Here is a 60,948-nt window from a genome sequence, read left to right as displayed (position 1 = left end):
CTAAGGACTTTTAAGGCCTTTTAATATCTAAAAAAAACGATACTATAAAAACTGGTCAAACATTGTCCAAATTGTCAAATAATATCAGAAAGTAATAAATGTAATAAACCGTGTTACCCCCGTGATTAAAATCGTAGATGTATTTAATAGTCAGATTTTTACTTTCGTGTCAGTCTTGGCTAGCAGCACCCCCAGTAAACTTTCACCAGTAAAGCCCGTACTTCTCCGTACATATACAAAATATATAAGTCGGTTGCCGCAAATGTTAATTCACGATTCGGAGTTTTTGTGCAATGTATTAGTCCGTATTCTTCAATAGATATGTGTTTTAATCCCGTCTGTGGCCGAACTATATTTCCCCCCCTTCGTTTACTTCCTGTTTACTTTGAGTGTATTGCCGGCTTTCACCAGATGCGCCCCGTAATTACCGCCCATCGAGAGAATCCGACACAGACGGGATTAAAACACATATCTATTGAAAAATACGGACTAATACAGCGCACAAACGCCGAATCGTGAGTTAACATTTTTATATATATTTTTTGTACATGTACGGAGAAATACAGGCTTTACTGGTAAAGGTGCAGAACGCACTGGGTCATCCATAGTCTTAAAATAATCATATTTGAACTGGGGACCCCCCAAAATAATCATATATGAATTGGGTACCCCTCAACATAATCATATTTGAACTATATTTGAACTGGGTGCCCCCCAAAATAATCATATTTGGACTGGGTACCCCCCAAAATAATCATATTTGAACTGCAGGGCACACCCCACAAAATAATGAGACCCAGGAGACATATTCAGGCTGAGAAACTTTGCTACTGTAAAGTCACATTACAGATTGGCCAAAAAAATAAAACGTTAAAACGTTAAAATAAGTGCCGGATTGCAGCTTTAAAGTTGTTTTTTTGGAAATCACTTTGATACTGTACAGTATACTACAGTGTACAATAACACGCTTGCCTTGCCTATAAACTAGCCAATCACAGCTGTCAGCGTCCCTCCGGCCTATGGGATCTCCAGTCTTCCCAGTAGTGTGGATCCAGGAAATGGCCGGTAGAGCAGAGTTGTCTGACTGTCACATCAATGCGGAACGAAACGCCTCTCTCTGCGGTCACATTCTCTTTCTGTTCCCCCCCGTCATAGCATTCAGTTTTTTATTTCCTTTCCTGACTTTCCTCCCTTTTACGGGTTCATTTTAGAACCTTTCCTTCGGGTTTAACACACTCATCATCCCCCCTTTAGGCTCAGGACAGCGGCAGCACGGGTAAAAAGTCTAAAAACTCACCTCGACACGATCAAAATGTACCGGTATTTGGGTGAACTCCTCACCCGGGGAGCGGGCTCCCTCCTGGCGGCGGACTCGGCTGCTCTCCTCCCGGCGGTGGCTTCCTCCTCCTCGCTGCGGCTCCGGAGCTACAGCAAGGCGGTGGACGGCGACGACGACCCCAACTTCTTCACCATGGTGGAGGGCTTCTTCGACCGCGGCGCCGCCATCGTGGAGGACCAGCTGGTGGAGGACCTGCGCAACAAGGAGACGCCGGAGCAGAAGCGCCACCGGGTGCGGGGCATCCTGAAGATCATCAAGCCCTGCAACCACGTCCTGAGCGTCTGCTTCCCCATCAAGAGGGACAACGGGGAGTGGGAGGTGATTGAGGGCTACCGGGCCCAGCACAGCCAGCACAGGACCCCCTGCAAAGGAGGTGAGGATAGCAATAATAATAATAATAATAATAATAATTATTATTATTATTATAATAATTATAATAGTAATAATAATAATGATAATAATAAATAAGTGGGATGTGGTGGAACGCTACCGGGCCCAGCACAGCCATCCCGGCAAAGGAGGTATGATAACAATAATTAATAATAATAATAATAATAATACAACAACATAATAATAAATAAGTGAGAGGTGGTGGAGGGCTACCGGGCGCAGCACTGCACACACTGCAAAGGTTTATTTAGACCCTCCAGAAAAACACGGGCTAAAATCCCTGATTTTGCGGGTTAAAGTCCTTGATTTTGCAATGAAATATGCAGGTTTTTTATGTGATTTTTTTCCGGTGAAATTGTGGGAAGTTGTGAACTATGCGAATTGCGAAAACTTGCGAAATATGAGGAAAGTTACAAAATATGCGAAAAGTTGTGAAATATGCACGTTTGATGTGATTTTATGTGGTGAAATATGTGGGAAGTTGCGAAATATGCGGGATGTTGCGAAATATGCGAAAAGTTGCGGAAAAAGTTAAATATGCGTAAATAAGTTGCAAAATATATGGGAAGTTTGCTCGGAAATATGCGATAATGCGCCCTTTTTGAAAAATGTTCCCTCACATAATCTGTGCCATTTGGCTGATTATGCGTTAAATTATGAGATCGCATAATTGCATTTTTCTGGAGGGTCTATTTATTAAATATGGTTTAAGTAGTCCAAACTCCTCAAACAGCGAGAGTTGGCACCGTGGTTGGCACCGAAGTTACACTGTAATTGGTGTAACCCGGTGAATTGAGAGAGGCCTTTCACTGAATGTTTAGATCTATGCCTATTTATTTATACCCCCCACATGATGGGAAAAACAACGTTTGGTATGTGCAAACAAATGCTGTATGTGTTGATATGACACATATATAGCAACATAATGTAATAATTTAGTGTCGGATTACTGAAAATTAAACTAAACAAGTCACAGAGGAACATAACTTGCATGCAGTGCCACTTAGTGCCACTGCACTTTTCTTCGCAGCAGATTTGCTGCATTGATTTAAAGAAATATACCTTGGGCACGTCCAAGCAGATCTCGACGCAGACTGACAAGTTGTTCTTTTTTGTGCAGGCCGTCATATCACATTATATAGCCTTTTGTAATCTGCCCTAAGTGTCAAAATCTCTGACAAAGTTTGCAATAGCCAGTTTCAAATTGGCAATTACAAAAAAGGTCTACCTATCAGATATAGAAAACTGGCAGTTAGCCCCAACCAAATATTTCAGGTGCAAAGCAAACCTGCCATATTCTTGCTCAGCAATTTATAAATATTTCTGGTGCAAAGCAAACCTACCATATTCTTGTTCAGCAATTTATAAATATTTCAGGAGCAAACCTGCCATATTCTTGCTCAGCAATTTATTGAAATGGCAAAACGGCAACCTCTGGAGTCACCATATCTGATAGTTTGTCCATTTCAGTATAACACCTGTTTGTGCCATACAACTTATTTACTTTGTGGCTACCTTCAGCTTTGCCTTCCAGGCTAATAATTTGCATGGACTCGGGCAGAGCAGTCTATGCCATTCACCTCAATGCATAAAGTTAAACATTTCCTCTAGCAATTTAGATTATTACTAAGATTCTCTGTTTCTGTAAAAAGTTGCTTCAAAATCCCACTTGCTGGTGCTTTATTATGGTTACTGTACAATCCTACAGTAAATAAGACATGACACGTGTGAACCCCCTGTAAAAGCCTTACCAATACATCTGCATGTTTATTCAGGCAGTGGATTAAATGTGGTCTTTGGGTGTAATGCTGTTATCTTAATATGAATTCCTAATAAGCGCTATAACAGTTTACTCTACCACTGCTCTCTGTGTGTGAAATCCGTGTTCTGACAGTATCTGCTGTCAAGCGTCGGGTCTCATGCTATATCTATTTCCTTTACATCATTTCTCTGAGCTGTATTTAGCACCACAGGGAGTAGAGTGACCTGATGTCACTGGGAGGACAAATTCTAACTATTAACTCTCAAGACAAAGAGATGGTGTACGACTGTGTATAGCAGTGATTCTTAAACCTTTTAATTTCACGGACCCACAGTTTGATATCGTTGCTGTCGGGCAGAAACCTCTTATCTCCATATTCTAACTTTTAGTTTTTTCGTAAATTGATGCCCTACTTGATCATACTACAGCGTCACTCAAAAGCATCCAAAGTAGCAGATCCACAAGCTCACTGAATTTGCTACTTTTGCTACTTTTTTATTTGAATCCTGAAAAGTAACAGTTTTGGACATATGAGGTTTCCACCCGGTAGAGACGATATGCAGTAGGCCACACGGACCCCCATAACTCTGAGAGAGTACAAATGGAACCAAATGGGCCGACTGTTGTTTCCATTTGTACACTCCCTAAGTTACGGACCTGTAAAGGTGCATTTGGTTCCTAGGTAGTATCAATCATTTAGCTTGGGACCCCCTGGAACCCCTTCATGGACCTCTAAGGGTCCCCGGACCCCACTTTGACAACCACTGGTCTATAGTTTGCTGGGATGTGTGTATGACTGTCAGATTATGTGCAGAATTGATTGATTGTTTGAATACTTTATTAGTCAGAAATGTAAACGGCACGTAGTAACTCATTGACTGCCATTGACGAGTATACTCGTCATTTCAATCCAAGGCTCACAACGCCATTGACGAGTCACTCGTCATGTGGTGTTTTCAGTGGTTTACGATAGAGGGCGATAACACAAAAAGGTCCTGGGGACTTGTTTCCATTGTGGTCCTATGTATTCAATTCATCAACATAGCATAAACAATTAATTTACACTAATACATGTTATCAACAAATACAAACACTATATGTACAAAGGAGAAAAAGGAAAAACGGCGGCAGTGAATGACACCTCCTTTCGATGGGAATTTGTATTTACGTTTACATAAACATAATCACTCATTTTAGGTGGGATGGGATTTTATTTGGACAAAGTCCATATGGTTTCAAATCACTAAATTGCGCATGTGACACTGTCAGATGTATAACTTATAGGTAACGTGCATAGGCCTGTCACTATTATTACATAATCGTCTAATCGCAATTATTTGATATAATCACAATTATTTTTGCATAATCGTTTCCATGTTGAAAAATGTTCTTACATTTTCAAATATAAAAAAAGCAGAAATAGCAGAGGTACAAGCTTACATTCGTGACGCGTTGTAAGCTTGTAGATCAGCTATTTCTGATATTTTTACATTGTTGTCAATAATTTATTTGTAAATGTAAGTTATTTGTGTAAGTTGTAAGTTATTTGTTATCTGCCCTGTACAGAATTTTTGTTTACGAAGCCTAAAAGGCAAACAGAAATTTATTTTGTATTCATGTGTTCTAATGTTCAATGCCAAACACAATTAAATCATTAATCGCAATTATCTGAGTGACAATTAACGTCAACTTAAAGGTAGGGTAAGTGATATTTTTTGGTTAAAACAAAAAGTATTTTGTTAAAAGGTTAAAATACTATATATATTCTGATAGTAATCATTGCTATAGAGTGTTTTTTCAGTAACAGATGTCTCCCTGTCTCTCCAGCTCTTTAATAAACAGAAAATACATTTTTCGGTAGGTGTCAACATCTCAGCCAATCGGGAGAAAGTACCCATTTTTAAGCTTAATTTGTATAGTGTTCCAGTTCCAATTTTGCATGCTCATTTCTTAGTGTCATCACTTCCAATTTCACTTGTTTAATCTGTATCCTGATTGAGTTCTCTGTCCTGGTTGGATAAAATTGGAAATGAAACTGAAACTGAAACGAAAATTCATTTTCTGTTTAATAAAGAGGTGGAGAGACAAGGAGACTCCTAATACTGAACAAACACTCTATAGCAATGAGTACTATCATAATATAGAGCTATTTAACAATTATTTTAACCAACGTAAATCACTTACCCTACCTTTAAATTTGTAATCGTGACAGCCCTAAATGTGCCTTCATTCCTCTTGGTCAGTCTAGGCTCAAGTACACTGTAGTTGTTCTGACCTGGTACATATTACTGCTGGTTGCTCATTACATGCGTGACAGACAGATAATTTATTGATCCCGGTGTGAAATTGTTTTGCGCTGTAGCAGGACAGTACACAGTATCCAAGAGCATGAGACACATTATGAGACATATAAATAGAACACTGTTATGAGATATAAAGAAAAAAATAGAACATAAGTATACAAATCCTGTACAGGGTGGTCTGACAGGCACTGGGTAGAGAATGTAACTTACGTTATTTTAGGAGTAAAGTTACTGTATCAGTCGCCACGCCAGACAATCTACAAGCTCTCAATCTTGTAGATAGGCTATTTTCGGTTATTTCTTTTTAAAGATTAGAGCATTTGAAGCGGTAAAACTAGCAATATGTTAAGAAGCATCTTCCATAAGACCGCAATGGTCTCGGATATAAACAAAAATAAAAGGTTAAACTTAAATCCTCTTTTCAGTCGTGAGATTTTATTTTTCTTCAATCCATGTTTCAAAAGAAATAAAAAAATCTGTCTGCCTGTCTGAGAATTAAATTACAATGAATGAATGGGTTAAGGTAATTGTGACACTTGACATGCCTAGAGTCAAAACCGGTAAAACAACACTTGTAGATAGTAGGAGGGCATCTAAGGATGACAATGTGATCTGTAAGGGATTGCAGCCTTTTCCGCTGCTGCAGAAAATTGCAACTAGTCAGCTGTTCTGTAAATTTGCTATGGATAAGAGCATCAGAGAAAAGGCTTGAAATGCAAAAAGCTGATCGCTAGCCAGTTGAACCTTTTAGATGTAGCCTAACATAATGTGTGTTTTTATCCATCGATCTTACTTAGTGGAGTGTTGGTGCCACCCCGGACAGGAATGCTGACAGTCCTGTTGTACTGTACACACCTGTACATTTGTTTAGCAGGGCTGCGTTGTGTACTTATTGCCGTGTTTCTGTACGACATAAAAACACATCATCCATCATTTGTATGTGTTGTCGTCAGTGTCACCATAGAGTTATAATATATCTAGAGAATGGACGGCCCCACCTCCACCTTTCCATTTAAATGAAAGTTGCTCAACAGCGCATGAAGCACCTGGAAGTACACTCTTCTTCCTCATTTGAGCAATTTTAGTGCCCAAATGCAAAAGACTTGAGCACCAAGCAGGCACACTAAGGTTTCAAACGGTAGAAGCATGCGCAGTAGCGTTTTAAATGAGGAAGTTGTGCAGTCCCACATTTGACCACCAGGCGACGGCCACTTCACTAATCCACCACGGTTCTGGGGACATGGTTGTCACCAGTTCAGCGGCCCGACGCGGCTACTGCTTGTACAGGTTGCAATGAATGAATTCACCAACCCAGTGATTCTCAACCTTTTGAAAGTCAAGGACCCCTTGATAAGCATTATGCCACAGACCCACATTTGATACAATTCTTAGTTTTTTTGTTTTATCTCTGGGACCCCAATTCAAACATTTAAATCCTCAGTGTTAATTGAACTCTGAGAGTGTAGAAATGTGTGCACACTCTCAGAGTTACAGACCCGGAAGGGTCCATATGGACCCAGCCCTGGTTCCCAGGGCTGGGTCCTAGGGTTCCCGACGTTGAGAACCAATGCGTCAACCAATTAACTGCCAGTATACAATCCATTGAAGTTCCTTGACTGCTGAGGAAGGAGCCTCTTCTGTGAGCTTGTGGGGGCGGTTCTCTGTGTCTGGCGATATATGTAAGTGCACAGTCTTTCCCCCTTTTGGGCGCGGGCGGGGACTTCTTTCTTCTACAATAGAAGAGTTAGGATGTCACATTCTAATACAGCCCAAATACCCAATCTCAGCACCGGCCTCAGTGGCGCACCTCGCTAATTATTAGACTCCCAATCCACTACCATTGGGAGTCTGGGATCGACTCCCGCTTGGGAGAAAACTTTTTCAATCCTCAACTACTTTTTTTCGCCGATAAAGTATAGTTTTGGACCATGACGGAGGCGCGCCGACTCAGCAGACCTTGAGGCCGAGGAGTCGCGCCCGAGCGCCTCCAGGCGCGAGTGCCTGCGACAACCGGCCGATGGTCTGCTAGTCGACTAAGCGCCGTCCGAGTTATGTACCGATAGGCACAGAATCGTAAATAATATTGGTGGGGACTGCGTTTGCCCCACTGACTGCGTTTGCCCCAACTGCCACTCAAAGTGACTACTGGCCAATCACAGTGCGTCTTTCCCGGGACTTAACCAGCTCTCAACTTCCGGTACACAAACGCAGCACACTTACAAAGCTGGCGTGTCTGTGCCCCCATTCCAAATACAACACACACATTTCACTACACTACACTCATGCTGCAGAGCCTTACACACATTTCACACATACTACTACTATCATAATATAGACCACGCCGGTTGAGTGTCTAACACTCACACTCCAGTGCTACCTTAAATGCCCTAGGCCCTGTCAAATACTAATTCAAACTAGTACTATAAGACATTAATGTATAACAGAAGTTATAATAAAGTACCATTCGTTTGTGATTATGAGTTCAGTGCAGTTGAGACACTGCTGCTTGTTAATTTTTTATCAATACAAACTGTCAGCTTTTTAATAAAGTGCAATCCAATTTGCAAAGTGGAATGAGTGATTTGACTAGTTAATCCTAACATAGTCTCACATAGCAGCAGTAACAACCGGAGATCTCCGCTTGCTGTAATGTCTAGGGAAATCAAAATGTAATGAATGATTTAAAAATAGCAGCAATGCAGTACCAATGCAAAGACTTTAGGGCGGTCCTTTATATTGGGAAACCAGCTCAGTTGCCTCGTGGTTAGAGTGTACCCTGAGACAGGGAGGTCAGGGGTTCAGTCCCTTGGCCAAGTCATACCAAGGACTATAAAAATGGCACCCAGTGCCTCCCTGCTTTGCACTCAGCATCAAGGGTTGGATTGGGGTTAAGTCCCTATGACATACCAGCGTCATTTCCAGGCAGGGGGTGTACTTGTACATCATGCTGCCTCACGCTACAGAAACATGATCTAGGTCCTCCTATGGGCCACATGGCTCGGGAGCTGTTTGTTCCCAAGGATACTTTTACTTACATACTTCATACTGGGGCGGTGAGTGATATGATCTGTTTTCAAAGCAGTGGCTGTAGGTTTGTTAGCGGACATTTTTAGACTTCCCCAGACGTTTCAGTTGGCAGAGAATGATCTCCCATCGTTTGGCCACGTGAGACTAATCGTAACATGACATCAAGGCCTTTGCGTGTGGGTCTCTGTCCTGATACTGTCCCATACAGCAAGGGTTCCCAAACCTTTCAGGCCGTGATCCCCCCAAAATAATCATATTTGCACTGGGGACCTCCCCACCCTGACAAGCACTTGGAATTGTAGGAGTTGAGACATTACATTTTGTTTGACTCAGTTACACAGCTAAATATTGTGAAAATAGCCGAACTACAAGCTCACAAAGCCTTGCAGTGCAAGGCGTTGTGCACTTGTAGATCGGCTATTTTCACAATGTTTGTCTCTTTCTTACGAAATATTTGACAATTTTGTATTAAAAAGGTCTTTAAAGTGTCACTTTAGAAATGTGCCGATACCCATTAAGCTAATCATCTGGGGGACCCCCCAAAATAATTTGGAAACCCCCCCTGGGGGTCCAGACCCCCAGTTTGGGAACCACTGCGCATACAGACCTGTAGTGTTGAGGATAACCTGGTTCTGGCTGCTCAAGTCTATGTACTGTTCAGTACCGTTTACAATGCCACTATTTTAGCATTCCCTCTCTTTCTAGTAATACATGCAGTGTTGGATGAAGAAGTGACGTAGTAGACCTTTTAGATATGGGAGCAGCAGCAAGCAATTATGATTGTTATTGTAGAAGGCTTTCACATTCTGCTTCTGCAGACCAATGTAGAACAGCACTGTATGTTCAGGACGTGTGTGTGTGGGAGAGAGAGAGGGAGACGGCGCACGCGTGTGTGTGACCACACCCAGTTTCCATCCCTCTAGTTTTCTCGGAGAGGGTTTGGTGGGCTCTCTGTCTGTGAGTCATACAGAGAAGGATGGGGTGTGGTCTGATTACCTTCATCCATACACACACACAAGCCTCTCTTAAAGTGTAATGTGTAGTAGTATGGAGGTCTCGCTTGCCAAAAACGATCTGATCTATAAGCTTGATAGCTTGTAGATCAGATCGCAAGTACACACGATCAGTAACTGATCTAGCTTCTAGAGTTGTTACTTTTTTTGGCAAGCGACACGCCTTTCATTCTTATTTTCCCCTGTTCTCTTTTGTCTCCCATCTGTTTTTTTCCCTCTGTTTTCCCGTTTCCCTTCATTCTCTTCTCTTCCATGGTTCGTATTTCACCAACCACACTTTCGACCAGCTGCCTCCATTGTGTGCCATTCTTGATTTCAGCATGTTTGTCTTGATGCAAAATGGAGTTATGAATGTGTGGTCTTCTTGGATCCAGACAAATTAGGTCATCACTTTGGAATCCCTCCCTCTAGGCCGGGTTCCCTCCTGGGTCCAAGCAGCACAAGAACAATCCAGTCAGCGTGATTTGTTTCCTTATTGAAACAAACAGTAGGAAAGCCGAGATATAGAGACCGTATAGGAGAGACCGACTGTTGAAGATACAGACTGTAGGATAGCTGAGAGAGAGACCCTGTCGGAGAAACAGTCGGACAGTAGGAGAGACATGCTGTCTGATAGCTGAGAGAGCTACTGTGTAGGAGAGAGAAACGCAGAGAGACTGACTGTAGGATATCTGAGCCAGAGAGATACTGTGCAGGAGAGATGGACAGTAAGATAGCTGAGAGCAAGAGGTCATAGGAGAGATAACAAGACGGTATAAGATACATCATAGATCAGCACAAAAGTTATTATATCAGTGAGTCATGGACATTTTTATTTAAGTTCCATTCAGAGAGTTTGACTCAAATGAGATATCCACTCCTTGGAGCAATGAAATGGCAGTCAAGGAGGATATCAGGTAGAGGAGGAAGATGTCATGCAGGAGTGAGGAAAGTAGGGGACATTGACAGAGCTAAGAAGTCTCAGTTACATTTAGCTTCTTTTATCCACATGAAAAAGAGAGAGGGGGGGGGGGGGTGGGCAGGGATCCCAAGTACAGATCCCTTAAGGACCCCAGTCTACAAAGTATAGTCAAGTAACATTTTATTATAGCCCAATATCACAAAACATGTCCCAAAGAGCTGTACACAAAAACAAGCAGTAATAAAAAGAAGTACTCCAATGTACCTATATACATAGTACACATGCGTACAAATTGCATATAAAAACGATGTAGGCACTTTAAAAGCAATGAGCTGGATGACTGTAATGTAGTGCTTGGTTCAGACTAGATGATGTCAATGTTTATAGAGTTTTAAGTGGTTAAAAGATAGATTTGAAAGGTATACTATTTCAAATAATACCTTATACTTGAGGTTTGAACCAAAGACGGTTGGTAATAGACATACATGTGATACCTGAACATTGCAAGTCCTTTTCACTCAGAGTTATATGGGTGTGTCCTCCTCTAGGCTGATTACTACAGCTGTCTGTGGTTTTTGTCCGAAGGAGTACTACACAGTTGTACACAAACTCATCCATCACAGCTTCAAACAGTTCTCCTCTGGTGAACTGCAAGTCTTTGATGTTATCAAATCAGCCTGTGGTATACACAGTGAAATCCTCTCTTAATTTAAGAGAGTGTACAATAGGGTTGTCAAATAAATAATCAAACCTCTAATAATTGTCAACTTTGGTGTAAACATTTTCAATAGATTGTAAAGATATAATCCAATTAGGAGGTGTGGCTACCACTCCATGTTTTATAATGACAATTCAACCAAAGCAGTGCATACTATGATACACCGCTGTGTAACTTATGTTGAGTGTGCTGCTGACACGTCAGCCTCCCAGTGGTTCTAAACCTGGGGGGTCTTCAAATGAATTTGGGGATGATTAGCTTAATGTGCAACATTGTTTTCTCAATCAACAGTAAACAAACCAACATACAGTATAAGTGTATACAGGGGATCTGCATATTTCTAAAGTACGATTTAAGGCCTTTTAAGGCCTAAAATAAAAAATTATACCATTACTGCATCAAAAGTAATCAACAAAAATGTGTCAAACATTGGCCAAATTGTCAAATATTATCTGTGGAACCGAGTCAAACTAAATGTAATGCCTCAACTCCTACAATTCCATGTGCTTGTCAGGGTGGGGGGTTATCAGTTAAAATATGATTATTTTGGGGGGTTGTGGCCTGAAAAGGTTGAGAAACACTGTTCTAAACTAACAAACAATCCAAAACACATCCCATGTTCATAACACATCTGAAAAACAGCATTGCGACATTATCCTTTTCATTGCGTCCAGTGTGAACCAGTGTGAACGCGCCTCAAAAAATGACTACGCCGAGCAAACAAAGGGATTTTGGTCGACAACTATTGCAGAGTATAACTGACTTTAGACAGGTGGACAAAAAGCTTATGTTCTTGACGGTTGTCTGCGAGCGGCAAGTTCTGATGTTACATCCATTATGTGCATCATTTTGTATGCAAAATATAATGATTATTATTTCGAATGAAATACAGTAGAATTAAGTTAGAATGTTTCTCACCCAACCGGTTGGCAGACCTTTCTGTGTAAATAACACATGGGACTCATTCAGTATCAATGTCATGTCTTGGTCTGTGAATATTTAAATAGTTTGTGAAGGTGTGTCGCAATAAAGTTAGGTAGGCCTTTATTAACCCAGCAGGGGAAATTTACTTTCAGCGTCACCCAGTTGATGGCTGCTCAGATGGTCATGGTGAGTGCTCCGGGGGACCTTATTCTGGGGCCAAGACCTTCTGATTACCAGAAGGCCTGTCTACCCACCAGGGTTTACACTGGGCATTTTCTCGGCCGGCCAACGTGGCCGACAAGATTTCTCTGGCCAGATTTTAAATGAGTCAGACATATTAGTGTAATACGCATCGTGTCACGTGCGTGTGCACTGCACAAATGATCGCTACACCTGTTTCTGTAGCACAAACGCTGCTTTCAACCAGTTTAACACAGGCACTTCTGCACGGTCCCTGTGATTAACCATCGTTTCCTATAGTAGCATTTATCTACTCCATCATTGTGGGATGTCTATCAATAGATCTACAATATATTACAATAGTACATCAACCAACTAGGCTGAGCAATGTTTCGGGCTATGTATCTCAACCTCGAGATAATGTATGAACGGTTGATTATGTAGCACCCAAATAAAACTTGAAATACTGTATGATTCTAATGGTTGTAAATGGTGGCTGGTGGTCTGTTTTATTTTTCAGTCAATTAAGATTTAATTTGGCCAATGGCTGGCATATAACATCTAATAAAAACCCAGCTACCCACTAAGCTACAGCTGCCCCATAAAGATACTAAATGTTTTATTGTGATTAATGTTGTTTTGGTGTGTGTGTTGTGTTCCAGGTATCAGATACAGCAATGATGTGTCCGTTGATGAGGTTAAGGCTCTGGCCTCTCTGATGACCTACAAATGTGCTGTGGTTGGTGAGTGAGACACACACACACACACACACACACACAAAACCCAGAAGGGATTTATAAAATCCTGGCTTACTACCAGGCGTACACACACACACACACACACACACACACACACACACACACACACACACACACACACACACACACACACACACACACACACACACACACACACACACACACACACACACACACACACACACACACACGTTTGTATTACTATACCTGTGAGGACATCAGAATCTTAGGACAAAAATGTTATAAATGACTCTTAACTGTAAAGAGTTATACTTTGCACGCTGGTGTCGTGCACTGAAAGCAGCCGATCTAAATCTGCTATTTTCAGTGTGAGACAGTGACACGCTACTAAAGTATGAATCAGGAATAACTCTCAAACCTCAACCTCAAAACCTAACCTCTAAATGCCTCATCCTAGCCGGAATCTTTTTCCAATTGTAATCTTAACTCTACTCAGCCATTTCTCCCTTTTGAGGATCAGGAAAATTATCCTTGCAATAATTCTATTAGATACTTTTGGGGGACATTTGACGTCCTCACAAGTATTGTAATGCTAGTGCACGCACGCACGCCAGAATCCTGCAACTGTCCGGGTACCCACGGATATCCGACGTCTACCCACGTTTGACGGATGAAAGTGGGTGAAAAATACACTTTTATAAGTTCACAGGGATGGGCAGTACTGAACTAACGGGTGGGTAACATTTCATTGTGAAAATCAGCACTGTTTCCGCCCAAACAACGTCACTTACTGTATGTAACTTAACATAGCACGCCGGTGAACGTGCGTACACGCAGTATGCACGTGTACAGTAGTTGTTTACATTGTCAGATTTTAATTTGAAGGTTGAACAGGATGTTCAATGTGTTTTTGTGAGTTAAGTCAACTGTCTTCCGTTCTTCACTTGACGTGCAGATTTCCGAATGAACCTGACCACTGAATGTACGCTATTGTTGAAGGCTGCTATCTTGCGTAAAATAAATAAAAAGCAAAAAATAAATACTTTTAAATTGAGTCTATAGGCTCATTTACTGCATGTATTTGACGGGCGGGCGGGTCTGGTTTGTATTTAAATATAATCACGGTTCGGTCTACGGATCTGATTATTGGCGGGCGGGTTGTCAAAATTGGACCCGTGCAGGACTCCCACACAGACACTGGAATGCATTCAGAATAACAGTGACTGATTTACAAGCACATCCACACACACACGGACAGAGAGAAAGACACGCATCATTGTGTTCCTTCTATATAGTGTTGTTAACTTGTTGGTGTGTTAGTAATGTGTTAGTGTTGTGAACTTGTTAGTCTGTTAGTAATGTGTTAGTGTTGTTAACTTGTTAGTGTGTTAGTAATTGTTGAATGTCTTTCAGATGTGCCGTTCGGTGGAGCCAAAGCTGGAGTTAAAATCAACCCAAGAAATTACTCTGTAAGTTCTTGTTCTTGTTCTGTCAGTCCACTAAACTTTTATTATTTATTGGGACAGATGGTAGGACACCTGAGAGTCAGACAGTGTAGGACAGACAGACAGTAGGAAAGCTGAGCGGGACACAGTGGTACTATGGTAGGAGAGACAGACAGTAGCAAAGCTGAGAGGGAGACATTGTAGTAGAGACAGACAGTAGGAAAGCTGAGAGTGACACAGTGTGTAGGAGAGACAGACAGTAGCAAAGTTGAGCGGGAGACAGTGTAGGTTAGACAGACAGTAGCAAAGCTGAGAGGGAGACATTGTAGGAGAGACGGGCGGTAGCAAAGCTGAGAGGGAGACAGTGTAGGTTAGACAGACAGTAGCAAAGCTGAGAGGGAGACATTGTAGGAGAGACAGGCGGTAGCAAAGCTGAGAGGGAGACAGTTTAGGAGAGACAGACAGTAGGAAAGAGACTGGTGGGATTTGAACCATGGCAGGTCTTGCCATCAAAGCCCGCTTTATTCTTCAAAGTTGAAACACTGAAAAAGACTGAGTCAGTAGAGGTGCAGTAAAGATACTTGCCAGCACAGGTAGGTCTAGATCAGTTTCAGGCGTGTGGTATTTATTTTTGACAGAATAAAGTAACATGTCAATGCTTGGCAGAACCAACATATTCCACCCATAGAGCAATACAATGTAATATATACCTGGAATTATTACTAGCAATATACCAAATATGGTCATGGCCATGTCATGTGAACACATTACTCCTGCCTTCTTGACCAGTGTACAGCAACATTTGTGCTCAAATCATTTGATTTATTTAGGCATGTAGATTGGGTTTTTGTCCGCAGCGCACATGTAGAAACTTAACCACTTATGTCATACTTTGCCCTATGTCATACTTTGTTTTACGGTGGTGTTTCACAGAGAAACTAGCGGATCTATTTGTATGGAATTCTTTTTTTTTAATTTTGTGAAAATGTTTACAAATGTTCGCCTGTAATTATATGCCAAAAATAGGGATACCAGGTTGAAAATGTTTAATATCGTCTCTGTTGGGTAGAAACCTCATTTTTCAGGATTCAAATTCAAAAGTAGCAGAGCGACTTCGCTTTTCGAGCTTGCAGATCTGCTACTTTTGATGCTTTTGTGTGACGCTGTAGTATGATCATGATCAAGTAGGGCATTAATTTAGAAAAAAAACACGAAGTTAGAATATGGAGATAAGAGGTTTCTGCCTGACAGCAACGATATAATGCCATAATACCAGTGTTCAGTTATTCACTGTGCTCCGATGCATGTAAACTCTGTGACCGTTACAGAGCCACACTGTGTGTCTTACCCAGAGAAAAAACACAGTGTTTGACACTAAAGCAGAGGAGGAGGTATTATTTTCAGGGGCTTAGTTTCCATTTGAAAGGATAAAGCAATGTGCCAACATTTGGCAGCAAAGCCCTTCTATTAGTATGTCACTTTCCCTTGGTTATCTTGCACAGGCTATGGTTACTGTGTCACTTAAACCACTAGTTAAAAGACAACACAGCTTTCTCGCAAGATGCCAGATGCACAATAGAGCTGAACCACGTTCATGTTCAGGGTCTGAATTTAACCGTAGCATTGCTACCTGCTGCCACACAAACATACTTTCGGCATTGTTTTTCCCGTAGCGGTTATTCTATCAACTACATTTTTCTAATAATCGAGCAGCGTGTTTTTTGTTTTGGAGAATTGAGAAAAAAATCTAAAAGATTTGTTTTATAATCTATTAAATTGATTGGTGTGATCAACCACTTAACACTATTTCATAGTATTTCATATGTTATACTTAATAAAAATAACAAAAGGAAAAAAACGGGGGAAAATAATAATAAAAGTTGCACCGCTAAAATATACCAGGTGCAATTTACTGAAACAACGACTTACGCATATTTGACAGGTGTTTATTTCACATAAAACATCTTATTGTAATGTTCCTGTTATGAATACGCTCCTAACGCATCACAGTGCTATAGGCTTCCAACACCGAAAGCTGTCTAGGTGTGCTGCTTTTTTCCCTCTACACCAAATCTCTTTGTCGAAAATAGCCGATCTACAAGGCCAAAGTGATGCGTTGTGGGCTTGTAGATTGGCTATTTTTAATGAATGTTTGCCCCAGAATAGGGATGCTAGGGTTCACGTGGTTATGCCAGCAGTTCCCAACCTTTTGTGGATCAGGGCCCTTGTTCGCATTTTCAGAATGTACTCTAGTTTAATGATAAATCAATCAATTGTGTTCCGGCTTAATGGAACTAATGTAGGTTACTTTAAGTTCCTATTGCTCCTATCAGTGTCACAACGGTAACTAATTTCTTTAAGGTTTTTGAAGAAACAAATACCACAACATCACAATCATTTTAACCACTTTATCCATTTATTTGTTGGCTATTAAAAAATTGCAGATCTATAAGCTTGTACATCTTTACACATTTGTTTAGTTTGAATAATCTTTATACGTTTTTAACATAAATCTTCTCTTCTGGGCGTCCCTGGCACAACCTTTTCAGATGGGGCCCTGTGGCCAAAATAGATGGGGGTCCTTGACACAAGAAAGTTTGAGAACCATTGCGTGTAGGCGACACTCAAAAAACACTCAGATTCCTGGAAACGACAACAACATTCCTGGACTGTCCAGGTTGAATCATGGACGGGTGACAACCCTAGCTGTCCCCTTATACTCATATGACATGTCCAGCCCTCGCACGGCACCCTCTTGCACTCACTCATTTACAGTACGCTGAATATGCAGGTGACGTTAAATAAAGACAGTGAGGGTCACTGCTCAGGACAGAGGGACTACACACACACACACACACACACACACACACACACACACACACACACACACACACACACACACACAGAGCGACAGGTCCCATGCATGCGGTCTTTTAAAGCACCAGCTGTGGGGTGCAGTGATAATAATAGATTTGTATGAGCGGCAGTGTTGCACGTTGCTCACGTCCCCCACACTGATATGTGAGACCTGATCTCCACATACTGTACACTCTAGACAGTTTACAAATAGAACCAAATGGACCCATTAGGGTCCATTCAATGTGGGAACCCATTCGGTAAAACAAAAAAGAAAGAGTGGGGAAAAAAAACTTTATTTTTGGGGGCGCCACCTCCTTTTTTTTGTGTAGAAACTGGAACTCGGTTTGGCTCCTCCCCTTTCTTAGTCCACTTCCCGGGTGCTTCTGTGTTTATTCCAAGCCCCCAGAACCACGGTAGAACAGTGAAGCGGCCAAGCCTGGTGGTCAAACCTGAGAATGCACTTAAAATGCTTCTGCGCGTGCATCTCCCGTTGGTGCGCATGCTCACAACCCGTCACGACCCATGGAACCAATGGAATGGACCCATGGAACCAATATGGAACCAATATTTCTTACTTCCGGGTGCTTCAAAACGCCACTGAGCAATTGCGTTGAAATGAATAGCTGGGGGCGGGGCAATCCCCCCTCTAGTTATATTATACCTCTATGGTTTATTCCTACTAACAACAACACACTACATGTTTAGAGCAGTGGTGCTTGAGAGATTAGGGTCCATATGGTTCCATTTGTATACTGTCAGAGTTGTAAGGGTCAATTTAGACACCCTGAGAGTCCCTGGAATCCACTTTGAGAACCACTGATCTAATGGATAAATAGATTATTTTTTTAAAGAAAGGACTGACATGTTCAAAAAATATCTATTTTAGCATTCACCTGTTGCATGGTTTCCTCAAGTAGACCAATCACAGCTCATGCCACAAAAACAGTAGCCTCCGGCTACAAACACTTTGCACAACCAGGAATTGCCTGGTGAGGTGAAAGTGAAACTCTACCAACAGTGTGGAAAGTTGAATTATAGTTGATAATCTATGCATGTAAAAACATATGAAGTGAACCTCTAAGCAACATTGTTCTTGTGAAGCACTTTTTGTATATTTGCCAGCAACTAGAATGTTTCAAATAGCGCGCCATGCTCTTCATTGATTCCAGGCTAGCCTAGGCTGGGATCAATACCATTTTCGGTTTTCTGATCCGGTTTGGAGCAGATATAACTTGACGTCATCAGGCCGGCCGGAAGTCACGACCCGAACCAAGCGTGCCGTGCTCCAAAATGATTCCCCTAGTTTAACTCTTTCAGTGCCATTCTTATTTATGGCAGTTTGGTTCTGAGTGCCACAGCCAAAATTCATTGTAAAAAAAAAGTGCTTAGGAGCCGAGATACAGCCTTTTTCAGTAAGAAGTTAAACAAGAAGTGAACGGAGCAGCAAATCTTCAAATCATCATATCTTGGGTTCTGAACATTTAAAAAAAAAAATAATAATAATTTGATTTTTTTTATTTTTATGGCGTCTTAGACGTCATGTGGCGCTCAGGGCGCTACAGGCCATGACGTCTTAGACGTCATGTGGCACTGAATGAGTTAAAATGTGTTTAGTTTGGTGTAATCGTTTTGTTTCTTTTGGTATAATAATCGTTGGTATATCCATCTTTTATTCTAAATCGTAGTGTGACTAGCGAGACCAAAATAGTTGATTCCATTATGTGGGGAACAAAAACAATGCGACGCAAACCGGAACCCACCACCGGAACCCATTTTTTCCCCCTTTTCTTTTTTCTAAACCGTATCACACAGCTCAGTTTTAGTATGAATACCAGGCTTTCCTCCATGGTGGAAAGGCGGGTGATGCGAGGTTCATTCCAGGCGATATGGAGAGGAGTTCCCACCCCTACACACACACACACACACACACACACACACACACACACACACACACACACACACACACACACACACACACACACACACACACACACACACACACACACACACACACACACACACACAACCGTGTGCTGTCCATTGCTTGAGTGGGGAAGGAACTGCTGAACCAACATATTTTTTCGCAATGAAACTTAGTGAAAGTTGCCTGTCTGTGGGTCTTATCAATATTGAATTAATGAAAAGTATTAACCCATTGAGACCTGAAGCCGATTCTACATGTCTCCTAAATCTCAACAGTATTCTGAAAAACGTATGTTTGTATATCAGTGGTGCTCAATCTTTTTCATGTCAAGGACCCCCAAAATGATGTATTTGGCCGCGGACCCCCATCAAAATATCTTGTTCCTGACCCCCCAGAAGCAAAGATTTTAGTTAAAAATGTTCTCTTTAAAAATATATATATTCAAAGATTTGCACACATTTTCACGATTTTTCAAAAATAGCAGATCTACAAGCTCGTAGGCTTGTTGATCTGCTATTTTTGAATAGCCCAATGTGTAAAATAATGCTTTTTAGCTCAAATCTAAAAATGACACAGTTTAGGTCTTAATGGGTTAAATAATAACTGAGTCTTATCTATTGGAACGCAAGTAATTATTTTCCCCTCATTACCAGAAAAGTAACAGTTTTGGACATACGCATGGATTAAAGTCGCCACGGCTGATTTCAGTCATTTGGATTCCATAGAAGCCAGCATGTCTTCTATGGAAGCATGTTGCGCAGGCTCTCAATACGTCTGTGACGTATTGAGAGCTTGCAGATCGGCTATTCTCGGTTATTATTTCAAGATTAGAGCATTTGAAGTGGTCAAACTAGCAATATTTTCAGAAGCATATTCCATCAAATCCTAATGGTCTCTGGGATATTTCATAAAAGCAAAGGTTAAAGCCTCAGTCTGTGATATCTTCACCTGGTTGGCAGTATGTAGAACAGCAGGAACAATATTACTAAAACATCATCATTTTACATATTTTTCAGCCGTGAGATTTTATTTTGTTTTAATCCATGTATAGACAGCAGCGCTCTGTTCCACTGCACCATACCGTGACTCAGTCACTTCTCTTTTCTCTACTTCTACTCTTCTCTCAGCTTCCCCTCACCCTCCCTTTCAATTTAAATTATCTTATTTGTTCAGACTGCAGAGGCAAGTCCAATTTGTTTCTCCAACAGGATGTTATGGACGGACTGCACTGCAGTGCCCACGCTGTTCATTTGCAAGTGTGATCAGATCCGATTTGTGTATTCAGACATCATGGAACTACCTGCAATTCTTCTGCATTGGTTGCTGTGGCAACAGCTGTTACAGTACCAAAATGTCTAGCTATAAGGGATGAAGGGAGTAACACAAAAAAAAAGTAGGGGGGAAGACGAGGAGAGTCCAGGACCAGTCCATAAATAATGTATTAACAAACGTAGGGGATTGGCAAGCAAACAAGAGAAGGGCGCACACCAGTATTTCTGAGGTGCTGCTGAACTTGTGCTGCAGAAGTCTAAAAGTGAAGAAAAAGCTGCACACTCATAGCAGAACTGCATAACTCCTCCGTCACACTAGGTATCAGTGACAGGCTGATGATACATACAACGATCTGTTATGTGTCATTTTGGACAGTTTGAGATCCGACTTGAGTGGCTAGTAGTGATGAGCGGGCCGACCCGTAACCCGCGGGTCAACCCGCGGCGCGGGTGGTCGAGTCAGGATTTCAGAGGCAATTATGCGGGCTGCGGGTGAGCGGGTCAGCCGCTCTCACACGCAAAAAAAAAAAAAAAAACTATTTTGAACAACATATGCTTGTTTATTTAGCCCATGACAATGTTGTGCTGCTGTAGACATTTAAAGCGACTTTGGGTACTTAAAAGAGCGCTATAATATATATATATTCCCACCGCGGGTCGCGGGCGGGTTGAGCCATAGATTTATATATGGGTTCGCGGGGCGGGTTGGGTTCCGTGGCGGGTTGGGGCGGGGCGGGTCATGAAAAAACCCGACCCGCACATCACTAGTGGTTAGAGTGTCCAGACTGAGACGCATCTTTGGAAATAAAACATTTAAAATCACCTACTGTAGTAATGCAAATCTGAGAAGAGCAAAAAAGGAGTCCTGTCTTCACTTACAGCAAAAAAAACAATTTACTTAATTTATTATTATTATTATCATTATTATTCGGTCACTCGGACCTTCATCAGGCTGCTGAAGGTCCCAGTTTTGTTGTTCAGACTTAATTAAACCAATGTTATTCCAATCTGGATAGGCCAAAAATAGCCCAAAAGGGCTTGCAGTTGGTGAAGAATGCGAGCATATAACCCCGGTACTAGCTGCACTGGCTGCCTGTGACTTTTGGAATTGATTTTATTGTTAACTTTTAAAGCTCTCAATGGCCTGGCACCTCAATACCTAGCTAACCTGCTGGAACCCCATGTCCCTGAGGTCCTCTGATTCGGCCCTACTAGAAGTTCCTAAGTCTAAGCGGGTGACCATGGGTGGCAGGGTTTTTTTGCCATCAGGGCCCCCAGACTCTGGAACAGCCTCCCATTGAACCTCAGGTTTGGTAGTTCCATAACTATTTTTAAATCTAAATTAAAGACCCATTCTATAGAAAGGCCTTTTTAACCCCCTAAAAGCTGAATTTGGTGCATCTATTCTCACTGTACTGTTGTTGTGTGTTGTTTTTGTTGCTGTAATTGTTTATGATTTATGATTCACTGTTTGATTTCAAGTTGTTAAGCACTTTGTAACATTGTTTAAAAAGGTTCTGTATAAATAAAGATGATTATTATTATTACATTTTTGCTATATGTCGTACAGGAAAGTATATATGGCTTAAGTGGTTAACACGTCATCAGCCTGCACCCTCCTCCAGGCATTACTAATCAAATACTCTGCCTACATTAACTACTCTGTGTGTGTGTGTGTGTGTGTGTGTGTGTGTGTGTGTGTGTGTGTGTGTGTGTGTGTGTGTGTGTGTGTGTGTGTGTGTGAATTGTATTTTTCCAGGACAACGAGTTGGAGAAAATCACCAGGAGATTCACCGTTGAGCTGGCCAAGAAAGGATTCATTGGTGAGACACACACACCTTAAACCATTCAAAGCTTTATTGACCAACAGTAGTATTTTGAAATCAATTATTTGACACACAGGGAGCCAGAGCAAGGATTTAAGAACTGGAGCGATATGCTCCACCTTCTTGGTATTAGTAAGGACTCGAGCAGCAGTGTTCTGAATCAACTGCAGTCGTCTGATTGATTTTTTTAGGTAGACCTGTAAAGACACCGTTTCAGTAGTCCTGTCTACTGAAGATGAATGCATGGACACGTTTTTCAAGATACATGCTCATAACACCTTTGTGATCATGTAGCTATTTTCACAATGTTTGCCTCTTAATATCTGACAATTTGGCCAATGTGACAATTTTTTATAGTGTAGTTTGTTGATTACTTTTGACGCAGTAATGGTATTATGTATTACTATTAGTATTTATGTATTCAGTTTAGTCCTTAAATTGTCACTTTAGATTCCGAGGGCTACGATTCAATCACATTGCGATTATTGCGATTCGCAATTAATTTACTTCCATTATCTTTTATTGATAATAAAAACTAATAGTGCAGATACCCTGAATATACTTCTACTGTACGTTGATTTGTTTACTGTTGAGTGAGAAAACGGTCCCCAAAAACGTTTTGGGGGCAGAGTCCCGACCCACAGTTTGAGACTGTGGGTCCTAGATAAATCCCATGCATGGACACTAGAGTCTTTTAGTTTATAGACACACACACACACACACCTACCTCACTAATAATAAAGGTGACTAGATAACAGAGCAGCCATGTGTGCGCTTGGTGAGCTGAAGTGCTGCTGCTTGGTGTTTGTGCTGTCCAGGTCCCGGTATCGACGTCCCTGCTCCTGACATGAGCACTGGAGAGCGAGAAATGTCCTGGATCGCTGACACCTACGCAACCACCATGGGATACAATGTAAGTCTCACCTCAGTTTAGTGATATATTATCGCCATGTTTTTTGACCAAATAACCTGCATATTGTGACGACAATGTCATCTATTGGTGCTTTCACAAAAGTATTTACACAATGATATTTTTTAAATAACTGTTCATGCCTTCTTATATACTAAATAATATATACGTATATAGTTGTGGGGAGGTGAGGTGGGGTGGTCCTTGAGGATTGTTCGAATTATGTTCAGGTCCAGACCACAAAAAAGGTAGATAACCAGTAGAGTAGAAAAACTAATGGATTAAAGTTATCGGACTGATTTCAGCATTTGGATTCCATAGAAGCAAGCATGTTCTCTATGAAAGCATGTTGCACAGCAAAAATAGACTATCTATTTTCCGTTATCTTTTATTTTTATTTTTTAGATTATAGCATTTGAAGTGGTCAAAACCAGCAATATGTTTAGAAGCATCTTCCATAAAAACCTAATGGTCTTGGATATTTCATAAAAGCAAAGGTTAAGGCCTCAGTCTGTGATTTCCTCACCTTGTTGGCAGTATGTAGAACAGCAGGAACAATATTACTAGAACATCATCATTTTACATATTGTGATAATTGTCTAGGAAACAGTGCTTTCCTTTCACAAATCGCATAATAGGACTTGGCTATACACCTTTCTTTAGTCGTGAGATTTCATTTTGCTTTAATCCATGCTCACTCTGTCTTTCCTTTCTGTCCGTGTTTCCAGGACATCAACGCTCACGCCTGTGTGACGGGCAAACCCATCAGCCAGGGAGGAATCCACGGTCGCATCTCGGCCACCGGTCGCGGTGTCTTCCATGGCATCGAGAACTTCATTAACGAGGCGTCCTTCATGAGCCAGGTGGGCATGTGCCCCGGCTTCCAGGACAAGACCTTCATCATCCAGGTATGTCTATGTCATCATCATCATCCTACGGTCATTGAATATTGCCTAATAGTAGCGTTAAATAGCTCTATTAGTAATCATTGCTATAGACTCTTGAGTGTTGGTTCAGTAACAGGGGGTCTCTCCAGCTCTTTAAACTGAAAATGCATTTTCAGTGCAACTGGAAGTGATGATACAGAAAAATGAGCAGACAAAATTTGAACTTGATGATCACTATAAAATTGAAGCTGATGAATGGTCTTTGTCGGGTTCTCACTCCTGATTGGATCAAATTGTTATCCAGACCTGAAAATATATGTTGTGTTTATTAAAGAGCTGGAGAGATGAGGAGACCCCTGTTGCTGAACAAACACCCTTTATCAGGATAAAGAGCTTTAACTTAAACCCCCTCTATCTTTTTTTCTACAAAAACAAAAAAGGCATATCACTTACCGTACACCTGCTTTTAAGGCAGGAGATGGACCACAAGAAGACAATCATAAAAGGTGCAAAGGAGGTCAGCACACTGTAGCTCCCTTAAGTGTATTCCATTGGCACATCCAGCAGTAGCTGCTGTAGTTACTGCACGATGTGCCAGTGAAATGCACTTAAGGGACTGGTTCTGCTACAGTGTGCAGTCACTTCTTTGTACCTCGCTAGAAAGTCTTTAGGCCACGTGTGTGTGTGTGTGTGTGACTCAGAGGAGAAACGGTATGACTCAACTGAATGTTATTTCCCACTACTGCTGTCTTTTAGATGGTTAACCCATTAAGACCGGGAACGCAGCGCGTGTGTCACTTTTAGATTTCTATGGCTATTCAAAAATGGCAGATATACAAGCTCATGAGCTTGTAGATCTGCTATTTTTTGAAAAATCATGAACATTTTTGCAAATTAGATTTCTTTGGCTATTCAAAAATAGCAAATATACAAGCTCGGCTATGAGCTTGTAGATCTGCTTTTTTTTTTTATCGTGAAAATGTGTGCAAATCTTGTGTATTTTTTTCAGCGAACATTTGTAACTCAAATCTTTGCTTCTGGAGGTCCCTGGAACAAAATATTTTACAAATGTTCGCTTTAAAAAATATATATTAAAAGATTTGCACATTTTCACGATTTAAAAATAATAGCAGTTCTACAAGCTCATGGCGCGGCACTCTGTGCCGTGCTATGAGCTTGTATATCTGCTATTTTTGAATAGCCAAAGACATCTAAAATGACAGAGATGCGTTCCCGGTCTTAATGGATTAAGTACACTGCAGCGGTGCAGACAACTCAGGCTGTTATTTGCTCTAGAATACATTAGCAGTTAACACACGTACTTTGTATCTTGCATTAAATGGATAGTTTTTAAGCTGAGAAGGAGACAGTTTAGGAGACATACAATAGGAAGGCTGAGAAGGAGACAGTGTAGGAGAGGTGGGACAGATAGTAGGATAGCTGAGAGTGAGACTGTGCAGGAGAGACAGACAGTAGGAAAGTGTGTGTATGTATTTAATTATGATCCTTATTCTGTTTAAATAACTGTGTGTGTGTGTGTGTGTGTGTGTGTGTGTGTGTGTGTGTGTGTGTGTGTGTGTGTGTGTGTGTGTGTGTGTGTGTGTGTGTGTGTGTGTGTGTGTGTGTGTGTGTGTGTGTGTGTGTGTGTGTGTGTGTGTGTGTGTGTGTAGGGTTTCGGTAACGTGGGCCTACACTCCATGCGTTATCTGCATCGTTTTGGAGCCAAGTGCGTGGGTGTAGGAGAGATGGATGGAAACATCTGGAACCCCAACGGCATCGACCCCAAAGAGCTGGAGGACTACAAGCTGGTTAGTACTTTGCATCATGTTTTTAATATGGTCTCTGTCGGGCAGAAATCTCTTATATCCATATTTAAGCTTTGTGTGTTTTTTTCCCGTAAATGAACGCCCTACTTGATCATAATAGTGTCACACAAATAACAAGTAGCAGATTATTTTTCGGCTATTCAAAAAATGTTGACAAATGTTCTCTTGTTCACCTTCTCTTATGGGGGGTCCTTGGCACTAACTCTTTTCAGATGGGGGAATCTGCGGCCAAATACGTTTGTACATATCAATTTGGACATATCATGAAACTGTTTGAGAACTACGGCTTTATATCATTTAATATACAAATTAATCATTTCAAACTATTGCCATGCATAGAAATAAACGTAAGCAACTGTTGCTCATATCGTCTCTGTCAGATGGAAACCTCATATGTGCAAAACATATGAGGTTTTTCAGGATTCAAGTTCAAAAATAGCAAAAGTAGAAGATCAACAAGCTCAAAACACGGCGTGGCGTTTCGAGCTTGTAGATCTGCTACTTTTTGATGCTTTTGTGTGACACAGTAGTATGATCAAGTAGGTAGATAAGCCTTGCATAGATCAGGATCTATCAGACCTATCTCCTGTTTCTGAAGGGTGAGGCAGCTTGATGTACAAGTACCGGTACACCCCCTGGACATGACGCTAGTATGTCACAGGGACTGATCAAGCAGGGCGTTTATTTATGAAAAAACACAAAAAGTTAAAATATGGCGATAAGAGGTTTCTGCCTGACAGTAAGGATATAATGCTAATATAAAGCTCCCATGTGAAACCTGGAAGAGGAAGAAAAAGATGTGTTGGTTATATGGTAGAGATGGTATCCATAGCAATAAGCATTGTAGCTGCTGTGAAACTGGCAATGGAAGGGTTATGATGATTATTGTATGTAGTACCATTGTACTGTATACATTTTATACCATTTATTATACAAATAGTAACTGTCAATCCGGTTTGAAACACTCCAGGTTTTTGTTTCTGTAACTCCCTCATCCCCATTTTCAAATGACTCTGATTAATCCAGGGCTAAGGATGTGTGAACCTTTGACTTGATACTTTTAAATTAAATCCATTATTTCAATGGACATAATGAAAATCTTTTTTTATTTGAAAATTCCAGGCCTGCACCACATACCATAATGTAGCTCACTGTATCTTTTTTTTTCTCAACAACTCTTCAGTTAATGCTGTTAGTTACTATGGTTCAGTGACAATATTGTCTACAAAAGATAACAGGATAACGATAGAAAGGATAATGGCGCCACCTAGTGGATAAACTATATTTTTAACATTCCGAAAGCCCAAAAAGCTGATGTTGGAATGACATGACCTTTGCTAGCTGCAAGTATCTGTAGTGTACCAACATTCCTTCATATATCTGTAGTGTACCAACATTCCTTCAAATATCTGTAGTGTACCAACATTCCTTCAAATATCTGTAGTGTACCACCATTCCTTCAAATATCTGTAGTGTACCACCATTCCTTCAAATATCTGTAGTGTACCAACATTCCTTCAAATACCTGTAGTGTACCAACATTCCTTCAAATATCTGTAGTGTACCAACATTCCTTCAAATATCTGTAGTGTACCAACATTCCTTCAAATATCTGTAGTGTACCAACATTCCTTCAAATATCTGTAGTGTACCACCATTCCTTCATATATCTGTAGTGTACCACCATTCCTTCAAATATCTGTAGTGTACCACCATTCCTTCAAATATCTGTAGTGTACCACCATTCCTTCAAATATCTGTAGTGTACCACCATTTCTTCAAGTAGGCAGTGTGGCAGTTACTGAGCCATCCAGTAAATGAATCACAATTATTACATATAATCGTCTAATCGCAATTATTTGAGATAATCGCAATTATTTTTTGCATAATCGTCGTAATAATTTCCATGTCAAAAATGTTTCAAATATTTTCAAACATTTAAAAAAAAATAGTGGAAATAGCAGATCTACAAGCTCAAAACGTGTCACATCCTGACGCTTTTTGAGCTTGTATATCGGCTATTTCCACTATTCATGTTTTCTTTTAATAGTGTAGTTATTAAATTGTGTAAAGTTATCTGCCCTGTGCACCTTTTTTTTGTTTACGAAACCTAAAAGCCAAACAGAAATGTCATTGTTTTTATTTATTATGTTCCATTGTTCCAACGACAGAAACACAATCGCTCATCACAATTATTTGAGCGACCGTTAATTGTCAGGTAAAATTTCGTCATTGTGACAGCCCTACGTGTTCATCTGTGTGTGTGTGTGTGTGTGTGTGTGTGTGTGTGTCCTCAGGAGAACGGCACCATCGTGGGCTTCCCGAACTCCACTCCGTACGAGGGCAGCATCCTGGAGGCCGACTGTGACATCCTCATCCCTGCTGCCAGCGAGAAGCAGCTCACCAAGAGCAACGCCCACAAAATCAAAGCCAAGGTCACTACCACCACTCACCTGAACACCCAACAACCACAAAAACACAAGAATATCTGGATAATTAGACGCTTATAAAGGTTACGATAATGTTGGTATGACGTGTGGGCCATTAACCGTAAACATAGCTGTAGTAGTCTACTGCAGTGGGTCCCACCGTGGGGTCTGTGGTCCTCAAAGGGTTCCAGGGGGTCCCCAGCTAAATTATTGATAGCTGGGAACCAAATGGAAACTTAGGGGTCTGTAAACCCCCCCTGCATACTTCAAAATAGTCCAACCGCCGTCAGAACATTTGGGGGCTTTGGAAGCCGATCTGAAGAAAGTTCAGAGAGGGTGAAAGTGCTAGTCTAACTTGTGTGTGTGTGTGCCAAACCCCATCAGACCAACATAACTTGCACTGTTATGTTATTTGTAGCTACTGTCTGGCAATACTAAAGGTGTGCGTGTGTGTGTGTGTGTGTGTCTGTGTGTGTGTGTGTAGATCATTGCTGAAGGTGCCAACGGTCCAACAACCCCTGAGGCCGACAAAATCTTCCTGGAGAGAAACATCATGGTGATCCCGGTGAGTCACACCAGCCAGTCAACTGTCTGTTGATCGTTACCGTGGCAATTAACCACTCGGTAAACTGTACTTGGTCGGCTCTTTTTGTCCCATCTACACCAGAGCTCTTCACTGAGAATAGACAATCCACAAGGCTCAAAACTCTCCACAAGCTACGACCATGTCGCAATGTGTGCTTTGTGAGCTTGTAGATCGGTTATGTTTGCTACTTATCATAAGAGGGCTTATCATGAGAGACCCTTTTCCTGGTGCTCACAAGAGAAATGGATGTTTTATGGTTAAAACAGGTTTAAAGATTCAGGTCAGGATTAGAGATTTAGGGATTTGGAGATAGAGTTATGCCTAATTTACACTTAGTTGCGCGCTGGTGTCGTGCACCGGAAAATAGCAGATATACAAGCTCGCAACGCGTCGCGTCGTTGTGAGCTTGTAGATCTGCTATTTTTCAGTTTAGGCTTACGGTAAAAGAATGGCAAAACATTGTGAAAATTGCATTCATAAAATCGCCGTCCTAAAATGTTGATGTCCTCATACAGGTATAGTAGTATAAACTTGTGTGGTGTGTCTCCTGTAGGACATGTACCTGAACGCCGGAGGTGTGACGGTGTCCTACTTTGAGTGGCTGAAAAACCTGAACCACGTCAGCTACGGACGGCTCACCTTCAAATACGAGAGAGATTCCAACTACCACCTGCTGAGTACGATAAGCTTTGCAAAGCTGATGACTTTCACTCCACTACATCTTAAATGGAAAAATACTGTACTTTTGAGTCTACTACATTTCTACAGGAAGGGACCCAAGCTTACACACACACACACACACACACACCATATGCACACAGCAGACATTGTCAGTCATGTGATGAGTTTCTCCCTCCCTCCCACAGTGTCGGTTCAGGAGAGTTTGGAGAGGAAGTTTGGTAAACATGGAGGTGCCATCCCTGTTATCCCCACCTCCGAGTTCCAGGCTAGGATCTCTGTGAGTACTAAACACACATCTATCTATCTATCTCTCTCTCTCTCACCCATATCATATTTCAGTGTGGCCCAGCCCCCTATCCTCAGGGTTACGTCGGGACACAGGCACCAGAATTCTTTCTGAATATGTTCCGTAGTAACTGTGTGCGTGTGTGTGTTACAGGGTGCCTCAGAGAAGGACATTGTTCACTCAGGACTGGCCTACACCATGGAGCGCTCTGCCAGGGTAAGACATGCACACACACACACCCACAAGCACACAAAGAGACAATCACACACATACACACACACATACAGTCACATGCACACACACAAAGAGATACAGAATGAACTCCCTTTCCTCGCACTCAAAGGCAGCGTGAGTCAATTCTAGGACCACATGTAAAGCACATTGATGATTTGCCTTGTTGTTGAAATATACTATACGTGGACCTCTCAATCTCACACACACAGCAGGGTAAAAACATGGCAGGCTGCCATCACTGTGTACTATAGTACACAGTGATGTAAGCAACACAGCTTATTCAAACCTATTCAAATTAATGGTTTTAGGTGTGCGCTCTCTCTCTCTCTCTCTCTCTCTCCAAATAGGAAAGGTCAGCTTAGGGTGAAGTTTTGAAACAAATGGCAGCAATATTTTAATGTTTTGCATCCTCTTGGTATAAAAGCTTTGGGACAAATAGCAGCAAACTTCTCTCTCTGTCTTTGCAGCAAATCATGCGTACAGCCGCCAAGTACAACCTGGGCTTGGACCTGCGGACAGCAGCGTACGTCAACGCCATCGAGAAGGTCTTCAAGGTTTACCACGAGGCTGGTCTCACCTTCACATAGACGACCATCTGTCTGTCTGTCTGTCCACCCGTCTGTCTGTCTGTCTGTCCGGTACCCGACGGACGCCTTGTTTTCAATCAAACCTCTCCTCTCCTCTGTATCCATCTCTGGTCATATCGTATTTGGTTAAAAGTCAAAACCTGATCTATTTTATAATCATTCCATCTCTTCCACACAGCTTTTTCCCCATGAAGGGTCAATTTATGATTCACGCTGCAACTGTCGAGCGACATGTTGTTGCACCACGAACGCGATGACAAAAGTTAAAGCTAAATTACACGTCCTGTTTTTGATATTCAAAAATAGTCTCCACCTTGACTTACATTCAACGGTGAAACACTTCTCGAATTCACTCTTTTAGCACTTAAACTAACTGTTATAAAACCTGGTACAACATTAAACAAACAAACATAAAGTCAACTTCCTGTTGATTTTACTATTTGTATTAGATAAGAGGATCCAGACTGGATCTGATTATTCAAATAGTAAAGTTACATTTTTTGTAATGATTTTTTTTTAAATGCCCTACCGGGTTTTGTAAAGTCACATATTGGCAGAATCCACTTTGTTTGAGTCCATTTATGTGCTAGAAGTGTGATGCGGAGGACCTTCTCAGAGTGTGTGGAAAACCTCTGGAAAAGATTATAGGTCACGTCATAACATGTTGTGAAGACGAAGTAAGCTCTGTTTACCACGGAGATGCAAGAGAATATATCGTCTCTGTCGGGTGGAAACCTCTTGTGTCCAAAACTGCAAAAGTAGCAGATCTACAAGCCCAAAAGCTTGAGCTTTTCTGCTACTTTTGATGCTTGCGTGTGACGCTGTAGTATGATCAAGTAGAGCGCTAATTTGCAAAAAAAAAACACAAAAAGTTACAATATGGAGGTAAGAGGTTTCTGCCCGACAGCAACGATATCCACTACATTTTGTGGCTACGCTGGCACGGAAAATGTGAACACTCAAAACGTTGCGAACGTCGTTTGACACTTGTCGGCGAAGCATAAATTGACCTTAAACGTCTTCTCACTTAACTGCACCAAAAAAAAAAAAACCTGTCCGGTCGATAGCTTTTTTATATGGAGCGAACACTCCAGTCAGTTACTGCTGCGCTTTATGAAAGATAGGTCAGCCATATTTTACTCATCGCTTGATAACTACACATATCTATCCAGACATAGGAAATGTAGAGCATCAGTTATATATAAAATATATATATATATATTAACACAAAGCCTTAACGCCACAGGGAGAGAAGATCTCTCCTGCGGTTACATAGAGAAAAAGTTACCAATGTTTGCCTGCAACGCACAAATGTATATTCATCCTTTTTTTAGGTAAAAAAGAAATGAAAAGAACTAAAAAGCTGTTTGTACCCACGGAGCGCAGATGTGCCTCAATATGATCCAGGATGACATAACTGTTCATATGGACAGCAGTCACTTCCATATGGGGGAAACAATGTTACATATACTTTACAATATGCGCTTGGAAAAACGGAGTTCAGAATATAACTTTTGTATATTTTTGAAACTTGGCACTGAGCATATTGTGAAATGCATGTAAAATTATTTAGGATTTCTCTATGTGGGACTATGCACAGTAAAGTCCATTTGTAATCCTGAGCGTGTACACATGGAACGATACAGACCTTTATGGGTTCATTTGGTTCCATTCGTACAGGCTCTGAGTTAAATTAAAACTGAGAAATTTACTGTGTAGTTGCCTTTTTTTTCTTTTCTTTTTTCTAAAGCTGTCTCATAAAAAAAAGTGACCATGTTCTGCCAATAAATGTTTTGAGTTCTGTCCTTCGGACCATATTGTCCTACAGAGACTAAACAACAGGGACTTGTTTTTGTGTGACTCATCATAGGTCAAGAAAGGATCCATTTCTGTTACAAGGGGACTTTTTTCTAAGACGCACGATACTGTAGGGCTGTAAATTAACGTCACACAGACACTGTTGTTTGGTTTCGTAGGCCAGTGTGGTCTAGTGTTAATGATTAGCACCATGTTAGCTGCCTGCTAAGTCCCAGTCCAGTTACTGACACCCCATCCTTGCGTGCTCTTATCCTAATGCGTTTATTTACTTTTGATGAACTCATCTAAAACTACAATCCCCAAAGTTTTACGTCCGTTGCCTCTCTCTCCTGGTGGAGAGGGGTCATTTGCAATGATGTCCGCAAACTAGAATAAAGATGGCGGCGCGCTAAGTGTTCCATGGGGTTCTGTCATCTGCTTCAAATAACTTTATTGACATTGTCAACCAGCAGGTGTCCTATCCTACCCGACAACAGGGTCTAAATGTCTCAATGGAAGAGTAGGGAGACCACCTCCAACCACTGCAGATGTACTAGTTATATTGTGTTGGTTCCAATAATGTTTTGTTAATTAAAATTATCGGGTTGTAGCTTTAACATACATATGTATATGTATGTCCCATGTGCTGTCATAGTTTGCTGTAAGAATGTATAGCATTTTGAGTTTCTGACGTGGAGGATAACTTGACACAGCAGGTGTTTAGTTAACTGCTTAACGTTTCTGAATTCATTTTGATAATGGCAGATCTACAAGCTCACAAAGCGCCACATTGCGACGCCTCGTGGGCTTGTAGATCTGCTTTTTCTTTTTTCAAAAATAAAACTTAAGTGGTTAAGCAGCCTAGTTTACAAAAACGGATGGGTAGCAGTTATGGATGGAGGGGTTGTACCCAATCCAACCAAACGTCTACTGCTTAACCTTCAGGGTTCTGTGCCTTTCTCAAAAGCACACTCAGATCAATTTCCATTGCCCAGAAAAAGGGCAGTGCGGGATTTCCAACCAGCAAACCCAATGCTCATATTTGCTAACCAAAAAGTTGTATTTTTTTCCATTTAACCCAGTGTAATAATCAATCTGTTCATTAATGCTGTACGTTCTTTAAGCAATAAACTATATTGTCACTGTCTGGTGGAAACCTCGTATGTACAAAACTGTTACTTTTCAGAAAATGGAATTAAGAACCTGTGTTCCATATGGATCCAATTTAGTTATCATTTAGTCACAAGCTCTTGTTAATACCTTTCATTGGTTCAAAGCTCACACCGTATCACATTGCAAGCCTGTAGATCTGCTCTTTTTGCTACTTTTGTGTGACTGTTGTGTTTGACAAAGTAGGGCATTAATTTACGGGAAAAAAAAAAAACTTGTGGAGATGGGAGAAAGGAGGTTTCTGCCCGACAGCAACGATATCCTCACCTGAATGTAAATCAGCAGGGAGTGGCTGTGCGACACAAGCGATGTGACGATGACAATCCCACACCCACATACAGTAGAACGAGAGAGCTGTCGGGAAAAGGGACAAACCTCAATGAAGCAAAAAAGTAGGACAAAAGGAACACAATCGAAAGAAAAAAAGGCGTTATTTATGTCCCTGCAAGAAGGGTGCAGTTTGCCAAAGAAATAACTGATCTGCAAGCTCGGTTGAGATGCTCCAGTGCTTTATTTTTTCTGACCTCAGTTCAGGTAGATCGGGTCTTTTTGGCAAGCGACACAGACATACCAGAGGATATAAATTTGGCTTAACATGCTGAGGAGCGGTTGAGAAAAGAATTTCGGTGAGGTGCAGTTTGTTTTCTCACACACACACCTGTGCGCCATCATTGTCCTTTGGCAGCCACTGCACGCCCCACCCACCCGTCAAACCTTGACGGCATCAGCGTAGCGACATCGTTTCTAGACGACATGTTAAAAATGCATTTCCAGCACACCTTGAAATCAGATTTAAGATGCACTTACTGTACCTTGCCCCCATGTTTGTCGGTCCACAATGCAATACAATACAGATTACAGCACATTGTGTCTGGTGCACAGATTGGTTAAAATATCGTTTTGATGCATTGATAGAAGGCCCGATTGTAGCTTTATACCAAAAAAAAATTATAATCAGCGTTTCTCAACGTTAGGTCCAGGCACCGCCAGGGGTGCATAATATGAACCCTCTTGGGTCTGTAAAAAAAATCAAATAGGGGTCCATGGCCTAATTTGATCATACTACAGCGCCACACAAAAGTAGCAGATCCTCGATGCTCAACGCGGTGCAAAGCGACACGTTTTGAGCTTGTCGATCTGCTACTTTTGCTATTTTTGAATTTGAATCCTGAAAAGTAACAGTTCTGGACATATCATGAGGTTTCCACCCGACAGAGACAATATCAAACTTGAGGTCCTTGAAATGGAAACAAGGTTGAGAATCACTGTGTTTATATCATATTATGAGAGCGAAGGTTAAATTTATCTCCCCTTGGGTATCGATGTTTGTCTTATCTTTTGGTTATGTACAGTTCAGAATGGCAGCCCAAATCTGGTTTTCAATCCAGATTGGAGTCGGATTGGTTTTGTATGCAGTCTGAACACGGCTAAGAGGAAACCGATTTGAAATCTAATTGAGCAAAAATCTGTTTCCATGTGGTCTTTTGCTTTTCAGACTGCATAAAAACAATGTGACTGCAATCTATAGGTTCCCAAACTGGAGGTCCCCAAATAGGGGTTTTCTCACTCAACAGTAAACAAACCAATATACAGTATAAGTGTATACAGGGTATCTTTCTAACATGACAATTTAATGGACTTGTAAGACCTTTTTTAATGCCAAATTGTCAAATCTTACGTAAGAAAAGAGGCAAACATTGTGAACATAGCTGAACTACAAGCTCACAACGCCTCGCACTGCGAGGCGTTGTGAGCTTGTAGTTAAGCTATGTTTACAATGTTTATCTGTGGCACTGAGTCAAACTAAATGCAAGTGATTTTCAGAGTGGGGGGTCCCCAGTTCAAACATATGATTATTTTGGGGGGTCGTGGCCTGGAAAGTTTGGGAACCCTTGACACAGGCCACAGAACAGATCTGGACTGTCAGTCTGAACAGGGCCTTAAGTGTGTCTGCAGAGGTTCAGGCTGGTCTCAGACCAGTTGATCCGCTCTTTGAGGCGACACAAAGAAGGGAGAATGGGTAGGGAACGAATAAATAAATAAAATATATATAATTTAGATACATTTATGTGGGAACAAAATAAATGGAAATGTTTATTTTCGTTATATCAGTAATTTCATTTTATTTTTTTGGATTCTGTGTAAGAGAAACTTGTATTTGCCTTTTTTTTGTCGCAAATTAAAACGTATGAAAATATTAAGTTGAGTTGTGTGGTTTTATTGTTTTGATCAATTGATTTAGAGACATTCTAGAGAAGGGGGACTGAGACAAGATGTTAACGGCATCCCAAGCACTCCCGTTGGGTGTTATTTAAACGATTACATTATTAGGCAATATTACATAATTATATGGAACATTGCAAAACATTTCATAGTATAAGTTGGGGCTGGGCGATATGACTTAAAATCAATATCATGTTTATCAAACTTTTGCCTCCATTACGATTAATGGAAATCTACAAGCTCACTATGGTTTTTGATTGAATACTTTATTAGTCAAATGTAAACAGCACAAGGTACAGTCAGACATTAAGGCTAAAAGGATGACACAAAAACGTCCTGGGGACTTTCCGTTGTGGTCCTATGTATTCAATTAATCAACATAGCACAAAAATAACACAATAATGCATATAATCAACAAATACAAAACACTATATGTACAAAGGAGAAAAGGGAACAATGTCGGCAGTGAATGTCACCTCCTTTCAATGGGAAGATTGCGTTTACCTCCCCTTGTGGTCTCCTGATAGATGGATTTTCAGGCTAGTTTTGAAAGAAGCCAGTGATCAAAAAAAAATTATGGATGGTGTCAGGGCCTTCATTTTGGTGGCATAGTAGTAGAATGCGAAGTTATTGTTTGTTCTATAACTGGGTAGTACCAGATTATTGTTGCTCCCTCTAGTATTGTGTCTGTGGGTGTCACTCACTTTGGAGAAGTAGTTAGACAGTTCTGAGGGTATTGTGAGCATTGCCGCTTGACTATCTTAAATACCAATCCCATTTTGAATTGCTTAACCCTGTCTTGTACCCTGAGCCAGATTAGCAAAATGTGTTGGAATTAGGTGGGTCATGGGTTGTAGGCCGAGAAGTAGTCGGTTGGGACCATAGAGGTATAATATAACTAGAGGGCGGATTGCCCCGCCCCCAGCTATCATTTCAATGAATGTGCTCACTGGCGTTTTGAAGCACCCGGAAACCTGCCGGAAGTATAATTATTGGTTCGATTTTGTATCCCCATAGAGTTATGAGCATGCGCACTAGTGTCCTTTTTGCGTTCTACGGCAGCCCGTGTGTCAAGGATTGAACGCGAGATATTTATTAAATACACTCGAGATGCATATTTATATGTAAATGCATATGTATGTATGTATAATATGTTTACATATTTATATGTATAAATATAAATATCTGTCACTATGTTTTGCGCGTGCATGTATTTCTCCACGCCTGCAGTTCCAGCTTTGGCCACTGGGGTGGCAGCTTCAATGTTTCTCAGCAACTCTGGGGGCTTGGTTGGGACGCATTGTGAGCTTAGAGATTGGCTATTTTTGTTTGTGCAACAAAGTCTAATACAGAGCTTGGGACCCTGAATAACAATCGAAATCAATCAGAAGGCCGGCAGCGATTGGACTAATAGCACCTAGAACTCTACTTGCATGCTAAATCAATGTAACACCACATCATTTAAAAGAGAACTTCACCGCTGGAAGTAAGAAGCTGCAGTCACTCAAAGTTGCCGCTATTTGTAGGGGGAAAAGAGTATTAATATTTTTGAATTGGCGCCTATATGACCGGAAAGAAAAAGGTATGTGTTACTCTGGATTGCTTTCAACTGGAACATAATGTTCTATGTGTATAGAACTAAAACTACAGCACGATACACATACAACACCAGATACGACAATGAATATAGGCACAGCCTCAACCGTGAGAGCCTGCCTATGACATGAGGCTTCTATGACATCAGTACTGACTCTGTCTATAAAACTCTGTATCGGTCAGTGGTGTAAAGTAACTGAGTACATGTACTCCAGGACTGTACTTAAGTGCACTTTTGAGGAATTTCTACTTTGAGTGTTTCCATTTTTCACAGTACTTTGACTTCTACTCTACATCTCAGAGGCAAATATTGTACAACTAATGTGCTTTGTGGGTTTTCATTATTACAAAACTATATTAACCACTTCAGCCTTACTTCGGCTATTTTCAAATAGCCGATCTGCAAGCTCACAACTGAGCTTATAGATGTGCTATTTTCAAAAGATCTTTTGAGGGACAGCCGACAGCGAGTGCATGCCGCTGCCGGAAAATGCACTTGCTCCTTCTGGATTTGTATGCATTTTTAAAACTTGAGAAATGGGGACATTCTGCACAATGAGTACTTTTCCTTTTGATAATTAAAGTACATTTTGATGCCAATACTTATTGATTGATTGATTGAAATTTTTATTAGGCAAAAGAATGTAAAACAACACAGTTACATTTATAATGCTTTTGTCTAAAAGGTCCGGCCAAAAAAGTCCTTGCGGACTTGTTTCCGTTGGGGTCCTTGAGTTAATTTCATAGACATATATAGTAGCAACCAAACAGTTCAAAAATCAACATGAAAATACAGATAATACAGAAAAAGTACCACTATGTACAAAAAAAAGCATTAAAAAAATATATGTACAAAAAAAAGGGGGGGGGAAGCATGGAAAAATAAAAATTATATACAAAAAAAGCATGAGGAAATACAAAATATGTACAAAAAGAGGAGGGGGGGGGGGTCGTCTGTCTACAGGGAAACTGGTACTAGCTCCTCTTTCGGCCTCCAGAAAGATGGGTTTTTAGGGCTGTTTTGAATGAGCCCAGCGAACTGCATTTTTTGAGGGATGGGGTTAGACTATTCCATTCCTTGGTGGCTGTGCTATAGAAGGAGAATTTGCCCATGTTTGTTTTATGGGTGGGTGGTACCAGATTGTTGTTTACACTCCCTCTAGTTTCGTGGCTGTGGGTGTCACTAACTTTTTCGAGGTATTTATACAGATATGCGGGTATAGGGGGCATATCGGGCAAATCTGCATTTACAATTTTGAAGACCAGACCCATTTTTAGTTGTTTAACCCTGTCTTCCACCCTGAGCCAGCCTAGGCTGGCAAAGTGAGTGGTCAATTTAAACATTTTGAATACCAAACCTTTACTCGTAACAGACAATTTTGACATTGTGGTAAAAAATGTGAGTACTTCTTACAACACTGATCACCAGTACCCATTGTTGTCAGAGTACTCAGAGTTCAGTGTATGATGTCCTACTTAACTATAATTATACAGTGTTATAAGCAGATTATAAGTATGTTTATAATGCATTATAGAAATGGTATGCATAGCAAGTGTTACCGTGCTTTGACATGTTAGTAGTGTGTGTCCCAAGTTATCGCAGTGGATAGGTGGATATGTGGATAGGCACAAAGTATTGCATGACCACCAGTCAATAACGCCAGGCATCAATGACGTCAGCTGCACTGTGACATCATTTCTTGACAATGTCCATATTTGGGCAATAATCAGCACTGTGACATCAGGCCATAATCCGGTCACTCAGCACTGTGAAGTGGCACGCATGTCCATATTTGGTAATAATCAGGGCACTCTGTACTGTGATGTCAGGCATGACATGGCTGCAGGCATCTCCATATTTGGGCATAATCCGGGCACACATACCCACAGAGAAGACAAGTCTATGACGTCATAGACGTCATTAATATAGATTGACCAAGCTTTGGTCTGACGTTACACAACACAAGTCGTGGTGGCCGTTGCTACACAGTACATGTGCGGTAAAGAAGGGGCGTCTGGGTTCTATATGGAAACATTGACAATTCCTCTAAGCCAATCACAATACAAAGTTTGACCTAACTGATGTCAACACGAACTCCGATGTCACTCCCGGCTATATAAAATAAATTGGTGGCCTTTAGCTCATTAGCTTATTCGTTTGAAGAAAGCGTTTATCATTATAATTATAATAATAAGAGTACGTTTTTATTTTTGTCCTGTACATTTATTGTATTGTACATCCGACAAAGTCATTCAACATGAGCTTTTACGATACCAGTTACAATACCAGCATGATGACAGGGGACGACCTGGACCTGGACAAGAAGGATGTCAAGGCCATGTCCAAGCTGATAGTCAACTACCTGCCTCAGAGCACGACCGAGGGAGAGCTGAGGAACCTCTTCAGCACCATCGGAGCGCTGGAATCTGCCAATGTCATTAGGGACAAGGTCAAAGGTCACAGTCTGCAGTACGGCTTTGTAAGCTACATTAACCCGTGTGATGCAGCCAAAGCTATCGACACGCTGAACAAACACCAGCTGCAGGACAAGATCATCAAGGTGTCCTACGCGCGGCCCAGCTCAGAGGCCATCCAGGACGCCAACATCTATGTGTGTAACCTGCCTAAAACCATGATCCTGGAAGGCGTGGAGAAGATGTTCGCCCCTTACGGACGAATCATCAACTCCCGCATGCTCCTCGACGAGGAGGGCAAGCCCCGCGGCGCGGCGTTTATCCGCTTTGACAAGCGGGCCGAGGCGCAGGAGGCCACCAGACAGCTGAACGGCACCAAGCCTCCCGGAGCTTCCGAGGAGATCAAGATTTCGAAGCCCATCTTGTGTAAGGGCCCCGACTCAAAGAGCAAGGGCCCGGGCGGCCAGCGAAAGGACTTACAGCAGCTCCCGAAGGTGGCAAAGGCCGGGCTCATCTCCAGTCACAGGCGTCAGCAGGTGGGCGTGCCACGCATTTTCATCCACAACCTGGACCAGGACGCGGACGAGGATCTCCTCACCAACATGTTTGCAAACTTTGGCACCGTCGCCGACGTCAAGGTGATCCGAGACTTCCGCACCAACAAGTGCCGGGGGTTGGCTTTTGTTCACATGGCAAACTACGAAGAGGCCATTGACGCCATCTCCGGGCTCAACGGCTTCCGCGTGGGAAACAACACCCTGCAGGTTTCCTTCGGGAAGGTTGAGGAGAGAGAGACGCCGGAGAGACGTTCCCGAGAGAGGGCCTCCGTATTTAGGCCCTACGATAAATAAAGGTCTGCTGCTGCTGCTGCTGATGCTTTAAAATGCTAAATCTGGATTGGTCAAAACAAACCAGCTGCTTGGAAACCGAGCTAAGCTGACCACTGCATGGGCATAGGAGATTATGAAAAAATGTATAAAATAAAACACTTCCCCTATAGCCTTCCCCCCCAAAAAAACATGAGAGGACATGAACCACTTAGACCCTTTATATCTAGTAAAGCAGTCCTTTTTTTGATCTACACTAGATCTCTTCTGCAAAAAAATGCCGATCTACAAGCTCACAACGTGTCCAATGAGATGCGTTGTGAGATTAAGACACTCCCCCAAACCCTACTCTTCTGTCAGCCACTACTGAACCACTTAGACCCTTTATATCTAGTAAAGCAGTCCTTTTTTTGATCTACATTAGATCTCTTCTGCAAAAAAATGCCGATCTACAAGCTCACAACGTGTCCAATGAGATGCGTTGTGAGATTAAGACACTCCCCCCAAACCCTACTCTTCTGTCAGCCACTTTTTACTACCAATTTTAGGACAGTGAAAGCATGATTTAGCCACATCTTGTCAAAGTTGATCGATGCCACACGACATTGTGGCCTCAGGACTATTACACATGATGTGTATCATGTACGTTCCTAGTAGCATGTAAGATTCCAAATTTGAACTAAGTTTCAGCCTAGTTTTTAAGCCCCATGTATGTATAAATTTGCAATGTGAAATATTTCAAAGAAATATAATAACAATATATATAACAATATATATAACAATATATATAATATATATATATATAAGGAAAAAAACCCTAACCCTAATAATAAGAATATCGGTGGAGGTTATAATGACATAATGACTGAGCCGATAATTAAACAAAACTTTATTTCTCTAGCACTTTACAAAGCGTCTTAGAAACAGCAAAATGGTAAGTGCATAAAAAATGTTAAAATGTGTGATAAGCCTCATAGACAAGTAAAAGAAAATTGTGTCTGCATGCACACTGTAAAAAATTACTTGCTCCCTCTCAGTGATGGGGTCGAAGCGTGAATAAATATCACTGAGTGGGAGCAAGTACATTTTCACAGTGTGTCGGTTCTATTTTCTTTTTTAATTCTTTGTTAAATTTGTCCTGCATCTGGGCTTTTATAGAGGGATTTGTAAGCTCTTTTTTTTCTCTTTTAAAATGTTTTTTTTTCTCCCCCACGGTTGACAGAAAAAAAGTAGAAAAGGGAGAGGACAAGAATCCACCAGTGTAATGGTTTAGCAAAAGTTGATTTACGTTTGCCTCTCAAAAACCCAACCCTACGTCCTTGTCGTGAGAACCGGAAACAGGTAATGCTGGCTGACAGGGCTCTGGTCAAACTCATAGACTGTAAGAAACAAGGAAGGAGGGGTGCCCCGTTTTGAAGCCACTTTCACAAAAATAAACAAATCGCCCCGGCGATCTTATTCATAATGATATGAAGCATCCGCTCATTTACCCAAAGAGTAAGAAAATACTTTTTTTTTCTCCAAACACAGACGTTATCAACAGGGGCGTAATTTCAGAGAAATGTAGGCGGTGGCAGGCTAGGGCGATTTTTTTTTCTCCACAAAACACTGTTTTGTCGGTGGAGTTTGGGGGGCCTTTATAGTTATGTTATAGTAATTTCACACAAGAAATGTAGTACATTGCAGGCCCTATTTTTGCCGGTGCCTTACCTGTTCTCATTACCTGCTACCGTGAATTACGCACAAGGGAGCTGGCACTGTCCCTAAACGGTATCTTACGGCCGCTATACCCGCTATTCATTATGCCGACTCGTTTTTTTGCGCCTGGAGGTGTGCCCGTGGGCGTGCCCGTGGGCGTGTTGTTGCGCTTTCCCTAAAATTGCTATCTTGTCCACACACGTTTGGGAAAGCGCATAGCGGATTCTAAAACCACCCGCTATGCCAAATTTGTTTGGTAGAGCCTGCCTGCAATGGACATATCGGGAGTCGGCCGGGCACACAACAGCACAACATGTACAGGTCTCCCTCTCTCTTAATTCTCAACAAATCTCTGTGATTCTAATTTTCCTATAATCAGCAGAAGTGAGAGTGTCATTTCCTTGTGTCAATTGTGTTTAAATAAGATGATTGTCTATTCAAAGAAGACAATTTGTGCTGCGCGCGATGCCATGCTCTCCAAATTACACACTTCAATTGTATTCATCCATTGCGCAGGAAATAATGAATGGATTACAATATAACATTCTCTATAATCAGCAACATGTAGGTGATACTTATGTCTATCAAATAGGGCAATCAAAGGCTAGAGCGTATGAAGCAAACGTTGGTCGTGTGTATGGTGTCCAACGTTATCGGCGCCCCAGTGCAGCTGCAGAGTTCACTTCAGAATTAAGTGATTGTGATTACAATTTTACTGTAATCCAAAAAAGTGTGACTGTTAATTCCTTGTGTCAATATATTGTGTTTTTATCAGCAGTTGCCAGTTAAGCTTATCAAAGACTAATACAATGTAATTTGATCTGCGTTTGCTATAACCACACCAGACTATTTTGTTTAATTAATCCAGAACACAAGCAGATTGCTGTAATTCAAAGTTCTCTATAACCAGCAATGTCTGAGTGATAATTCTGTGTATCAAATATAATTTTATTACAAGGCAACGTCTCTCTTCCATGGGCAGAGAGGGAGCATAAGATTGCATTGGGGATAATGGCTTGCACAGTCTTCTCTTAAAGGCATCTCTTAAATGGCATCTGGCATGGTAATTGGATTTATTATTGTAACGCCCAAACCACACCTATGCGTAATGGAGAAAAAACAAACTCACTGTCCACCTAGAGATCTTTAAGAAGTCAACAGTGGCCTATAACAAAGCACTGCGCTTGGCAAGGCAGGCATATTTTTCAGGCATTATCAATGACAACAAGCAAAATGCCAGAGTCTTATTCTCTACCATTGAACATCTCTTAACCCCCCCCCAGGCTTACAAGGAGTCGCTCCCTGCTTCTAAAGCTAAGTGTGATGAGTTCGCATCCTTTTTTGAAAACAATTTTTTTTGCATTCGAGCTGGTATTATGAATGCTGCTGCTAGCACTGCAAATGCGGCAAATGGTGCATGGTGCAAAAATGTAGATCACTCCAGAGGAAGCCTAATATCATTCTGCGCAATTAATGAAGAGGAACTCCGTAAAACTATATCACAGATGACATCATCATCTTGTTCACTGGATGCAATACCCACCCCGTTTCTCAAAGAGGTTTTAGACAGTGTGATTGGAGATATCCTAAGAATTGTAAACAGCTCTCTACTTTCAGGCGTCTTTCCAGACTCACTGAAAACAGCTGTAGTTAGGCCGTTACTCAAGAAACACAACCTTGATCCATTGGTGCTGGGTAATTATAGACCAATCTCTAATCTGCCATTTCTGGGCAAGGTCTTAGAAAAAACTATCTTTCATCAACTGGATGTGTTCCTACAGAACAATAAGGTTCATAACAAATTCCAATCTGGCTTCAGGAAAGGTCATAGCACAGAAACAGCACTTGTAAAAGTAATTAATGATCTTAGGGTGTCCGCTGACGACAAAAATTTATCTTTTCTCCTACTCCTTGATTTAACCACTGCTTTTGATACGATTGATCACACAATTCTACTACAACGCATGGAGTACTGGATTGGTTTGTCAGGCACAGCCTTGTCTTGGTTTTACTCTTACCTAACAGGCAGAAGCTATTTTGTCAGTCTAGCTAACTTTGACTCAGACAAACACAACATCTGTTCTGGTATTCCACAGGGCTCAATTCTGGGTCCCTTATTGTTCTCCCTGTATATACTACCGCTGGGAGAACTCATCGCCGATCACGGAGTGAACTTCCATTTCTATGCTGATGATACCCAGCTGTATCTTTGAGTAGCTCCAGACGACCCCTGCGCTCTAGACCCATTGTTGACCTGTCTGTCCAGTATAAAATGCTGGATGAGTGAGAACTTTCTTAAGCTAAATGAGGATAAAACAGAAGTTCTCATAATTGGCTCCAGTGAGCAGAGAGAATCAATAATAAGTAGACTTGGTAACCTGGCTGTAGAAAGTAACACCACAGTAAAGAACCTGGGGGTTATTATCGATTCTGAATTGAATTTTAATACACACATTAATCATGTCACCAAGATTGCTTTCTTTCATCTTAGAAATATTGCGCGAATTAGAGACTATCTGTCGTTAGATGATGCAAAAACGTTGATCCACGCTTTTGTTTTCTCTCGGCTTGATTACTGCAACGCACTCTACTCTGGCCTGCCAAAGAAAACAACTGACAGATTACAACTTGTTCAAAATGCGGCAGCCAGCATTTTAACTAAAACACTCCAGTTCTAGCTTCACTACACTGGCTCCCGATTGTTTTTAGGATTGATTTTAAAATTATTTTAATAGTTTATAAAGCTCTAAATGGTCTGGCACCTTCCTACCTCTCTGACTGCCTAGAGAGATATGTTCCAAACCGGGCCCTCAGGTCTTCAAGTGCTGACCTGCTCGAGGTGCCTACAATGACATATAAAAAATACGGTTAAGCAGCATTCTGCTTTTACGGACCGACAGTGTGGAATAAACTCCCATTACACCTAAAACAGGCAGCCTCTGTCGATAGCTTTAAAGCACAGCTCAAGACCTATTTCTTCACTCTTGCTTTTAGCTGATTCTTTGGTTGATTTTTAATTCCTCACTGTATTGCCTATTTTAATGTTGTTTTATGCTTTAGCTTTTATTTTATTTTATTTTATTTTTGTTTGCTTTATTGTTAAATTGGTTGTAACTGTAATTGTATTCTTGCTCTGTAAAGCACTTTGAGCTGCATTTCATGTCATGAAAGGTGCTATACAAATAAAGTTTATTATTATTATTATTATTATTATTAATGTAACGGGTAGCGAAGGTGTTTTAGGGATAAGGCTGGTGTCCGAAGATAGCAACTTTTGCATGTGAACGCCCCTCGCGCAATGCTAAATCCCCAAATAGTGTGTATAGGATCTTCGGCCAAAAATAGAGCCCTGCATGTCTTATGCTAATGGAGGGGAAATGTTCCACAATAACCCATATCATTACTGAAGTAACTGAGTAGAAATGCTCAAAACACTCTTCAGATTAATACTTGTCTTCATTGTGAATGTGTGTGCCAGTCCATGCTTCAAAGAAGCCATAGTAAATGTATTTAATATCGAGGAAATGGTTATGTTGATTCTACCGTATGCACTGACCGCAAACAAACAAGATGTTGGATGTGAGCGCTGATCATACCGACTCATCCATCAAGGTCAAAGGTCATGGTCACTGTTGCCTCACACAACATGTTCATTAGATTCCTTCGAAGTCTTCACTACATAATGTTCTGGAAGACATGGATGTAAACTGCAACTGGCTGGCGAGGAAGCAATGCTGTATTTCTAGTTATTTTTTATAATCACATGAAAAGAAAACATTTGAGCACAGATCTCAAGTTTGGTTAACAAAAACAATTAGTCATATACTGTAAATATACACTGGAGGCAGGATACAGTTGAACAATGAGCTTTATTATAAACAGTCCACACACCCTGTAAACAGTAGTCTAATACAAAGACATTGGGATACAGACCCTGCAAGAGGTCGTGTTATAACAGCACAGTGCTCTGCTGGGCAAACGATGTAATGACACTTATTCCCCCTATTCTGCCTCTTTCACTAACCGTGCTTATTGGCCAAAATAATAAGCTGAGATACATCTGCAACAGGCAAATGTTGCGATACTTATGATACGATACTATGGTTCTCAACGTGAGGTCCAAGTGGATCCTTAATGGATCTGTACATTTTCATATGCTCTCAGAGTTAAATTAACACAGAGGATTTTACAGTGTAGAATGGGGTCCCAGAGATTAAAGATGTTTCAGATGGGGGTCCGTGGCCTATTGCATATCAAAATGAGGTTCCTTGAAATTAAAGGGTTACTTATGAATCACTGCCCTATACTGTAGATCAAGGGAGATGACGGATAGCAGTGCACTAGAGGACACCCTTGTCTAGCTAGACCCTTGGCCATTCTAACCACATTAACCCTGGCGTCTGAGTAGGCTACTTTGTTTTTTGTGTGTGTACTCTACTTTTTAATTTTTTAAATATGTTTTAAGCTTTTAACTTTCACTCCACTACAATTCACAGACAAATGTTGTTGCTGCTTTACTTTAACTCAAGTACAAATTTGACTTAGCAACTTTGAGTAATACCAGGATTATCTATACTTTAACTCACATACTGGAGTTGAGTACTTAGTCTTAGTCCACCGCTGTCTCTAACCATCCCACAAAACATTTCAAAGGTTTAGTTTGTTTGCGCAAAGGTCAACCACAGAGACGTCATTTAAAAATAAAAGAGGCTTACAATGCTTGAAGGAAACATATACAGAAACAAATGAGTATTTTAAGTGCAGGAAGAAAAAGTCTGAGGGGTTTTTTAAAAACATTTGTCTCCATAACAAGCAAAAGAAAAAAATAATATGCACGTGACTCCGTCCAGATGTTCACGAGTGATCGACAGCTGGATGGACTAAACTACAGATTACCAAGTACACTTTATGTGATGTTAATATTAGTCTAAGCCAGTGGTTCCCAAATGGTGTGCTCAAGGCACACTGGTGTACATGAGACAAGACCAGTTGTGCTTAGGGATGTTGTGACAACCACACATTATTATTGCAATATATACAACTATACATAAAGTTACTATGTTTTTAATCTACTATAATCAGTACTTTGGACTCCTCCCAGTATATACAGTATTATGGTTGAAACAGGGACCATTATAACAATGATACTCCAGTCCCAGTGGTGATTGGTGTGAGTGAGACTGGGTTGATGCAGTGAGGTGTCTTGGCGCAGGCTCGTCGGCGGTCGTCGCTGTGGTCCTACTGGTTTTCCTTGGCCATGTCTCCAGCAATATCACTCAGTGTGTCAGTCAAACTAAACTCTGCAGGAAAACGGACAGGAAGAGGACATTGATGTCAATATAAATATGTTTGATTGGCTCGGCAGCGGATTTGAACGGGAAACACATAGGTCACCTTCATATGTGTTTCCTGTTCGAATCTGAACACACACACACACACACACACACACACACACACACACACACACACACACACACACACACACACACACACACACACACACACACACACACACGCACACACCTCCAAATTCTAACCTTTTGTGTTTTTTCGTAAATTTAGGCTTTACTTGATCATACCACAGCGACATCCTAACCCAAAAGCATCAAAAGTAACAGATCCACAAGCTCGAAACGCTCGTCAATCTTACCTCCTCCTTGTACGCTCTCTCCTCCTCCTTGTCCACTCTCTCCTCCTCCTCCTCCTCCTGAGCTCTGTGAACCCTCCTGCTCGGAGAGCAAACCGGCGAAGCCGCCTTTCTTCTCCTCCTTGTCATCTTTGCCACCTCCAAAATTGAGCAGCCCCGCCAGCCCTCCTCCGCCTCCCTCCTCATCCTCCTTCTTCTTGTCGTCTTTGTCGTCTCCTCCTCCAAAGAACTCCTTCACCTTATCCAAGCCTCCTCCTTCCTTCTCCTTCTCCTCGTCCTTGTCGTCTCCTCCTCCAAAGAACTCCTTCACCTTATCCTTGGCCGCATCCGCTGTAGAGCCACAAAGGTCAAAGGTTATTTAGGGTTCTTTGTAATCGCAGACATGAGGTATACTATGAGTGTGAGAGAGTGCATCCATGTTGAAGTACTCGGGTGTGAAACAAATCATTTAACCCATTAATGCATCTGTGTCATTTTAGATTTCTTTGGATATTCAAAAATAGCAGATCTACAAGCTCATAGCGCGGCAGCAACAAGTATTTTCAAAAAACTGTTAGGATTTAGAAGACATTTGTAGAATCCCCAGAAGCAAAGATTTGAGTCACAAATGTTCGCTTTAAAGAATATATTTTGCACACATTTTCACGATTAAAAAAAAATAGTAGATCTACAAGCTCATAGCGCGGCACTCGGTGCCGTGCTATGAGCTTGTATATCTGATATTTTTTAATAGCCAAAGAAATCTAAAATGACAGATGCTTTCCAGGTCTTAATACCCATTAAGACCTGAGGCCGATTCTACAAATGTCTTCTAAATCCTAACAGTTTTGTGAAACACTTGTGTTTGCTATAATATCAGTGGTTCTCGAACTTTCTCATGTTACGGCCCCCCCAAAATTTTATGTGGATGCGGACCGGTAGGCAGGCAGCGGTTCCGGTAGGAGACACAAAGGAGACTCTTTGTGTCTCCTATCGGAACCGCTGCCGGTCATCAAATTATTGGCTTAGGAATGCGACAAAAACTCAAAAATATCCATGAATTCCAGTCTCCATGGGGTGACTAATCGATAGAAAAAAAGTCCTTTTGGGGGTGAACTATCCCTTTAAGTCTATGAAATATACTAACGTTTGTTCAAAATCTCTGTGTAGTCAACAACAGGGGCTGTAATTTGCTAAGACACCCAGATTTGCATCTTCTATAGACTCAGACCGTGGAGGGATTCTCAGCTGGTGTTGTAAAGTCATAAACAACTGGTTGAGAAACAAGGCGACAATTTAAAGCTTCATAATTATCGTTCTACGGTTCCGTTATACGGAGTTTAAAAGAGAGAATTCCTCAGCAGAGACAACAACTTGAGACCAATTTTTGCACTCAGAAAGCTGGTTTTAAATGTATTTATGGCTTCTAAATGGATGAAAATACAGAGAGAGAGAGAGAGAGAGAGAGAGAGAGAGAGAGAGAGAGAGAGAGCTGGTTTCAAACTTGCAACATCCAAAGCGCATGGTTAGGTGCTCATAGGCCTGCCCAGCAGGTCATGATATTAACATAGCAGAACAAAGTTTTGCCTTGTAGGGTGCAGTAGTAGACTGGTTCTCTGCCAGACCACATTCCTGCCCTGGATTGCTAACATGTTTCTATGGCAATCTGGCAACAGGAAAACCCAGAAATAAAGAGTGACTTTCAAACGGAGCCAGGAGGAACAGACGAGAACTTCTCTCTTAAAGCCACAATCCGGAATTGAATTGAATTAAGAAAAGGATAGTTTAACCAATCTGTATGTGAATACAATATAACTAGTACATCTGTATGTTTGAGGTATTTTTTTTTACTTTACTGGAGTATTTCCAATTTTCAATACTTTTACTTCAACTCCACTACATCTCAAAGGCAAATATTGTACTTCCACTGCAATTATTTGAAAACGTTAGTTACTAGTTACTTTGTAGATTTTGATTATTACAAAACCACTTCGGACCTATATATTTACTTTGACTTTTTGAAAATAGCTGATCTACAAGCCTTTTCAAAGGATTTTTATACATTTACATTTTATACATTTATAACAATGTGAGTGCTTCTTCCATCACTGCCTACTGGTTGACAAGTAGCCCTGCCTAAAGCTCATAAACCATATCTTCTCTTCCCCAAGGGGGAGACCCAGGTTTGAATCTCGGGTGTTACAGAAGCAACCTCTCTCCATTGGGAGAGGACATACAACTTGAGGATTGCAGCTTCAAAGGCTAATATAGTATACGTAGTATACGGAACAAGACAATACAGTAAACAAAGGCTTCTGGGGTAAGAGAGGTTACATTTCTAACTACATTGGTAACCTCTCTGAGTTAAATTGACACTGATTTGCTGTGTGATATTGTCCATAATAAGGGCATACTACAAGGCGATGCTATAGTTCTGCTGTTGGAATCGTGTGTAAGGCCTTCAGCTAAAATAACATAAATGCCACATTAAATTAGAAGGGTGAGGTTTGCATAACATGTAAATCACCCCTCCCAGTTCAATCTTCAGCCCAAACCAAAATACCGAAATACTTACAATGACATCAGAATAATCTTTGAAAACTTCAGTACACATAAAAAGCACGGAAATCTATTTGGACACATGGATGAACAGATGGCCTACATTTTGTCCCAATGTTGATAGAACATGAAATAAATGTATCAAAACTAAAGTATCAAAAATGTACTTGTGTGTGCAGTCATAATAATGGTTTTGTGTTTGTGTTTTGGTCTGGGCCAGAGGCCAGGCTCATGTAGAGAACGTCTCTATGTAACTTGGCATCTAAACAGAGCTTTGACACAGGCATAATAAGCACTGCGTGGTGTTTAATTGCAAGTCTAGGGCAGACAGAATAAAGGCTGTTGTTGTTCACAATCTACGGTCTTATAAAGGATTTGTTGAATGTGCGAGTCGGCCGTTAACCTCATCATGAGCAAATCACACTTGACACACTACATTTGGTTGTCTAGTTTAGGACTCAGTAACCATATTAAAAAGAACATTTTGTGTCAGTGTGTGTTCTTGTACACTACAGCCTGATTTATATGTTCCATGCCAAAAATAGCAGATCTACAAGCTCTATTGTGGTAATTGCTAAAGAGTGTTTGTGCAGTAACAGGGGTCTTCGTGTCTCTCCAGCTCTTTAGTAAACAGAAAATATTCCGGTGGGTAAAAAAATTCATCCAATCAGGAGACCGTGACCGTATCAGCTTACATTTTATAGTGTTCCAGTTCTCACCTGGTATCCCGACCTGAAAATGTATTTTCCGTTTGCTAAAGAGCAGGTGAGATGAGGAGACCCCTGTTACTGAACAAACACTCTATAGCAATGATTACTATGGGAATATATAGAGATACTCAACTCAACAAAAGGTTGTTGCCACTTACAGCCCCTGTAAGTCAATTCTCCCAAAACGTGTTGTGTGTACATAACCTTGAGTTCAATTAAAACTTGATGACAGATGAGAAGAGAGGATTCAGTCTGCCTACAAGGCAGCCATGAATTAAACATGTGGCACATAAGTCTCTCTCTGGACGAGCGTATCACTTAAATGTCTAACAGTGTAAAGCAGTGGTTCCCAAACTTTTCAGCTCGGGACCCTAAAGAAAAATCCCTGGGGCACAAACTTAGAAATATACATTATGAATTAATCAATCACATTTAATAGGGAAAATAGACAACCTACAATTTGGAAAATTTCCGAAATTCTCTTGAAAATCTTGAATTTTTTGTTTTTTACCTATATTTCAATAGATAAAAAACAAAAAAAAATGAATTTTGAAAAGATTTTCTTCTTTTTAGGAAATGTTAAAAAAGTGATATTAACCTGCGACCCATAACAATGGGTCCGTGGCCCAAAAGTGGGCCCCGAACCATTGTTTGGGAAACACTAATGACTAATTTAATGCAATTCTATATGCATTCTATATGCAACAGGAATGTGACCCGGCTGATTGTGAACAAAGCTCTGAGATCCTGCGGGCCTCGTCTCCATGTTCTGGAAGAAGGGAGTGGTGCTGAACACAAAGATACAGTAAACAAAGAAAGTGTCTTTGCTTGACACATTTTCCTTCAAATCTTTTGTTAAAGATCCAGTTCAATCAGCCTGACCCACTGCACCACTGAAGGCAGCCTTTGAATATTTCAATAAGTTCTTCCAATATGATAATTGTAATAAAAACTCTTTACATGAACGACAGTGCACTAGTAATATGTTATATGTTTTAGCCATTATTCAAGAATACTGTACTGTAACACAATATCTCCTCTCATCTTATGTTTTTGTCCACGAGAGCAGAAAAGTGATTAATTTGGTGTAGATTGTCTTAACCTCATGAACTCTAGTGTCCCTATTCTGGGGCAAACGCTCTGCAAAAATAGCACATGCTGTGATCTTGTCGATCAGCTATTTTTGGCAAAGATAAATTATGTACTAGATCAAAAATAGGAGGGGGCTTAGTGTAGATGTCCGGGGTAATCCAGTCAACTAGTGGTTAAAGAGAATAGCCTCATCTTCACATACACTGACAGTAGTGTTTTGCACTCTTGCTGGCTGTGACTTGAAAGAATTCACTTGTGTTTGTATTTCTTTCAAATAGTTGTCATGACGACTGTGTGGGTTAGTAGTGTGTCACCGGGTTAAATCCACACCTCAGTCACCTGTCCTGTCCCACAGTCACCTATCCTGTCTCTCAGTTACCTGTCCTGTCTCTCAGTCACCTATCCTGTCCCTCAGTCATCTCTCCTGTCACACAATCCAAACTGGACAAACTGGTCACTCTCTGGATTATACTACAGCTAAATGCCATGTTATGTGCTGGTTAGAGAGGTGCCACTGGCCTGTGTGTGTGTGTGTGTGTGTGTGTGTGTGTGTGTGTGTGTGTGTGTGTGTGTGTGTGCGTGCGTGCGTGCGTGTGTGTGGTAGTACTGTAGTATGAGTCATATTTGGAAGTAAGGACTTCCAAACTGCTTGGCAACTGAACAACAACTTAGATACAAGCCTAGATACAAATTCACAATGCAACGTGATGCTTGTAGATTTACTATTTTCCAATAGCCAAAGTATAAAACGGCTTCCTCATTTTTTCTGGGGTCCCCCTGGAACCCCACCCAAGGACCCCTGGGGATCCCCAAACCCCACTTTGAGAACCACCAACCGCGTACAGTAGGAAGGTACCAGTGTCGGAAAAAGTACATTTCTTTAGGTAAAAGTATCAATACTACAATGAAACACTCTGTTACAAGTGAAAGTCGGGTAATCAAAATGTACTTGAGTGAAAGTACAAAAGTATTGGCATCAGATTATACTTAAAGTACCAAAAGTAAAAGTACTCATTATGCAGAATGTCCCGTTTCACAAGGTATCATATGTATAAAATGTATTAAAATATTTTGAAAATAGCAGATCTACAAGCTCACAACGCATCGCATTGGGACGTGTTGTGAGCTTGTAGATCGGCTCTTTTCATATAGCCAAAGTTTAAATAGGGCTGAAGTGGTTAATGTATGTTTTGTAATAATAATCAAAATATACAAAGTAACTAGTAACTAAAGTTTTCAAATAATTGTAGTGGGGTAAAAAGCACAATATTTGCCTCTGAGATGTAGTGGAGTAGAAGTAAAAGTTTTGAAAATTGGAAATACTCCAATTAAGTAAAAATACCTCAAAATTACAGTACGGTAGCCTACTTGAGTAAATGTACTTTACTTTTGCCACCCATGGAAGGTACAACTCAGAAAACATGCTGTGATGCCGTAAGTAAAGAGAGAGAGAGAGATTTGTCTACATAAGAAACAGTGTATTGTTACATCACAGGTTTACAGGTGCAAAGCAGTGGGTGAAATGATTCTATTTCTTCTGTACTCACCAACTTTGTCCACGGCCTTGTCCACAATACTGTCCGCTCCCTTCCCTAGGAATGAGGAGAAGAAAGACATGGTCCCACTGTGTGTCTCTGTGAGTCTCTGTGTGTCTCTGTGAGTCTCTGTGTATGTGTGTGTGACACAGTTACGACTGTTGTTGTGGCACACTGGGCTTTATAAAGGCTGGCACCCTCGTCCCTCAGGCCTAACCTGATTGGCCGGAAAGATCAGGGTGTGGCCAGGAGGGAGCTGATGTAGGGAGGGAACGAGGGAGGAAGGAGGGGTCGGGAGGAAGAGAGAGAGCCAGAGGGAAAGAATTTGACTGAACCAGATGGTAGCAAGGTGGAAAATGAAGGAGAGATGAGGACCCGGGGGATGGGAGGAGGGATGGACAGATGAGTAAAGGGAAGGCAGGATGAACCTGTTTCACAGGTTTTAAATCTTGATTGTCGAGAGAGATCTCTCTCACCCTTTCTCTGTTCCTCCCTCCATCCTTGTGTCCTACTGGTCTAGGGTCAACTTTCCTACTGTATGTCTTAGCAAAGAGAAAATATGATACCCATAGCTGTGTGTCTGCTGTTGTGTGTTGCAGTTTTTGGAGCTAGTTTAACAAACAAGCAGAGGTGGAAGAAGTACTCCCATTTTGCACTTAAGTAAAAGTACTAATACCACAGAAATACTCTGTTACAAATAAAAGCCCGGTATTCAAAATTTACTTGAGTAAAGGTACAAAAGTATTCGGATTAAAATATACTTAAGTACTGAAAGTAAAGGTAATCATTTTGCAGAATGTCCTATTTCACATGTTTCCAAATGTATACAAATGCTTTGAAAATTGCAGATCTACAAGCTCACAACGTGTCGCTTTGCTGCGCGTTGTGAGCTTGTAGATTTTGCAATAATAATCAAAATCTACAATGTAACTAGTAACTATTAACGAGTTTTCAAATAATTGTAGTGGAGTAAAAAGTACAATATTTACCTAATTATTTTATTTATTGAAAATTGGAAACACTCCAGTAAAGTAAAAAGTCCTCAAAAGTATACTTAAGTACAGTACTTAAGTAAATGTACTTAGAGTCACTTTTACCAGGCTTTGTTGACTGATTGCATTATAACAAAGGATTCACATTATATGACCACACATGAATACATGAACTCTGTCATCTGATGACAGCATGATAATATTCCTCTGTCAATATTTGATCATATATTGTAAGTGTGGCTCAAGGGCAGTGTCACAGTGAATAGGTGTGTGTGTGTGTGTGTGTGTGCGTGCGTGCGTGCGTGCGTGCGTGCGTGCGTGCGTGCGTGCGTGCGTGCGTGCGTGCGTGCGTGCGTGCGTGCGTGCGTGCGTGCGTGCGTGCGTGCGTGCGAGAGAGAGAGAGTCATCTTCTCTCTGTGTGGTCTTTAATGAATGTTTTGTGTCTACTGTTTACATTAAAACAGATCATTATAATGCTTTAATCCCTGTCTGTCTGTCTCAGAATGAGAGGACAGAATCAACTTTATTGTTACATCAAATCAAATCAAACTTTATTTATAAAGCACATTTAAAACAACAGAAGCTGACCAAAGTGCTGTACAAGGTTGAGACAAACATGTCAACAACAGGTGCCCATCGGTGCACAGACAAAAATGTACATTGTTAAAACACATTAGCGGATCAAGTGCAATTAAAAGCCAAAGAGAATAGGTGGGTTTTAAATAAGGATCTGAAAACCTCAATGGACTGGGCAGATCAGATGGGGAGAGGCAGGTCGTTCCAGAGCCTGGGAGCGGCAGCAGCAAAGGCGTGGCCGCCCCTGGCATTTTGGACCAGCTGTAAGCGTCTGAGGGATGACTGCTTTAAGCTGGTGTACAGGGAATTGCAGTAATCGAGTTGCCTCTCATGCATTGAAGGAGGCATGAGCTCTGCCCTGGCCTCCCTAGGTTGGCAGAGGGAAGGTAGTGCCCAGTATTACATAGACAATTGGCACTGGGTGTAAAAAAAGGGTTACAAAATCGTGGGATAAAAATTTAGAAAAAAAAAAGAAAAAAAAAAAGAAGTAATCGAGTTGTGAGGAAATATAGGCATAAATAGCTATTTCTAATTGTTGTCGGGGGTGATAGGCCTTAACATTGGCAAGAAGTCGGAGTTGGAAGAAACTAGCTTTGACGACGGAACTGATGTGTTTGCCCAATCTGAAGGCGTTGTCAAGGATTACACAGTGTTTGTGTGACAGACGTTGTGGCCGAATAATATAATCTCAGTTTTGTTTTGGTTGAGTGTCAGAAAGTTGTTGTCCAGAGTGACAGGGCACAGGGAGGGAACAGGGTCAGGGGGGTGAAAGTGTGTGCTGGTCTAAGGTCGGAAATTTTGTCAACTAATTTTTTTTGGAAATTTACACAGAGTGCAGGTGAGGGTGCAATGGGGAGTTAAATATGTTAAAGAGGCGTTTTTTTTGCGACAAGATCAGAATTTAATTTAGTTTTGGCAGCTTTCACTGCCCTCTGGTAATCAGAGAAATGCATGGGATAGAGAAAACGTCAGTGACGGAGACAGTTATCCCAAAAGACAACACAAGGTCCAGTGTGTGGCCCGTGTTGGTACGGTGACGGATTGGGTGAGATTAAAAGCCTCATTGAGATTTAAAGTCCTTGACAAGGGGACGAGACTCACAGCAGACATGGATTTTGAAGTCGCCACATATGACCACGTAGTCATAATTAATCATAATCCAGGATAAAAAGTCACTAAAATCATTAATAAAACATCACGCATCACAGGTTAAAGGGCCATTCAAACATCTGACAAAATAATACAATGGTGAACAATATATATTGTATTATTTTTATAGTTGGTGTGAACTCTGCCATCCACTTCACGGTTGTTAGAACTATATTTTTATAGTTATCTTTATAGTTATAGTGCTCAGTGTGATTGGCACTTAACACATAACAGAAGTGGGTGAAATTCATTTTAGTGCAAGCTCTATTGTTTTGTTGTTGTTTTTTTTGGGGGGGGGAGCAAGGAGAAAAGAAATTAAACAGCAAAGAGAAAGATGTTGATGATAGGCAAACATCTGACATGTCTAAATACCTGTATACACACTGCATAATTCAGCTCGTACCGTATACAGTAAATGAGCTTAGACATAAGGTGCATAAGGTTAGATCACAAAGAACTGAACTGAACTGTCCACAGTCCAAAAAATTGTACCACATTATAATAGTAATACTAATTAGTGAGGACCAATGATGAAGATAAGTTGAAAATGAACACAAACAACAATGTTATGAGTTGAAGGAGGCAGTTTAACAACGCAAGCAGTCCTAGACTTTTTTCCTAGACTTTTTTCATTTAATCTGCAGTCAAATGAGGTGTGCTTTCTGAATTGTGTGTAGCGCAAGTATCATGGTCAGTATCCTGTGACATGATACTGACCATGATATACTGACATGATATTGACATGATACTAACATATACTTACCATGATTGAATACTTTATTGGACAGAAATGCAAACAGCACAAGGTACAGTCACACATTTGGGATAAAAGGATAGCACAAAAAAAGTCCTGGGACTTGTTTCCATTGTGATATTGACATGATACTGACTGAATGAGAGGTGGACAGTAACTGAGTAAATTCAATTGAGTACTGTAGTTAAGTACATATTCTGAGGATCTGTACTTTACTTGAGTATTAGATTTCTTTGATACTTATTATCTTACTCGAGTACATTTCCAAGACAAATATTTTACTTTTACTCAAGTAAATTTCTAGCAAGGCTAAAAAGTACAAGTTACTTTTAAGTTCGCTGGTTGTTTTTTCCCCCTAAAATGCAATTGGCCACACGCTGTTCGTCAAAGAAGGAACAGTGTGCGCCCACGCGCACACGGCCGAACGTTGACGCACACATCTGAAATCTCCACTCAGTGCTCCACTCAGCCTCTGTCAGTCCCCTCAGACGCAGAGCTGTGTGTTTGTGTGTGTGTGTGTGTGTGTGTGTGTGTGTGTGTAATCGCTCACGTTGTAGACTGCTCGAAAAAAAAAAATCCATTGAACGGACTGTATGAAAGCTCTGAAACCTGTTTGACACTGCAAGCAATGAACAAGTTCTGGAGCATATGGATGCAATTAAGTCCTTTTTTCTAGTGCAAATAAAACAACATTAAGACATTGCATTAGAATAAGAGATGGGACATTTGACTCGTAGCTGTGTGTGTCCTGTTGAGATATTGGTTTTGTTGGCCATTCTACACAAAGTAATAGGAATTTGTCATCATAACCCTCTTACGGTTCACTCATTGATGGAAAATAGGGGAGAAACATTTAGAAAGGAGCCCAGGTACAGTACCAAAAAGTTGCCAGTTTTGGATGTGATTGTTTACTAAGCACGGTCAAAGTGTGAAGCTATGGGCCCCAAACAGATCCCCTGGACACAAACATACAAAGTACACTTAGCTCTATGCATGCGTGATGAGAGTTCAGACTGGACAACACAGTCTCACTGCCTAGAAGTCACATGTTGACTTTTGTGCAAGTAGGAACAGCGTGCAAGTAGTCACATTGTGACTTCCCAGCATTATCAGCCTTGTCAGCTGAAAAGACATGGGAAGTCACATTATCAGCCTTGTCAGCCTTCCAACTCGGACCAGCTGTTAACAGAAAAAAGAAAATAATAATGCTGGGAAGTGGGCCCCAAACAGATCCCCTGGACAACAAAGTACACTTAGCTCTATGCATGCATGATGAGAGATCAGACTGGACAACACAGTCTCACTGCCTTTTGTGCAGAACCCCTTCCAGTCACAATGTGACTTCCCAGCATTATTATTTATTTTTTTCTGTTAACAGCTGGTCTGAGTTGGAAGGCTGACCCTGTTTCCCGTCGGAAGACTGTTTCTCCTGCTGTTCCTGACCCTAACCCTAGAGGTGGCTTTTGCCCCAGATGCTGTTGATGTGTATTTTATTAGCACAAAGCAATATGTTCAGCAAAACTCAATTTGTTCTTTTCCAGAATAATGGGCATCAACACACTAGTTCACGTTGTAGACTCCTCGTAAAAAAAAGAATCCATTGAAGTAGATAGGGACAGCACTTGTTGTCGATGCAAGCATAACACTTTAGATCCCTTTTGAGAGTTTAAAACTATCAATTCCAGCGGAGTTTGGTGCTAGCAGTTAGCACATAGCAGTGACATAATTATGGTACTTGTTTGCCTTGAATATTCATCAAAGGCAGAGTGACATGGTTTGTTTTTCGCCTTGAAAACAATGAAAGGCATACAATGTTGCTATACTCAGTATGCCAAAATTGTATGCCTTTCATTCACGTTTCCCCATTCAGACAGTATGGCATAATGTCTGAATGGGGAAACGTTTATATTTTATTAGGACTCATAGAATCACAAAATGTCCCTGGGACCCATTCACCCACTCCTGGGTCCTGGCACCCACTATAACTACATTGAAAACCTAACATCACTGCTACTGCTTGGATGTTGGATTTTTGCTTGGATTTTTGTTGCATTGGAAAGAGGCTGAGGCTTTAGACATATTTTAGTATTTTAGTATATTTAAATGTAATATTTTGTGGTTATTTGGTTATTTTGTGCTACACCGCTAGGCTATAAAGATATTAATTTAGTTTACTCGTTTTGAAACAATGCTGCACTAATTTAACTTGTGATAAAAAAAAAAAAAAACAGCAATTAATTGATGTGAAAAATAAGAAATGTACATTTACTTTTACTTGTACTTAAGTAAAAAATAAAAGCATGTACTCTTGATTACTTAAGTATATTTAAAAGCAAGTATTTTTTTTACTCTTACTTGAGTAACATTTTGACTGAGCTACTTTTACTTGTAGTGGAGTAAATTTAACCATTGAGTATCTGTACTCTTACTCAAGTACTGGGGTCGAGTACTCAGTCTGTCCACCTCTGCTGACCATGATGACCATACTGGATATTGGATTGGGGGCACTGGCCTAAAAAAGGTTGAGAAACACTGGTTTAACCAGAAGCACAGGAAGTACAGGAAATGCAGGGAGTAGGGCTACAGGAAGTCCCTGTAGGCTGGACAACATAACGATCAGAGTCTAATGGTTATCATGTTTGGCAGCTTCTTTTTCCAGGTGTTATCTCTTTGTGAGATGGAGATAACACCACTCTTGTCCAAGCCTGATAATAAATGTTAACATAAAACATGAGAATGATTTCTTTTATGTTGTACTAAATACTAATATTATAGTTATACATTTTATCTTCCTAGTCTACTACATTGATAGGCTAGATGAATCGGTGCTCCAATGTGGACTTCATGTAGCCTATCTATGAGCGGTGGTCCCCAGTTGATGACCCTGCAGCAAAACGTTTTGGTATGCGGTCAGGTTTAGGCCTGGCTCAGGGAAGAGGACGCCCCTGCCATGCATAGTCCACCGTGGACTTCCATGACTTCCATTATAAAATTGAAGTAGACACTTTTGTGGCCTACTGGCAGTGTGCACGAGAAATGTGGCGCTGATCGGTCCAGTGGTTTGATTATCTCCAGTAAATCGTAGACAGACAGACCTGCCTCCTCCAGCCACGGCGTAATACAAAAAAAAGTTGTATGTGTGTGTGTAGGGTTTTGGTAACGTGGGCCTACACTCCATGTGTTACCTGCATCATTTTGGAGT

At 41.0% G+C, this 60,948-nt stretch overlaps 3 protein-coding genes across 3 annotated transcripts; 2 read left to right on the top strand and 1 right to left on the bottom strand.

Moving 5' to 3' along the window:
- The first annotated feature begins 1,058 nt into the window (after nt 1-1,058).
- Nucleotides 1,059-33,969, top strand: glud1a (glutamate dehydrogenase 1a). Its single transcript, XM_080450372.1, has 13 exons — nt 1,059-1,712; nt 13,220-13,300; nt 14,690-14,745; nt 22,535-22,598; nt 23,420-23,514; nt 24,240-24,419; nt 26,069-26,206; nt 28,522-28,659; nt 29,138-29,218; nt 29,793-29,916; nt 30,106-30,197; nt 30,360-30,422; nt 30,908-33,969. Exons 1-13 carry the CDS (start codon nt 1,313-1,315, stop codon nt 31,025-31,027), a joined length of 1,632 nt encoding a protein of 543 aa, XP_080306498.1. The 5' UTR covers nt 1,059-1,312; the 3' UTR covers nt 31,028-33,969.
- Nucleotides 33,970-40,104: 6,135 nt separating this feature from the next.
- LOC308100515 (ELAV-like protein 1-B) lies at nt 40,105-41,079 on the top strand (the record flags this gene model as incomplete). The annotated part of the gene is made up of 1 exon (XM_080449581.1): nt 40,105-41,079. The coding sequence occupies one exon, from the start codon at nt 40,105-40,107 to the stop codon at nt 41,077-41,079; it is 975 nt and encodes a 324-aa protein (XP_080305707.1).
- A 5,524-nt stretch (nt 41,080-46,603) lies between these two features.
- Nucleotides 46,604-54,446, bottom strand: LOC308100328 (uncharacterized protein). The gene is made up of 3 exons (XM_080449341.1): nt 54,288-54,446; nt 48,404-48,730; nt 46,604-48,053 (listed from the first exon to the last, which is right to left on the bottom strand). The coding sequence occupies exons 1-3, from the start codon at nt 54,355-54,357 to the stop codon at nt 47,992-47,994; spliced, it is 459 nt and encodes a 152-aa protein (XP_080305467.1). The 5' UTR covers nt 54,358-54,446; the 3' UTR covers nt 46,604-47,991.
- Between the last annotated feature and the right edge of the window lie 6,502 nt (nt 54,447-60,948).

The sequence above is a fragment of the Gymnoscopelus braueri genome, assembly GCF_963280865.1.
Source record: "Gymnoscopelus braueri genome assembly, chromosome: 14".
Lineage (NCBI taxonomy): Eukaryota > Metazoa > Chordata > Actinopteri > Myctophiformes > Myctophidae > Gymnoscopelus > Gymnoscopelus braueri.
Note: the sequence above shows the minus strand (reverse complement) of the source record. Positions and strands in the feature narration are given on the sequence as shown.

Excerpts from the sequence above, each read along its gene's own strand:
- glud1a (XM_080450372.1), top strand. The coding sequence starts at position 1,313 with ATGTACCGGTATTTGGGTGAACTCCTCACCCGGGGAGCGGGCTCCCTC. Across the intron at positions 14,746-22,534 it reads TCAACCCAAGAAATTACTCT|GACAACGAGTTGGAGAAAAT; the intron begins GTAAGTTCTTGT and ends GTATTTTTCCAG. Across the intron at positions 28,660-29,137 it reads CCCACAAAATCAAAGCCAAG|ATCATTGCTGAAGGTGCCAA; the intron begins GTCACTACCACC and ends GTGTGTGTGTAG.
- LOC308100328 (XM_080449341.1), bottom strand. The coding sequence starts at position 54,357 with ATGTCTTTCTTCTCCTCATTCCTAGGGAAGGGAGCGGACAGTATTGTG. Across the intron at positions 48,731-54,287 it reads CAAGGCCGTGGACAAAGTTG|CGGATGCGGCCAAGGATAAG; the intron begins GTGAGTACAGAA and ends GTGGCTCTACAG. Across the intron at positions 48,054-48,403 it reads AGAGAGCGTACAAGGAGGAG|AGTTTAGTTTGACTGACACA; the intron begins GTAAGATTGACG and ends GTTTTCCTGCAG.